Source organism: Mobula birostris, chromosome 3 (genome assembly GCF_030028105.1).
Source record: "Mobula birostris isolate sMobBir1 chromosome 3, sMobBir1.hap1, whole genome shotgun sequence".
NCBI lineage: Eukaryota > Metazoa > Chordata > Chondrichthyes > Myliobatiformes > Myliobatidae > Mobula > Mobula birostris.
In genome coordinates, this window is record NC_092372.1 from 25863712 (window position 1) to 25935800 (window position 72089).

Below are 72089 nucleotides of genomic sequence, written 5' to 3' on the forward strand. Positions count from 1 at the left end.
CATACACACTACATCTACAGCTCTACATTCATCAATGTGTTTAGTCACATCCTCAAAAAATTCAATCAGGCTCGGAAGGCACAACCTGCCTTTAACAAAGCCATGCTGACTACTCCTAATCATATTATGCCTCTCCAACTGTTCATAAATCCTGCCCCTCAGGATCTTCTCCATCAACTTACCAACCACTGAAGTAAGACTCACTGGCCTTTAATTTCCTGGGCTATCTCTACTCCCTTTCTTGAATAAGGGAACAACATCCGCAAACCTCCACTCCTCCGGAACCCCGCCCGTCCTCACTGATGATGCAGAAATCTGGAGCACCTGGAGGAAACACACGCTGAGACCATTCAAACTCCTTACAGGCAGCAGTGGGAATTGAACCCAGGTCCCTGAGATTGTTAACTGTTGTGCTAACCACTATGCTACCGCGACAGCCCTGACCTGATCTACTGTAAAAATGTTATAAAGCTCTAGTGCAAGGGTTCCCAACCTTTTTCATGCCATGGATCCCCTGCCACTATCCGAGGGGTCTGTGCACCCCAGGATGGGAACCACTGCTTTCATGCCACTCCCAGCCCAAATTTACTGACCTTGAAGAATGATCCAATTAATCAGCAGAATCTCAAGTTTTCAATAAAATAATAACAATGAATTTGCAAAACAAAATACACAAACAACTTGAAGAAAGTTTCTTAACAGCTTTTTATATAAAGCATAATAATTAAATAACATTCCTCAAATGGTAGATTATTATATTTTCCACCCTTAGCTCCGAGATTTCTTGGGTTTCTCCCCTCTTCCAGAACCATGGTGTTTGCCCCCTCTGCCTATTCCTGCTCCGCCTCTTCGTTTCTTCTTTTGCCCCAGTGCCTCCTCTTTTAAAGTGCGTATCCAGAAAGCGTCAAATGATCCAGGAGGTTGGTAACCAAGCTCATTTGAGGGCAGTTCGTCTTTTGACAACAGGATGCAAATAGCAGGGATGTTTCTTTTAACAGTTAAACTATCTAACCCTGCCTCAGAAACAATAGGTTCCCAGAGTTCTTCAATCTGTTTATAATACAATTTCGTAATTTGATAGAGGTTTTTTAATCTTCTTTTCATGATTTCCACACAGCTGATTGCTTTACTGACAGCTTTCCCAGTGCCGGTGAACAAGATCTCTTTGGTTGTGTCTGATTCCATTTTGCCGATGGCGTATCCCACTAGATTTCTTATTTTGCTGCTTTCCTTCACCTTCATTTCAATAGTGTCTTTTGGAAGGTTGGCAATTGGCTGCGGACAAGCCAGCTCTGTGATTTTTGTTTTCTTATAGTTTTCCATTATAAAAAACGTCCTGCAATTCCAAACAGATGAAAATCAGAACTTGTAATTCTACATGAAATTAGTTGTTTGCATAGAAGTGGAAATCTATAAAATTCAGTTTATATCTTTCAAAGTTATTTGAAAATTATTATAAGTGTTTGCTATATTTTGTCCTTTCCTAGATTCAACCCTAGCACAGACATGAGAACCCTTTAGAATAAAGATCCCCAATCTTTTTTATGCTATGGACCCCTACCATTAACCAGGGGATCTGTGGACCACAGGTTGGGAACACTTACTCCAGTAGCTCACATAAGGAGCCATTCCACGAGTTATTAATTCATGGAGGCATCAGAACCAAAACTGATTGCATCTTTGCCAGACTGGAACTGGATCTAGGAGCTAACATTTGTAATCATGCAGGCAAAGGCCAATGCTAGGATTTATACTTTAAAAGTTAAATACCACTATGCAGCTGAAGACAAATAAACAAAAAAAAAATACACTGCTTCTCTATTTCAACACACTCAACGTGCTTGAGGAACTCAGCTGCATCTATGGAGGACAATGAACTGTCGACATTTTGGGACGAGACCCTTCATCGGGACTGGAGAGGAAGGGGGAAGAAGGCAGAAACTCCTCACAAGCACAGGGGGATTTCTCTATTAAAATGCAGTGATCGGAGGACAACGGCACACACAGTGTATCAAAGTTTATACAGTCACTTACTGTCCATTCTCCAGGCATAGTTGAAAAGAAAATTGCCTGATAATTTAAATTCTAGGAACATAGAAAACCTACAGCACAATACAGGACCTTCGGCCCACAAAGCTGTGCCGAACATGTCTCTACCTTAGAAATTACTAGGCTTACCTTAGAAGTTACCTAAGGTTATCCATAGCCCTCTTATTTTCCTAAGCTCCATGTACCTATCCAGGAGTCTCTGAACAGACCCTATTGCATACACATCTACAACTGCTGCCGGCAGCCCATTCCACATACTCGCCACTCTTTGTGTAAAAAACTTACCCCTGACTTCGGCTCTGTATCTACTATCAAGCACCTTAAAACTGTGCCCTCTTGCGCTAGTCATTTCAGCCCTGGGAAAAAGCCTCTGCACTTTCCACTTGATCAATGCCTCTCATCATCTTATACACCTCTATCAGGTCACCTCTCATCCTCCGTCGCTCCAAGGAGAAAAGGCCGAGTTCACGCAACCCATTCTCATTAGGCATGCTCCCCAATCCAGGCAACATATTTTTAAATCTTCTCTGCACCCTTTCTATAGTTTCCACATCCTTTCTGTAGTGAGGTGACCAGAACTGAGCACAGTACTCCAAGTGGGGTCTAACCAGGGTCCTATATAGCTGTAACATTGCCTCTCGGCTCCTAAACTCAATCCCACGGTTGATGAAGGCCAATACACCGTATGCCGTCTTAACCACAGAGTCAACCTGCGTAGCAGCTTTGAGTGTCCTATGGACTCAGACCCCGAGATCCCTCTGATTCTCCACACTGCCAGGACTCTTACCATTAACACTATATCCTGGTGACTTATCCAACTTGATGCTTTCCAAAAGCTCCAGCACATGCTCTTTCTTAATATCTACATGCTCAAGCATTTCAGTCCGCTACATCCCTACAATTGCCAAGATCCTTTCTCGCAGTGAATACTGAAGCAAAGTATTCAGTATTCTACTTTGTTTTAGGGACATATCAATATGTAGCCTAAATATTGACTCTAATACAGAATTCCTGCTCCTTGAAACTCTGCTACTTCTCCTAATCTTAACTTTAATGTACTCTTTTGAGTTTAACAAACAGAAATCAGGTTAGGGTGCATCATTGGAGAGGGAAACTAAATTAATATTTGAAACTAATATCTTTTCATCAGAATTGGTGGAAGTGAGAGACACAGATTGCCGAGACAGGAAAAAGTCAGGAATAGGATGGGATGATAAGATTATGAGGGGCTTAATATCATACTTGTCCTGTGATTATGCCAGGGTTAAACAGATGGGTTGCTGGGCAGCACTGTTTTCTTTAAATTAATGAAAAAAAACAAATAAATAAATAATAAATAGATAGGGTAGACAGTCAAATCTTTTTTCTCTGACAGAATATGGGACATAAGCCTTAAGGTGAGAGGTTGGACATCTTAAGAGGATATTTTGTAGGTATTTTATTGCAAAGGTGGTAGTGGAGTCAGATACAATTACTATGATTAACAGATATTTAGGCAGACATATAAAAAGGCGAGGTAAAAAAGGATACATTCTTAATGTGGGCAAATGAGATTAATGTGCACAGGCATGACTATGAGCAGAACTAGCAGACTATAAGTCATATGAGCAGAACTAGCCCATTTGGCCCTAACCTATGTTCCCTCTAAACTGTGCGCATGTGTGCACGCACACACATTTTTCAACCAGCACACAAAGGAAATTAATGTGCGCACAAAAGGTTAGTTACCTAAAATAATGTAGTAATTAATAATTATACTTATTGAAAATAATCTTTTAGCTAAATCTTTCTGTTAACTAGTTAATCGGTTTTTCAAATACCAAAATGCACATCACTAATTTACGTCACCTCACCTTTCCTGTTCCGGTTTGCACAGCTGCGTATTTGGCGGACAGTATTCATATCGTAAAGATTACAAAGATCTGTTTCAAATCCTATAGATAAGTATAGCTTACTATAGGATAGTAAATTTTTATTGAAAAAAATATTGATTCACTATGTCGAATTCAAAAGAAGCAAAGGTGTGAAGAAAGAACTGCAAATTTGTTTAAAGTTGAATGGCTTAACAAAATAGTAGAAACTGCTACACCAAAAGCTCATGAGGTCATGAACGTTCAGCTACGAGAAACATTTATATATGATTCGTAAACTGGGATTATCTGTTTGTATTGTTGTGATGCAAAAGTTGCTGGCGAATTTGCTAGTGGAAAGAAGTGGGATGATATTTGGAAAAATGACTTTTTGAAGCGTCATTTGGCAAGTAAATTGCATTTGGACGGTGTACCGTTTAGGTGAATGCCATTTGGATATGTTAATGAGAATCAAAAGCTATCAATTGGATGGAAGTTCTATTAGTCTAGATAGAGTTTACAAAGAATGGGTAAATGCCAAAGACAGGAGAGAGAAAAAATAACAGTGACTTACACATGTATGTTATTTTGTTGTTATTCTGTGCAGTTTTATGTCAAATATTTTGTAAACCTATATAAACTGTGCCATGTGTGCACTCAGTGCGCAAATACTTTTGTCACAGGAAAACAATTTGGACAACATAAGATGTTTGTGCACACTGACTACTAAAAATTAGAGGGAACATTAGCCCTGACTGATTTATTACCCCCTCAGTCCTATTTTCCTACCTTCTCCCTGTAACCTTCGATGACCTTACTAATCACGAGGAAGACGAGAATGGCTTGATCAACAACAAGGATGAGAAGAGTGGCTATGTGAACACAACCACTCATTATGATCTCGCATCTGACCATCTACCTGCACTGCACTCTCTCTCTCTAATTGTCATACACACAAGAGATTCAGCAGATTTGGAAATACAGAGCAACAGACACAAAGTATTGGAGGAACTCAGCAGGTCAAGCAGCATCTATGGAGGGGATTAAACAGATGATGTTTCAAGCTGAGACTCTTCATCAGGACCTGCAGGATTTACCTTGTACAACCTCAATGCACTGTGCAATTACCTATTTTCTATGAACCATGTGCAAGAGAAGCATTTCACTTATCCTGGGCTATCAGATTTCTGAACGGTCCTTGGACGCATGAATACTACTTCACTATTCCACTCTCTTTTTGCACTACTCGTTTATTTTTTAATATATTTTTTATAGCTATTTTTGATGTATTGCACTGTACTTCTCCCACAAAACAGAAAATGTAACGACCTATGTCAAATATCATGAAATAAACCTGACTCTGATTCGCTATGTGACAATAATAAACCATTTCCACTTGTAGGTCTCCCTCAAAGTTACGCACCATTCTGATTTGGCCACAAGTCACCATTCACTTTCAGTTCCCCCCCCAATAGTTTTCTGGAATCACCTGCCCAGACCATTCAGAAAAGTGAATGGTTATGAAAGAACTGTAAAGTGCGGCAATGTAAAACAAGATCAGGAAATCCTGGAAAAACTCAGCAGAGGGAAAGCAACTTGGTTTTAATGTTGTAGACAGGGCAGAGTGGAATGGAGCAAAGGGAATTTTGCTGACAGGGTTGCTGAGGTACCAAGCTATTGATGGTCCACTCGTATGATTCAATAGTGACTCCATCCAATGCCTTTTTAAGTCGAGCCACAAAGTTGCAGGCCTCATGGCCCACCAAATCCACACCAACCGTCAAGTACCCATTTCCAAGAGGTCCATGAATCAGTCCTCACCAGAGGATCAAAGGTGGAAAGGGTCAGCAACTTTAAATTCCTCGGTTGACATTTTGGAGAACTTATCCTGGGCCCAGCATGCAAGTGCAATTACAATGAAAGCATGGCAGCACCTCGACTTTCTTTGGGGTCTGTGGAGATGCAGCACGACATCTAACACTGTGACAAAGTTCTACAGATTTGTTGTGGAGAGCAAATTGACTGGCTGCAGCATAGTCTAGTATGGAAACACCAATGCTCTTGAACAGAAAGTCCTACAAAAAGTAGTGGATACGGCCCAGTCCATCAAGGGTAAAGCCTTTCCCACCATTGAGCACATTTAAGTGGAGTGTTGTCGCAGGAAAGCAGCATCCATCATCAGGGACACCCACCACCCAGGTCATGCTCTCTTCTCGCTGCTGCCATCAGGAAGGTGGTACAGGAGCCTCAGGACTTGCACCACCAGATTCAGGAACAGTTATTACACCTCAACCATTAGGCTCTTGAACCAAAGGGGATAACTTCACTTGCCTCATTACTGAAATGTTCCTACGCTCACTTTCAAGGACTCCTCATCTCACGTTCTCAGGATGATGCAGTCTTTCATTGATTCTATTGTGTATTATTCTATATGCATTTATTGGGTATGCCTGCAAGAAAATGAATCTCAGGGTTGTATATGGTGACGCATGTACTTTGATAATAAATTAACTTGGAACTTCTACACGAACCCATTTTACTCTTCCAACATTCCCATCAACACCCTGAGTTTGAGTACAAATCCTTTCGCCGAAGGGGCAATTTACACCGGCCAATTAACCTACTAGCCTTCACATTCTCAGGGTGTGCATGAATAGAGGACCAGGAAGAAATTCACACAACCACAGGAGTTGAAAAGTCCAGGGGGTACAAGGCATGATACAAATTCCACGCTGAATTAAAGAAATCAGGATTGAATCTGGGTTTATGGAACTGTGGGGCAACATAAAGGGAGGAAAAATCTCTTCATTTGTATTAAATAGGTGACAGCTCCTAGTCCTATTTTTTTCTCCACGAAAGGAAACACCCTCTCCACATCCATCCTATCATGACCTGTAGGCTTCTTGTTCTAAACACGTCCCATTTCTTGATTTAACATACACTGAGCACCCTTTCCTCAGACAAAAACTCACTCATTGTAGTTGTGCATTTACGTAACCTTCTCTGAACTACTTTCAATGTACTTAGAACCCTTCCCAGACAACAGGACCAACAGGAAAAGTTGATGAGGGAAAGCGACGTTGTAGCTGAGTGCATCAAAACACAATCCATACCTCCTTTTGTTTCTTAACTTGCTCCATCTCACCTCCTACCCTCTAGGGCAGGGGCTCCCAACCTTTCTTTATGCCATGGGCCCCGGCCATTAAAGGTTGGGAACCCTTGAATTTTCCTTCAACTCCCTCCCTGACTAACACCACCTCCCTCCCCCCACCTTTATTTCAACGATTGTTTCCCCCAATTATGGGGAAATGTCAGGTACCGAGCACTCCTCTCTCCATCAGCCCATCTGACAGGTACACGTAAAACGCTGACCTGTGTCACTCTGTCCCATAGCTCTGACCTGACTACCGATGACTCCGGCTAACCCTGACCCAGCGCACCGTTGCCCCGAGTAACAGGTAATAATGACCCGGCGTAACGTTGACCTCGGATACCCCCGAACCTCCGTACCCCTATCCTCGGGTATCGCTGACCTGTGGACGAGTAACACCGCCAACTCTTCCAGTGACCGCGAGCGCAGCGTGGCGCTTTCTCCACTGCCACCGGATATCCAGTCGATGCCCCTCTCTTACGCCACTTCCTGTGCGACAGGCGGGCGGGGTTGAGCGACGGGGAAGATGGCGGAGTTGAAGAGGTTGCAGAATCGCCTGGAGAAGTTGGAGGCTCAGCTTTACGGAGAGAGGCCGGTGCAGGCAGGCCAGGTAGAGGAAAGGGAGGGGGAGGAGCGCGACTCGAGAAATTCTAAACAAAATTTCTCTCTAATCTGCTGTGGTGGTGGCTGGTCTGTTTCGGCCTCCTCTTATAGTCATAGTCATACTTTATTGATCCCGAGGGAAATTGGTTTTCGTTACAGTTGCACCAACCAAGAATAGAGTGTAAATAAAGAAATATAAAACCATAAATAATTAAATAGTAATATGTAAATACCAGGAAATAAGTCCAGGACCAGCCTATTGGCTCAGGATGTCTGACCCTCCAAGGGAGGAGTTGTAAAGTTTGATGGCCACAGGCAGGAATGACTTCCTATGACGCTCTGTGTTGCATCTCGGTGGAATGAGTCTCTGGCTGAATGTACTCCTGTGCCCAACCAGTACATTATGTAGTGGATGGGAGACATTGTCCAAAATGGTATGCAACTCCAAGATGATACGACACTTGGCGGCACGAGAGGTCGTTCCTGCCTGTGGCCATCGAACGTGCAGCTCCTCCCTTGGAGGGTCAGACACCCTGAGCCAATAGACTGGTCCTGGACTTATTTTCCATCTGGCATAGTTTGCATTTTGCTGTTTGATTGTTGGGGTTTTTTGTATTGCTATATTTACGCTCTATTCTTGGTTGGTGCGGCTGCAACGAAACCAAATTTCCTTCGGGATTAATAAAGTATATCTATCTATCTAACTTGGACAGCATCCTCTTTTCAGACATCCCCACACCCGGTCTGTCAAAAACTCGGCTAACTCCACTTTAAAGAACTAGTCTCTACAACTCTCTGGGGGCAGAGAATTTCAGAAGCTCCATATTCTCTCAAACAGCTGATCAGTAGATGTCAAGTGACTGGTCTCTTGAAACCTATCTCTCAGTTCGAGACTCTCACTAGTGAAAACATCTCAACAACTATGCTCTCATGCTCCCAACAGGATCCTATGTATAGCATTCTCCTACAGAATTACTAAAGACCTAAATCCCTCTAGCCATACCTGAGAACTAGGAACTAGCCTGATGTATATCATTTGGGCTTCCTCCAGTGTCACTATGTCCTTTCTTGAGTAAGGGGACCGAGATGATGTAAAGTATGCCCTCATCGGTACCCTGTCCCAGTTGTAGCAAAGCATAGCTCTCCATGACAAGAGGGGCGATCTAAGGAGAGAGGGTCGGTCCACAGACAAGTGAAAAGAAGGAGGATTAAAATTTTTTAGACTGGAAATTCCTTTCTCGTTAAAGATCTGTAAGGGTTTTGCTTCAGTTGTTGGGGGTGGGGGGAGGAGTGGTGGGGAGGAATTTTGTTAGGCAGTGCATTAACAGAACAGGCTACAAACCTGATGTTGGAGAGTGGGTTGAGTTTGTCTCGCTCCTTTATTGACTAGCTTAAGCACAGTTGACTGACTTCCTTCTATGTTCTAACTTTTCTGAGTGTGGAGTATGCACCCGATTGCCCATTGGAAATATTTTGTTTTTGGAAGTTGAGTCCTATTACACAAATGTGATGCTGTGTTGACTATATTCAAGTTATTCATCTTACTAGAACAAATTTAAACAATTTTAAATATTTTGTCACTTAAATGACTTAAATGAGCTGTGATCTTAATGTTTGATATGTTTTATTCTCTGAGCATTATAAAAGTACTATGTAAGGATTATTAGACAGTTAGCTATTTTTAAGGGATAAATCATTTTGCAGGTTTCTGTTTGCTTCCTGAAGAACTGGAATTACAGTAAATAGAATTCTGGGGAAGTGATATAACAAGTTCTCCAGGTTATAAATATCCCATTGATGGAAGCCCGGTACATATGAATAAGCATTTGGGAGACTGGCATGCTGAATTTACTGGCTGTTGCAGCCTGCAGGCATCTGAATCAAGTTTAATATCACTGGCATATGTCATGAAAAATGTTGTTTTGCAGCAGCAGTACATTGTAATACAGGATATTAATAAAAGACTATAAATTACAGTAAGAAATGTGTATACTCCATTAAGTGAACTAAGTCGTGGGTTCATTGTCCATTGAGGAATCTGACAGCGGAGGGGAAGAAGCTGTTCCTAAAACACTGGGTGTGTAACTGCAGGCTTCCTTGATGATAGCAATAAGAAGAGGGCATGTCCTGGATGATGGAGGCCTGTAATGATGGATGCTGCTTTGTTGAGGCATCACCTTTTGAAGGTGTCCTCGATGCTGGGGAGGCTAGTGCCTATGATGGACTGGAACAGAGCATTTCCGTGTGACTTCCCTACCCACAACCTTAAGTTGCAACTTTGAAGAGCTGAACTGAGTTGATCAGACCTGGGAGCACTTCACAGGCTCTCACTGAGGCTTGCTGGTGGCCAACTTTTCCCACGAGTGCTTGCTTTCTTGCCTCTACTGTTTCTGTGATTGCAACTCCCACAGTGTTTTGGTTCAATTTCCAATTTGCAAATAGAAGTTTGGGTTACAAACATTTCTCAGTAATGGAACTCCCAAAACTACCTGTACTGTATTTAACTTCGTTGTGGATCACTTGCAGTCTCTAGTGGTGGATCCAAAGTGTTGCAGCTTTGTAAGATGTATCATAGATTATATTCTTCTCAACAATATGCCCACCAAAATAATTTTAAAAACTAACATGTATGGATTTCTGCATTATTAATTGATGTGCTATACTCTTTCATAAATTCAAGTTCCTGGGTGTCAGCATCTCTGAGGACCTAACCTGGTCCCAACATATCGATGGCGCTATAAAGAAGGCAAAGCAGCAGCTATATTTCATCAGAAGTTTGAGGAGATTTGATTTATCACCTAAGACACTCTAAAACTTCTACAGATGTATCGTGGAAAGCATTCTAACTGGCTGCATCGCCATCTTGAATTGGGGGGCTACTGCACAGGAGCTGCAGAGAGTTGTAAAATTAGTCAGCTCCATAATCTTCTGTTAGTGTCCAAAACATCTTTAAGGAGCGGTGCCGCAGAAAGGTGATGTCCATTATTAAGAACTCTCATCAACTAGGGCATGGCCTCTTCTCATTGTTACTGTCAGGAAGAAGGTACGGAAGCCTGAAGGCACACATTCAGCGTTTCAGGAGCAGCTTCTTCCCCTCTGCCATCCAATTTCTAAATGGACATTGAACCCATGAACACTACCTCACTACTTTTACACTACCTATGTAACCTTCTCACTGGGGATGTATACAGACTTGGCTCATTAGCTAATTGTGCTAAAGCTATATGACTCAGTGGTAAGAAGGCCATCTTTTGTAGACGATACATTTAGAGGGTCGATATAATTTGGTGTTCAACCAAACAAGAACGTCATGATGTTCGGATTAAAGCAAATGCTACACAATTATCGGTCAGCAAGAAATAACAGATCATACGCTGCATAAAATTATAAAGGAAGTATACTTAATCAATTTCAGCTTTATCAAACGGTTAATAGGAAAAGGAAAAGAGAAGATAATAACAGGGCCCAATATAGTTAAACCAGTTCAATGTGTACATGTCGTTGGGAGCTGATAGTGGAGTATTTGGAGGTGTATCGCTACTCACGTGCTGGACCCATGGTCTGCGCGAAAGCACCGGCCACATTCCGAATTTCCCTTGAGCTCCATCTCAAACAAACTGACTCTCTCTCAGGAGTATTGGCCCTTCCTCTTTGGAGCCATTCATCTGCACAAAGCACTTCTTGCAATGGGGACTCTCCTTCCAACGGCATTCTGTGGCATCTTCCCTTTAAAAGACCCCAAACCAGGCTGCTGTCCTTCAGAAAACTCTTCCCCACAGTACTCTCGAACCATCTCTCACATCCCACAATCCTGACTGACTGACTCACATTCCTAAGTTGGCCAGCATGTGTCCTTATCTTAGCCGAAGCCTAAACATACTTTCTAGCATGGCACATTTCTTTTACAGAAAGTTGATATTATAAATTACCTCACAGTATAGCAGTAGAAATCTTAACCGTGGCATTACCCATATTTATACTTATGGGTAAACAATCAAATGTGCTCAGGTTGGAGCTCAAATCTTCCAAAAGTCATATTCACTGATCCTCAGTAGACCTCACCTTGCTCCATTGAATCATGCTCCCCCATCGGGTCGAATCCTATGACTGGTTCTCTCCAGTGTCTTCTTTCTCCCATCTCCCACCGAACCAAAGATCCCAACCCACACCGGTGTCAGGCACATAAAAAAAAACCTGCTCCCCTATTGGATGGCTCGCATTCCAAAGCACTCATTATCTCTAACCATAACCCAAACACTGCTTCTGCAGAAAGATCATTATGTTAGCAGTGAAACCTTTACCAGAGCATTACAGTCACGTATATCAAGGCACGGTAAACCATCCATACATTCCATCCATGCGGATCAATTAATTACAGCAGTGCATTAAGATGGTACAAGGTAAAAAAAAAAAATAAGAGTACAGAATAAAGTGTGACAGTTACAGAGGAAATGCAGTGCAGGTAGCAGGTCATAACAAGGTAGGTTATGAAGTCAAGTCCATCTGAGCTTACTGGTGGACTGTTCCAGACTCTTATAATGGTGGGATAGAAGGTGTCCTTAACACTGGTGATACACGCTTTCAGGCTTTTGTATCTTCTGCCCGATGTGAGGGGAAGAGAAGAGAGAATGTGTGGAGTGGCTGGGGTCTTTGAGTATGCCGGCTCTTTTACCCAGGCAGTGAGAAGTGTAAACAGAGTCCATGGTGGGAAGGCTGGTTTCTATGATGTGCAGGACTGTGTCCATGACTGCAGTTTCTGGCAGTCACGATCAGAGCGATTGCCTTAACAAACTGCGGCAGATCTGGATAGGATGCCTTCTGAGGTGTATCCATAAAAATTGGAGAGGGTGAACGGGGACATGCAAAATGTCTGTACTGCTTGAGGAAATAGATGCATTAGTGAGCTTTCTTGGCCACAGCATCTACGTTGCACTTGAAACACTCGACTTCAGCACCATTGATGTAAGCAGCAGTATGTGCAATACCCCCATTTCCTCAAGTCAGTGACCAGTTCTTCTATTGATGTTACTGGAAAGATTGTGTCATAGTGCCATGTCAATAGGCTCTCTATCTTCTTCCTGTAGTCAGACTCACTATTATTTGAGATAACATCAAAGTAAAAAAAAGTATTATTAGAATGCATACATGTCACCACATATAACCTAAGATTATTTTTCTGCGGGCATACTTAGCAAATCTATAGAATAGTAACTGCAAACTGGATCAATGGACAGCAAACTGTGCAAATGCTGATTTAAATAAATGGCATTGAGTAACGAACGTGAAATAACAAGAATAGAGTCCTTAAATGAGTGTTGTTTTCCCCTTTTGTTCAAGAGCTTGATGGTCGAGGGGTAGTAACTGTTCTTGAACCTGGTGGTGCGAGTCCTGGGGCACTTGTACCTTCTACCTGATGGCCTCAATGAGAAGAGAGCATGGCCTGGGTGTTGAGGATCTAGGATAATGAATGCTGCTTTCCTACAACAGCGTATCATGTAGATGTGCTCAATGGTTGGGAGGGCTTTACCCGTGATGTACTGGGCCGAATCCACTACCTTTTGTAGGATTGTCTGCTTAAAGGCATTGGTGTTCCCATACCAGGCTGTGATGCACATTTCCCACCACACATCTATAGAAGTTTGTCAAGGTTTTCGATGACATGCGGAATCTCTGCAGACTCCTGAGGCACTGTTGTGCTTTCTTTCCAATTACATTTATATGACAGGTCCAGGGCAGGTCTTCTGAGATGGTAACACCCAGCTATTTAAAGTTACTGATCCTCCAATGATTACTGATTCATGGACCTCTGGCTTCCCTCTCCTGAAGTCTACAATCAGTTCCTTAGTCTTATGGGTATTGAGTGAGAGGTTGTTGTTATTACACCACTCAGCCAAATTTTTCAGTCTCCCACCCATACGCTGATTTATCACCACCTTTGATATGGCCCATAACAATGGTGTCATCAGCAAACTCGTAGTTGGAGTTAGAGCAGGAACTGGCCCGGAGTCATGAAGGTATAGGAAGGAGGTTATTAGGACCCTCACAGGGCACGGTATTGAGAATAATCATGGTGAAGTTGCCTATCTTTAATGATTGTGGTCTGTAGGTCAGGAAGTCAAACAGCCTGTTACAAAGGGAGATGTTGAGTCCCAGGTTTAGCAATTTGAAGATGAGTTTGCTTGGAGTTGTAGTTGGTGGAGCTGTAGTCAATAAACAATAATCTAATGTAGGTGCCTTTACTGCCCAGATGCTGCAGGGATGAATGTAGGGCCAGGGGAATGGCATCTCCCATTTACCTCTTTTGAAACTAGGTGAATTGTAGTGGGTCAACTTGTCTGGGAATCTGGAGTTATTGTTGCCATGACCAGTCTCTTGAATCACTTCATGATAGTGAATGTCGGAGCCATTAGACAGCAATCATTAAGGTACAAGACCTTGTTTTTCTTAGGTGCTGGGAAGTTAGTGCTCCTCTTTAAGCAGGTGCGAGCCTCGGATTGAAGCAGGCAAAAGTTTGGATTAAAATAAATGAAGGATGAGACCTTTTTTTGACATGGGGGAGAAGAGGATCAGAGCAACTTTGTTTTAAAAAGGGATTCCATTTAAATTATAAACATAAGAGATACTACAACTTTTGTGTGTGTTACTCCATTTAAATTACAGCATTTTTCTGAGGATCTAGTGTGAAATAAGTTCCCTGCTCTGTTTGAAATATTTCATTTTTCTATTACTTTCTGTAAAGCGTAGATGTAGGGATATTATGTGTGCACAACAATTGCATTTTGCGTGAGAGGATCATTTGAGTATGGTAATCAGTTATGGTCAAAGATCATTGCCAGATTTTGATTCAACATAGAAAAAGGACCCATCTTTAACATTGCATGAAAAAAGATCTCAACCTAAAGTGTACACAGTGCTCACTTATCCAGTGATTTCCTTTGTTTTCTAGTTTACTGATGCTGTTGTAAAACTCCAGACGTCTTTGGGTAATATTGCCAGCAAAAGAGAGAGGATAAAATCTTTGTATAAGAAAAGTAAGTATAAATTGTGTCAGTGAAAGATTGAACCCATTTTGAAACTTTTATTTATCTTTTCCACATAACTGGATTCCAAGTGTCTCAGCCCGAAGTGTTGACTGTTTGATCCTCTCCATAGATGCTGCCTGAATTGAGTTCCTCCAGCAATTTGTGTGTGTTGCTCTTGATTTTAATTCTTTTCACTTTGAATTCCCAGATTTAGGAAATTTATTAACCTATTATAAACCAAAATTACATTTATAAAAGCAATAATTATACAGTCTGGAGAGTATAAATTCAGTTGAAAATAAAAGGTAAATCTGGAAGTAGCAATCAAATATCACCATGTATACAGTACTGAGTAAGTCTTGGGCATATATGTATAGCTAGGGTATCTAAGACTTTTGCACAGTACTAGATTTAAAAAGCCTGAAGACAGTGTCAGTAAACGAGGCTAAGAAAAGAAGCTCTGAGGTCCAAGGAATAAATTTAATGGCAGTCCCTGCAATAGATTTTGATTTTCTGTTAATGTAACTTCATGAGTTTGATAAGAGAAGGACATATTTCAGAAATCAGAATTATTGAGAGGAATCACTTTAAAAGTTTTTGTAATTGAAGGAATGAGAATTATTACATCAGGTGTTTACATGTATCTGCAAATGTGTTGTGATTGAATGAGAGTGAACAGCTGTAATGGCTTTGGTGGATGAGATAACGGAGTTCTGTTTAAAGCCACAGCTTTGCATGACCAAGAACAATAGATTAAGTAAAATAATATCCAAAACGTTAACAGTTTGCATTAAATCAGAAGGTGTATCCAGTAACCAGGTTTCTACTGACATGTTGAAGAAAGCAAGATTCAATGTTTAACTGCTAGAGCTCTGGGTATGGTGCTATTTTGAAAACTAACTGAAAGGTTTTCAGCATGCTTATCTTGAATTCACAGAAAATCATAATCAACTGTGGAAATTGGAAATCTGAAATAAAACAGAATATACTGGAAATGCACAGCAAGTCAGGCAGCATCTGTGAAAAGAGAAACAGTTAACTTTTTAGATTTGAGGCCTTTTGTCAGAATCGGAATAGAATTATGTGTTAGTTTTCAGTGAAAAGGGTGGTGGGGGATGGATGGGTATCACAAAAGGAATGTGTCTGATAGGGCAAGTCCAAACGAGTGCAGTTGTCAGCACACACATAATGCTGGAGAAACTCAGCAGGGGAACAGACAGTTAATGTCACCCTGATGAAGCGTCTCAGCCCGAAATGTCGACTGTTTATTCCCCTCCATGGGTTCTGCCTGACCTGCTGAGGTCCTTCAGTATTTTGTGTGTCTTGCTTTGGATTTTCAGCATCTGCAGAATCTCTTGGGTTAATGAATTATCAGCATACCATTCTTTGGTTATGTGCTGTACTCAGCTAGACAGACTATATGAATAGAGGAAAATAAAAAAGTGTCAAAATAGTGACAGGCATATATAGGCAGTTTGGAAACAGTTAATGGTTTAAACTCTTCTTGGGCTTCCAGCCGGGTACAGTTACAAAAGCCATTGGTGCGGTATGGTAGTGGTGAAAACCCGCATCAAGGAGCACAGAAGGTGTATCCGTTTGGGTTGCCTGGAAAGCAGAGCATTGCATTTGCAATAGTCATAGGTTTGACTTCAGGGCACAAAATTCTATGCCACACCAATAGGTTTTGGGACTACCTGGTGAAGGAAGCCATTGAAATAAAACTAGAGGAAAAGAAATCTAACATAGATTAAGGTCTTACTCTAAGTAAGAACTGAAATTTGATTATAAACAAGGTGGGATAGTGGAAACCTGATTGGAAGAGGACTAACCAATCAGCAGGGATGGACGACAAGTGTATAAATACAGGTTTCCCCCGCCATCGGAAGGTAGAGCGTTCCTATGAAACGGTTCGTAAGCCGGAATGTCGTAAAGCGAAAAAGCAATTACCATTTATTTATATGGGAAAATTTTGTGAGCGTTCGCAGACCCAAAAATAACCTATCAAATCATGCCAAATAACACATAAAACCTAAAATAACAGTAACATATACTAAGAATGATATGATAAATACACAGCTTATATAAAGTAGAAATACTTTTCCACAATCATTGCCTGAACTGTTCGCCGTAGCGAAAATCTCACGCAAGTGCCGTCGGCAAAAACAGGGCGTAAGCACTCTCGGCAGAAAATCTCACGCAAGCGCTGTTAGCAAAAACACTTTCTCCAGTAACCTTTAAGCTATGAAGCTGCCAAATCATACCAAATAATACGTAAAAATACATAGCCAATATAAAGTAGAAATAACGTATGTACAGTGTAGTATTACTTATGGGAATCGGGAAAGCGCGGAGCACACTGATGATGGTGTGTTAGACTGAGTGGTCAGAGTTTAGGTGGTGCAGTGGCCCTCACCCTCCGGGCAGTGAACAGATACCGATTCGTGGAGAATGCAGCAGTAGCCAGGAGGCACCCAGCACATCTTTTAGAAAAAAGCCAAAATAAGCAAACTAATTAATTAGGTGCTGCCCGGCTCGTAATTGTCGGCCCAGATCAGTGCCGATTGCTGATTGCATGGCCTCTGATCTGGGCCGACAATTACGTGTCGGGCGGCACCTAATTAATTAGTTTGCTTATTTCGGCTTTTTTCTTAAAGATGTGCTGTGTGTCTCCGGGCTACCGCTGCATTCTTCGCGAATCGGTATCTGTCCGCGGCCTGGGGGTTGGAGTGGTGGGATACTGGGGTGTCATCTCATCGTCTGTTTCCATTAGAGCAGGCAGCTCATAATCTCCTATGACTGCCAACCTCGATGTTGAAGGTTGAGGCTCGTCGTCTGCTGTGGCTGATGTGGAAGACTTGTTTGACTGCTGAGCCTTGCGCATTTTTCTATCATACAGTTCTTTGTAAGCACTCAAACCATCCTGCAAATATCCCCTAACCCGACGTACCCTTTCAAAATTAAAGTCGTACTTTATCATTACTCATTCGATTTTGATTGTTATCCTTTCCTCTTCCAATTGCATCAGCTCTTCATCTTTCAGTTCTTAGTCATGGGATGCCAAAACCCCTTCAACATCATCTTCGTCAGCTTCCACAAGCCAAACTCACTTTGTCCTTACTTCGTTCACCATGATCAAAACGCTTAATTATGTCTAGTTTTACACTAAGTGTAACACCCTTACGAGCTCTTTCAGGCTTTTCCAATACCATAGATCTCATCTTGCAAACGGCTGCTCACAGGCACGTGTTTAAGCAGTGCTGGCGAGAATGCAGTTCCGAATCTGGGGGAGAGCGGCTGCTCGGGGAGCGCGCTGATATTTTTCGCGCGCTGCTTTTTTCGTAACAGTGAAAACACCTTCTGTTAGCGAAAACAGGTACTAATGTAGGTCTTTCGTAACAGTGAGGTTTCGTAAAGCGAATGTTCGAAAAGAGGGGGACACCTATACCACCAAACTAGACACGCCCCGGCATCATCCCCAATGAAGATGGCAGAGTTCGTCATCAAAACATCAGTTAAAAACAAAAACCTGAACCCAGCTAGAAGTCTGAGAAGAGGTTACTCATCATATACTCTGGAAAAGCACTAGATCCTTTTTCAGATAGCAGTTTACCTAAAGTTGGAGAATTGGATATTGAGTCCTGCAGGCTGCAGTGTGAGATGTTTTTCCTAGAGCTTGTGTTAGGCCTTGTTGTAACAATACAGGGAAGCACAACAGTAAGGTCTAAGTGAAAGCAGAAAGGAGATTAAAGTGGAACCTCTGCCACTCACTCCTGCGAACTGAACACAGATGCATGCAAAACCAAGTGGGGAAAGGATGAATTCTTTTCCTCATGTAATTAATGCTTCTTGTAAAGGAATGTTTCATGGATTAAAAGAAGTTAATGTTGTGCCCATATGTAAAAGGACAGTGACTAACTAGGACATTATGGGCTCATGTTTATGACTTTAGGCATAGAGAGTCAGATGGAAGACATGATTACAGGTACAGGGAGAGTGAAGCTTCTTTAGACTTCCAGCATGCCTTCCATCAACAGTGGTCATGGCCTACCAACCTGGTTGATTTTGTTCACATGGTTAATTGGTTAATAGATAGTTTGCTTTTGCATTAGCATTGTGTAGAGCCAATTTTGGTGTCTTTATAAGGTTTCTTCTTTTTTCTGTAAGTTTTAATTAATTTTGTGCGATAATCAATTTTTGCAGTTGATGATCTAATAAAGTACTTGGACCCTCAATATGTAGAGAGAATTGATGTTCCAGATGCCATGAAGCTGGAGTTCATTCTAGCAGGTAAGGGTCAATTACTTAAGATCATTAATGATCTCAGTAGAAATACTATAAGCAATAAATCATAATTATATTATCTATGAATACTCTCAGTGATTGCACTGTTGAAATTTACATTTCATGCCCTTTATGTGCAACTGTCGTGTTCGCTATGTATTGAACATTTTTATAACTGGAATGAAACCTATTTGTGATGTTCTATCTGTTTTGTTGGCCAGCCAATCCATCTGCTACCACATACAGTGAATAGTGCCAATTCCCCTTTATTCATAGAATAACCTAAGAGTTATTTTGCTCTTTTCCAATAAAATAGAGCCAGTCCCTTAACCTGGGCAATTTTAGAGAATTAAAGCCAATGAAGATCATCTGGGCCTGGGGATTAATTCCCCCAAAGGAATGCATGTTGCAAAGGCAAGGTAGTTTTAACAAGGTTTTCAAAAATATGAAGTATCTATCTATATAGACTACCTATCTTAAAGATAGTGAACTTCTGCAGTGTGTTCATGAAATTGCCAGAGTCCATGGCTAACGATGTTGGGATTGGAAAGACCCGCATAGAGTTGTAAAAGCTAAGTCAAACCAGACCAACTTGATAGAACTTTTTGAAGGTATCATGAAGTAATGGACTGCTCAATACCTCTGGATGTTCAGTCAGAATTTGATAGCACCCCGGTTTAGAGATTGTTCCCCAATGTTGATGGAAAGTTCGTCCTGGTTTGGAGAGTGGAGAAAAGAGATCAGTCACAGAAGGCAGATAGTCTCATTCTTCTACAAGTATTGCTTTATTTGTGGGGGAGATTAGCTATTCACTGTATTTGAAAATGACTTTGATATTTATTCATTTGAAGGATGTGGACCTTTTTTGCAAGGTGCTCTATTCAATCAATATAATGCCTTGTTAGGCCAAGTCAGAGGGCATTTAAAAGTCAATTGGGTGCCAGTAACTTAACCACTTAGTTACCCATCGTATTGAAAATGGCACTTAAATTTACTGACCGCACAAGGACAATGTAGCCAATGTATTTGGAAGCATGTGATGTTAGATTAAAAAACAGTTTTTCTAAAGGTTGAACTCAAAGCACAGAAGGTAAAAACAAATTTGGAAAACCTCATAAATAAATCATTTCAATGAGATAGAATTAGTGGATACAGCATGGAAACAGGCCCTTTGGCTCACCAACTTCATGTCAGTCATCAACCACTCTATTTTCTTCACTGTCAGATTGCACCCCTCCCCTCTCAGATTTTATCACTCTCCAACACACTGGGTCCAATTAATAGTAGTCCATTAACCAACCAGCTCATATGTCTTTGGGATGTGTGGGGAAGCGGATGGCACCCACAATTGTGATTGAAATCATCTCTGTCCTTGTGAAGCAGCAGCTCCAGTAGCTGCAACACTGTGCCTTAGAAACAGAAAATAATCTTAAAGACACAGTAATTAATCTTAAGGAAAATAACCTTAAAGAATTATTGAAAGAGTCTTAATCTTAACGGCTAATAGAATGCTAGCTGGATACTGAGAGGACTAGAGTAGGACATGCTGGGATGAAGTTACGACACGTGAATAATCATGCCACTGCTGATTTTCATACTGTATGTTGATAGAGTGCACCGTATTTGTTTTCTTCCCCGGTATCAGTGTTAAAATACCAGGAATGATTCTACAACAGTGGTCCCCAACCTCCGGGTCGCGGACTGATACATTGCCACGAAGAATGCGGTGGTGCAGCGATAGTCGGAACGCACCCAGCACATCTTTAAGAAAAAAGCCGAAATAATCAAGCTAATTAATTAGCTTGTTTATTTCGGCTTTTTTCTTAAAGATGTGCTGGGTGCATTCTGGTTACCGCTGTACCGCTGCATTCTTTGCGGCAATGTATCGGTCCACGGCCTGGAGGTTGGGGACCACTGTTCTACAAGCATACAAAAGGTGGTAGAATTTTCGAGTACAGAAAGTTTTTGGTATAGATGAACTGTTAGTTTTAGGTCTGAGAGTTTTAAATCGGAAATCTGTAAAATATTAAAAGGAATAGGGTAAAGGAGTCAGGATCGTGCAACGACATTTGTATTCAGATTCACTTATTACGTGTACTTCGAAACATACAGTTAGTGTGTCATTTGGGTTAATAGCCAAGACAATCTAAGCATGTGATGGGGGCAGCCTGCAAATGTCGCCATAATTTCTGGTGCCAAACATCACAGATAGGCTACATTGTAACTGTATGACAAATAGTGAGGAAGCTCGATATCCTAGTTATCTGGGATACAATCAGACAAAAGTGATGAAGCTGGAATTAACTGCACATTGAGCAGAATATTTGCTTTTATGAAATCTGGAAGATTAACTGTAGTATGAGAGGATACTTGTGTAGTTCCATTATCCGCTTAATTCTATTGTTCGATGTAAGTAGAATCTGTAACATTGAATGGGTTGAGGGACTGATAAATAATGCAGCTGTAGTTGGAAACTGAACTGGCAAGTATTCATTCCACTGAGACCTACTAGGTACATACTGCAAGATGGAAATAGTATACTGTAAGATTCAAAATCTCACCTACCTTTTAAAACAAAACTCAGTCAAATTGAAAATTACATTTTAATACAGTCCAGTGGTAAATATTGCACAGGATTGTTGCAGTGCACAGATTGTCTTTTTTACAATCTCAAGACATTGCTGGACATTTAAAAACTTTGAAGTACTGCAGGTCTGCTCCATCAGTGAACTGCTTCTTGGTGGGGGAACGTATTATTGCCTGCTACAGAAGGGCATGGGAGTCAGAGTGCAGTCTAACAGCAAGGTCCACCAGGTTGATTCCTGGGATGGCAGGACTTTCGTATGATGAAAGACTGGATCAACTAGGCTTATATTCGTTGGAATTTAGAAGATTGAGGGGGGATCTTATTGAAACGTATAAAATCCTAAAGGGATTGGACAGGCTAGATGCAGGAAGATTGTTCCCGATGTTGTGGGAGTCCAGAACAAGGGGTCACAGTTTGAGGATAAAGGGGAAGCCTTTTAGGACCGAGATTAGGAAAAACTTCTTCACACAGAGAATGGTGAATCTGTGGAATTCTCTGCCACAGGTGAGGCCAGTTCATTGACTATATTTAAGAGGGAGTTAGATATGACCCTTGTGGCTAAAGGGATCAGGGGGTATGGAGGGAAGGCTGGTACAGGGTTCTGAGTTGGAGGATCAGCCATGATCATACTGAATGGCGGTGCAGGCTCGAAGGGCCGAATGGCCTACTCCTGCACCTAATTTCTATGTTTCTATGTCAAGCGATTGCTTTGGGCATATCTCTATTGATCAAAAGACATTGGTAATGTAAAATGCTGCAAGTCCATTTCCCTTGTTTATTGGCAAGACCGATGGCGGGGGAGCTGTGTGGCTTCAGTTGTCGTGAAGAATAGGCCTCCAGCCATGGGCTTGCCTGTTACAGCAGTCCAGGAGGGGAGACGCCGGAGGTGATGTAGCGCAGCATGGATGCTGGGTTGGGGGCTGTCCCCTCCCACTGGTGATGCCCTCACGTTCACTTGGTGACAGCCAAGCTGAATTGCGTGCGTACACTCGTCTGCAGTCTGCTGAAAACAGCTTGTTCTTGTCGATAACATTCATGTACCATCAATTTACAGGACATGTCAGTCAGGGACTTGGGCTGTGTATTTTTTTTGTATTTACTGCCATCTTGTATGTGCTATATGTGCCTTGTGCTGTGTATGACTGTTGGCACTGTGTTCCTCTGGGTATGTACCTTGAGTAATGATGCTTTATTTGGCTGTGTTCAAGGATATTCATATATGGTCGAATGACAATTAAACTTGGACTTGAACAAGGTGACAGTTGTGCTGACGTTTTGTGACATCTTATTTTGTGTTAGTTTGTGGATTACATGGCCTTATTTGTTTTGATATCTTTTTCTTCTCTTCCATTGCAGAGGAGCAGTTCATCCATTCCCAAGTGCGTCTTTTAGAATTGGTGAAGAAACATCAGCCTTACCTTGAGAGCGAGCACATTAAAGGTAAATGTGAGCAAGTATCTTTGTCAAAGTAACTGGGCCCAGAACGCATGGTCTCTTTTGGCTCAAAGCATTCTTTTTAAAAATTTTACTTGTGCACAAGGAGAACAGCATGGCCCCTGTCACCCACACTATTCTGAAGTTGAACAGAAAGCTGCTATTTTTATACAGACAAGAGAAAGTCTGCAAATGCAGGAAATCCGAGCGACACACACAAAATACTGGAGGAACTCAGCAGGCCTGGCAGCATCTATGGAAGAAAGTACAGCTGATGTTTCAGACCCTTCATATGTTGCTCGGATTTCCAGCATCTGCAGATTTTCTCTTCTTTGATTTTTGAACAGAATTGGCTTCTCAGTTGCAAATATTCATTATTGTAAATTGCATATGTTTGAATTCCTTACTTGTAAGATCAATCGCCATTCACAATGGAGGTGCCAAAATCAGTCAAAACTTCAAACAAACAGTTTGTAATGACAATAAGTGGCAGGGTGAAGATACGTCTCTGCAAAAGGAGGTGTAAGGCGCTGGTTTCCTTTGCTAGCCTGCAGGTCACCCTTGGGCAAGGTGTAGCAGCACCTGCTTAGCCCCCAGATCAGGGTCACGTAAAGCCTTGGGTGCAAGTGGTGGATGGTCATATGAGCAGCGGGTGCATATCACAAGTTCTGTTTATGCGATCACTGATGTCAGGCAGACAATCTCTGAAGAGTATTGATATGGGCTGGGGTCAGCCGCCTTGTAAAGACACTGCCCAGAAGAAGGCAATGGCAAACCACTTCTGTAGAAAAATTTGCCAAGAACTATCGCAGTCATGGAAAGACCATTATGGCCCACGTCATACGACATGGCACATAACGAATGAGCGAAAGACGATAGAGCCTTAGTTGTTGGGTATGTTTTGCATCCTTTTGTTATCTCGTCTGTCTCTGGTACCCCCTTTTTGAAAAGGAAGATATTTATTATTATCATTATCATCATCATCATCATTATGCCTTAGGATGACTTCTCTGGAAAATTCTCCATACAGATGCCTCACTTGTTTGGCTTGAGTATACACTGCCAGAGACTATCCTGGTCTGCAGTAAGCAGAGGTTCTTTTTACTTCCTCTTGTGCACAAATTTGCCCTCAAAAGCACAAAGAACATGAAGGAAACCTGAAGTGAAGAAACTCTTACCCCTTTCCTTACTGACACCATTTTCCCTGAGTCCTCTTTCTCTCTGCCATCTTTCCTTTCCCTGCCATTTCAGGCTTTTCCCCCTTTTTGCTCTACTCTCTGTCTACTTTGAAATATGTTTTAACTTTTTCCTTCTGATGGGTCCCCTCTATTCTTTTGTTCGTAGGAATATTGCAGAATGTAATACTGCTCCATATTTTATACACAAATTTAAAAACCTAATTTGTTGCTTATCTCTTCAGCTGTGCCTAATTATTCTTCAAGGGTGCAAGCGCTGACACAGGTTCAAATTCAGGAGCAGGTATTTTATTTTCATCACATTTCTCGAGTTTTTTTCATAGAATAAGTTTTAGTTCATAATCAAGTCTAAAAATTGTAATGCAGTAAGCTCACTAATCGAACTTATTTACTTTACTTGAAGTGTTATTTGTAAATTTTTAAAGGAATAATACAAGTACAAACAAATTATAAGTACAAAATCTGCTTTTTTAGTTATCTATATTAACCAGTGAGTCCGTGCAGTGATGCCTGTACGCCACTGGGGTTTGGGCAGTCGTGAAGGTCCTCTATCTGTGACAGTGTTCAGGGTTTCTTTCATCATGTTAGTAGTTTCCTCTTGGTTTTCTCTACTGTCAGTCATGCAAGTTCTGGGTGGGGTCTCGGGAATACCGTCGCATTCAGATGTAGAAGAATTCTTCATTGCTGTTTCCGTAACAATTTTGTTTAACCAGTCAGGGTTGTTAGCCCTGAGCGGAACCCCGATACCTGGAGTGGTGGACCACTCTTAATCTGTCCTCTGTACCCTTTGACCTGTTTGGCAAGGGTGACCCTACCAAGAGCTAAAGCATAATGCCCTGACCCCAGCCAACATTGCTCATTGAGGCACGCAAGCCTTCAAACTGTGACAAGGTTGGTGGTCCTCTTGGAGGATCTGTATTGAGCTATTCAGTTTAGATGTTCTTAAATCCATTGTCCTACATTTTTGTCTTCTATTTTATGCAGGATCAATGTAATGCAATCACAGAAGATGTAACCAAGATGCTAGATGAATATAACAAAATGGTATCCTTTAATTTATAGTATTCATAATTCTTTTATACAGTTCCTCAGATTATGTTGCTTGTGGAGAATTCTAGTTCATTTAGTACAACACTATTAGCACTGCAGTAGACAGCTTGAAGCAGACTTGCCTGCCTCTTTTCAAGTTGCCTCGTGTAGACTGTGGGTGATGGAGGGAAATTGCATAGTCTTGAACTCGAGTTGTGATTTAGACCCTTAAATTTTAGTTGAGGCTGATTCTGCTTTTTTCCATTTCGAATCAACATTAGTTGGTAGAAGATTCAGCATGTTATTGTACCATTTTTAGTAAGCACTTTTTCCTTAAGTTCATTCCACAATACCTTTCCCCATGACTAAACATTACATTCTCCACATGCCATTTGAACTTTCTGGGTTTTAACCCCTCTACAATTTGAACAATGAATCTCTAAATGAAACTGAGTTTCATCTGTATTTCCAGCTGGTTTATCAAAGGAAAGTTTGGATTCATATAGGTACATCTAGTAAGAAATGACGAGCAGAAATGGGGGGGAAAAAAAACTTTCAATTTTGCCTTGTGACTCTATCGGCAAAGTGTTCCTTAAGATAACTAGCAACAAATAATCTGGACTGAAGGATCCCAAATTGGGATACTTGTACCTTTGGGTGTGAATGGCAATTGTTGAGGCTCAGTAGAGAAAAATACAGTGCAGTGGAGGGGTGGTGTGTGAAGATGCAGAGATGGGTGAGAAGTACCAGAGAATAAAGAGAAGGATGGATGGAAGGTGGTCAGGAAGATGATTGGACAGTGGTGTAAATCAGACAGATAAAAAAAAAATTGACGCTTTAGGGATTAATTTACAAAGCAAGTACAGTCAAGGATATATTTATAGCTTGGTGAACCTGGTACGTTTTATGCTTTGAAGCAAACTGGGAAATTCTCGTTCTTTCTGGAGTGAAATGACCATGAATCTCTGATAGTTCTGATCTAATGTCATTTCATTAAAGATACATATTAAAGATAAACTTTGAAATCAAGGTGTACAGGTCACTGAGTGGGGGAGCGGGAGCAGTGGATGTAGTTGAACGACTAGAAAACCATCAGTATCATGCTTTTCTGTCATGTGAAGTCAGGTCATCTGCAGTGCATTAAGAAATGCAAGTTGATATGAAATACATCTTGTGTTTATATACTACTTCCTTTCCCACAAATTCTGTAAGAGCTCATTTTATTCCACATCTCAAATTTTTGTGTAATGATTTGTGAATTCTTGAAGAAGGAATTTCTGTTGCTCGAACAGCTGTAACGCGAGGAACAGCTGCAGGTGACTGTTTTGGTACTGTTATGGAGAATAACCAAGGAATCTTCCTTTAATTGTGATTTAATGAATGTAATTTAATTCCTTTTGTTATTGATTTTCTTTCCCTTGCATCCTTTCACAATCTTTCCTTTTAAAATCTTTCTTCCACTTTCTCTGTATTTTAAAACTTGTTTTCTACTTGTGATAGATTAATAAGTATCAGTTTGACAAATTAATTCTCTTTATGGCTATAGCCTAAGCTGCTCAGTATTTCCATTTTCTCTTTTAATTATTTCAAATGCTCTGCATTTATCATATGTTGTTTTTGCAGGGAATTTCATCTTTGAGTTAACACCTGATCATTATTCTGTAATCCAATAATCTCCTTTTGAGGATGACGCAAATACCTGTCAATTTACCTTAACTGTGTTGCTCAGATTCTGCTCCTTTCAAAGCAGTTTGTTCAGTGGGAAGACATGCTAACCAAGCTTGAAGCTGCAAAACAAATAAAGCCACCCTCTGATTGACATTATGTAGTGTGGATGAAAAAGAAATGTGGGAGAGGAGCAAACGATTCTTAATATTCACATAACCTTGTATATGTAATGAGTAATTTAAAACATATACTGTTTTACAATGTGTTCCCTGTAAAGGATTTTAAAATCTTTTGCAGTAATATAATTGGCATTAAATGTGATAGTAATTAGAATGACAGATGAATACCTTAGTGTCACATCTGCAAGTTTACATTACAATATTTAGAACTAATGATATTTAAAATTGAAAAAAAGTACTGATGACTGACTGTCGCTTTCCTTTTGTAATATTTAAGTCTGGAGTGCAATTTTTGTTTTGTGAACCTCTGTGTGATTTAAGAATTCTTCAGTTTACTCTTGAATTAATTATCTAGGGACTTGTATATATATATATATACACAAACTAACATAAACTTAATCCTTGCCTGTGTTTTGCATCATTGTGGTAATCATACATTAAGCTGCACTTCTACCATAATTCACATGTGAATGGATGTCTTAACAATTGTGTCCTGGATGATAAAATTCCACTTTTCACCAAATTTAAACACAGCATTAGTTTTACAATGAGAAGATGTTTTTAGGGCATTTCAGGTCAACCCATACAAGGTCAATCCGTTTATCTCACTTTCAAGTGGATGTACAAGCTGGCAAAGCCCCTGGTTTTACCAGCCATTAAAGGTGATAGAAAATCAGAAAATTACATGTCAGCCATTGTGATTCTGAGATAATCTTTGTCAGTCATTGAACAAATCTGATTTTTCAATGAGAAAATCATTTTTAGCTTTGCTTAGTGGTGTAATGAGAAAGCAAAGCAAAACCCCTAAACCCCTCAAGACTTGATTTGAAAGTTCAACTGCATGGCTTTTTTGTTATTGCAATCCCTTGTAAATGTTTTCATTTCTTGGAAAAATGCCTGATTCTTCATCATTGCTTGATTGATTTCCAGTTCTCCAGAGTATTCATTCCACGGACACTTTCCAAGTGTATTTTGCCCCAGGAGTCCTGCAGTGTAACTGGCTTGTGTCCATGGGATCATCGTATGATCATTCACATATCTGCACTCTGCTCTTTGGGACTCTGCAAAGCCATTTATTGGAATCTGATAAATTAACTTCCATTGGTTTATTATTATCATCACGCAGTGAGAGTACAAAGCTTGTCTTGCATACTGCTCATACAGAGCAAATTATTACCTAGGTATGAGGTAAGACAAGGTAAAATATTAACAGAATGCAGAATAAAGTCTTAACAGCTGTACAGAGAGTGCAGTGCAGGTAAGAAATAAGGTGCAAGATCTTAATGAGGTGAATTGTGAGATCAAGAAACCACCTTATTGTACGAGCTAACCTTATAACAGTGGGGTAGAAACTGTTCTTGAGCCTGGTGGTACGTGCTTTCAACCTTTTGTATCTTCTGCCCAGTGGGAGAGGGGAGACAAGGGAATGTCCGAGGTAGGTGGGGTCTTGGCTGCTTTACTGAAGCAGTGAAGTTTAGCTGCAGCAGTTCTTGCCTGCTCAATTGCCACAGAGCACAAGTAATTCCTGTAAAACTGGCGTCCTTAAGGTTCCCCTGTTGTTTTGAAGGCATATTTTTTTGCAGCAGATTTGCTCAATTTCTTTATAAAGGGATTATTGGACGCTAATATTTTTTTTCTCTACAAAGCACTTACGGCCTTGTGGATTAGATTGTTAAAATATATCCAGTTTTTCACTGAGTATCTCTCTTAGTTATTCCACTTTCCCTGCTTTTCTGCTGAAGCTCAATTTTGTAACATTGAAAGACTTCCAGTTATGTTCACGCAATCGGCCATATTGGATACAAGAGCCACAAGAGAGGTTCAGATCTTAACCAGGCAGTGCGATGAGAAGGATCTTATAAATAAGGCTGTACGTATTCTCTGGTAGCACTCATACACTAGCCAGTATTAATCAGGAGGTTTTCATGGTAATTTAACTAGTAACCAAAGCTTGGGTTGAAATGTGTGATTGACCAGAACATAGGGATTTCAAAATTTGAATTGCTGAGGGTGACTGTATTTATGAAGGCAAGGGAGTGGCTGGGTGTAACTGAGTGCAAATGTGTTCTTTAAGAAGGACAGTTTCTGCGACTTATACTGTAGCAAGTATTGTGACTTTTTGTCGGCGATGCCTTGGATTCATATACATGGTCATATCTCTTTGACTACCCTGAAGTTACCACTAATTTTTACAGCCTTCTAGAGAATGCTGCTGTAAAACAGTATCTATGCATGCAGTGGATGAAAGCCTACAGATTGTTTTACTGTCTAAGAATATTGTAAAATCGCAAACACAAGAAAATCTGCAGATGCTGGAAATCCAAAGCAAGACATACAAAAATAAAATGTTGAAGAGCTTTTACAGATTTGCTGGAATCATGATGATATTTAAACTTTTAGACTTGGTCCATTGAATATTCAGATTAATATACTTATCATGTACATCAAATGTGGAAGTTGCATTAACAACCAACATGAACTAAAGATGTGCCGGGGGCAACCTGTAAGTGTCGCCACACATTCTGGCGCCATTATAGCATGCCTACCATATTCGCAGAACACACAAGCAACAATGGAACAGCAGTAATAAAGCAATAATAGCAAAATCAAGCCCCTTACCTCCCACCCACACATAGATTGTCCTCCAACCCCAGCATAGGTTGTCTTTGGCCTCCAGCTTCTAGATGAGTCTGACTCTCAGACACTGTGCCATCGACTTCCCTGGCAGACTCACTGATAGTCACATTTGAGGTGGACAGTAAGGTGAAACAGTAAACGTAAGTTACCTGTGAAAAGAATAGTTGAATGGAACACCTTGGGAGCAAACTACTGGAACTCAGCTTTAGTAGGTTTACTGCAGGCATTCAACCATGAGCTGGAACAGTCCTGAAAATGACTAACATAACTGCAAAAAGGTGGCAAGTCGTAGGCAGCCTACTGCTAAGACCTGCAGCTTCCATAAGTATCATCAGGACAAAATAGTGATTTAGCACAGTTCCTCACCTAAGATTTCCCTATCCTAAAAACGTTCTCTGCCAAGATTGACACACATACTTATTGACAGACAAGCTTAACGACCCCCAGCTAAAGCTCATCATAAATGCACAACTACTATAGTATTTTGTTGAAATGTTTAAAGAAATGCCCATGAGAAGGTAAGGTAGAGTCAGCAACTTTATTATTATTCCTGTTGTCTAAGAATGTTATGACTCTATCATGGATAGTAGGGGTATGGAGAACTATGGTCCCAATGCAGGTTGATGGAAGTAGGCAGTTTAAATGGTTTTGTCAAGGATTAGATGGGCCAAATGGCCTGTTTCTGTGCTGTACTTCTCTAAGAATGTAACGTTTATTGGCTCAGATACAAGAAACCCATGAAGAAATGCTCATATGAATAACCAATGAAAATTCTCTCAGAATGGAAACAATGACAAAGATCTCAATCTCCTTTACACCTCATGTAAATACAACTGCGTTTAAAAGAGACTAGTCAAGTGGTGCACAAGGTTACCCAGTGTCCGGAGAAATCCTAATCTAGCTCTGCAACTAGGTTTTTCCTCATTGGGTGACTACATGCAGTTTAAAAGTCACTGCCCAAATCACTATGTTTTGGTACATATAAATTGTAAGTTTTCATCATCATTATTATGTGCCATGTCGTATGGCATATGTGATAATGGTTTCATGACCATGATTGTTCTTGGCAAATTTTTCCACAGAAGTGGTTTGCCATTGCTGCCTTCTGGGCAGTGTCTTTACAAGACGGCTAACCTCAGCCATTATCAACACTCTCCAGAGATTGTCCACTGCCTGGTGACAGTGGTCGTATAGCCAGGGCTTGTGATACACAGCAGCTGCTCATATGACCATCCACCACCTGCTCACATGACCCTGATTGGAGGGGCTAAGCAGGTGCTATACCTTGCCCGGGTAACTTGCAGGCTAGCAAGGGGAAGAAGTGCCTTACACTTCCTTTGGTAGAGAAGTATCCCTACCCCACCACTCAAGGGTATATGTTATGTGCATTAAATTAATGATAGTGTAAGCTAATAGTGTGATACACCAGCTGTGTGATGAAAAATGCACAACACCACCTTTTTCACCTCAGACAGTTGAAGTTTGGTATGGGCCCCCAGATCCTAAGAACTTTCTACATGGACACAATTGAGGGCATCCTGACTGGCTGCATCACTGCCTGGTATGGGAACTGTACCTCACTTAATCGCAGGACTCTGCAGAGAGTGGTGCCGACAGCCCAGCACATCTGTAGATGTGAACTTCCCATGATTCAGGACATTTACAAAGACAGGTGTGAAAAAGGGGCCCGAAGGATCGTTGGGGACCCAAGTCACCCCAACCACAATCTATTCCAGATGCTACCATCCAGGAAACGGTACCGCAGCATAAAAGCCAGGACCAACAGGCTTCTTCCACCAGGCCATCAGACTGATTAACTCACGCTAATTTGAGTGTTTTTCTATGTTACATTGACTGTTCTATTTGTTATGAATTATTATAAATTACCATGATTGTACATTGCACATTTAGACTGAGACGTAACATAGAGGTTTTTATTCCTCATGTAAGAAATAAAGTCAATTCAATTCAATACATTTATGCCAATGGGAAACTATGAATAAAATTCTACTGTTTCTGATCTGCAGTCTGCAGAATTAATTTTATGGCTAGATCTTTAATCACATCATGACCAGAAATCCTAAGTTTCTCTGTCGAGATTTGTTCATATCTAATGCACAGATCTTGCATCCTTAACTTCCATCTAGGATAATGACAAACAACACACACAAGTGCTGGAGGAACTCAGAAAGCTAGCAAGCATCTATGGAGAGGAATAAACCGTGAATGTTTCAGGCTGAGAACTTCATCGGCATCGGAAAGGAAAGGGGCAGAAGCCAGAATAAGAAGGTGGGTGGGGTGGGGTGGGCATGTGGAAGGAGCACATGCCAGCAGGTGATAGGTGAAATCAGGTGATGAAAAGTTGGAGGGTGGATGAAATAAGAGACTGGGAAATAATATGTGGAGGTGATAAAGGACTGAAGAAGAAAGAATCTAGTGGGAGGGGATAATGGACCGAAGAGGAAAAGGAAGGAGGATCAGCTCAGAGAAAGGTAAACTGAAGAGTCCTCCAAAATTGGCAGTGGTAGGAAGCAAAGGGTTGCTTTTCAAATGATAGACCTGTAACCAGTGGAGAGCTGGAGCTGTGTTCTTTATTGTTACTCAAGCAGTATATATTGATGGCTTATAAGAGAATGTCAGTGACACAAATGCTAAATTTGCAGGTGCACAGAACCCGGCTGCTTTAGTGAACAGTGAAGAAGGTTACAATGATGTCTAGCTCAATTGGGAAAGTAGGCAAGAAAATGTCTGATGGAATTTAACTCAGCCAAATGCATTTTGGAAGTTGGGCCAGGTCAGGGCATAGTATAATGTGAAAGGCAGGGTCCTGGGGAATAACAAGATTGTGGCGGCTCCCTGAAAGAAATGACACAAGTTGACAGAACAGTGAGCAAGGCATATTGTCTGCTTACCTTTTTTAGCTGAGGTATTGAATATGGGAGTTGGAACATTGTGATAGAACTGCATAAACTGTTGGTCAGGCAGAACCTGGAGTATTGTGTGCAGTTCTGCTCTGTACGCATTCAGGAAGTATGTGATTAAGTTAGGGTGTAGAAAGGAATGTTACTGAATTGGTGGGCTTCACTTAAAAGTAGAGAATTGATAGACTCGGAATGTTTTTCCTGTAGCAAGAAAGGTGACCATAGAGGTTTATAATATTATGAGAGGCTTGGTTAGAAAAAATAGTAACAGTATTTTTCCTACGGTAAGGGTCTCTCAAATTAAAGGACATAGGCTTAAAGAAAAAAGACTTAAAGATGATCTGAGGAGAAAATCTGTCATGCAGAGCTGCCAGAGGAGGTACTACAGGCAGATATGTTAATAGACATTTGGACAGGAAAGGTTTAGAATGAGTGACACACAAAATACTGGAGAATCTCAACAGGACAGCCAGCATCTGTGGAGGAAAATGGACATTCAAGACAATTCATTGGGACTGAAAGGTAGAGGAGAGATAGCCAATATAAAAAGTTGGAGTGACAGGGAGGGAGTAAGAGATGGCAGGTGATAGGTTGGTCCTGGTGAGGGGAAGTGTGGACAGATGAGGGAGGTGAGAGTAGGAATGGCTTCAGAAACTAAGAGGTGATAGGTAAAAGTGAGAAAGGGTTGAAGATAGTGAAATCTGAAAGAAGACAACAATGGATCATGGAATAAAGGAAGGGAGGTGATGAACCAAACTGGTGGTAGATGGAGAGGGTCAAGGAGTTGAAAAGACATAGTGATTGGGGTCAGATGATCAGGAGAGGGAAACAGTGGCAGAGAGGGTGCAGTTACCAAAAGCTGGACAATTCCACATTAATTCTGCCAGGTCATAGGCTACCCAGGAAGAATATGAGATACTATTCCTCTGGTTTGGCCGGCTGATGGCGTAGTGGTATCAGCGCCGGACTTCGGAGTGAAGGCTCCCGAGTTCAAATCCAGCTGGCTCCCTTGCACGCTTTCCATCCGTGCTGGGTTGAGCATCGAGCTAGCAACTCGGCCTCATAGAAATAAGAAAGCCTGCTAAAAATAAAAACGCTGTCATGACGGCGTCCTGATGACTCCATTCGGAGTTAAGGGGTTTCTTCTTCTTCATCTTCTTCCTCTTCTTCTCATTCCTCTAATTTGTGTCTTAGCTCAATTTCTCATTCCTCTAATTTGCATCTAGCTCAACAGCAGAGGAGGACAAGGGCAGCAAAGGGCATTACAGTGGGGTTGGGGGTATAAATTAAAATAGCATGCGATTGGGAATTCCAGATGGTCATGGTGGACAGAGTACACGTGCTCAATGAAGTGGTCACCATTCTAGTCTCACCAGTCTAGAGAGGCCACAAGGGGAGGACTGGATACAATAAGTAACACCAGGAAATATGCATGTGAAAGACTGGCTCACCTGAAAGGGCTACAGTTGTCCGGAGATGATGGTGAGGAAGGAGTTGCAGGAACAGGTGTAACTCCTTCTAAGGTTAGAGGGGAGACAGGAGGGATGAGAGGACCAAGGAGACATGAAGACATGAAGGTGTGGGAAGGGGAAGATGTGGGTTGGTGTTTGGATCACGTTGTAGCTGGCAGAAGTTGTGAAGAATGATACGCTGGATACATAGGCTGATGGGTTAATAGGTGAAGACCAGGGAAACTCTGTCCCTGTTGTAGTTGGAGGTGGTGGGGATGGCTTGAGAGCAGAAATACAAGAAATAGAGGAGATGAAGGTCAGGGCTACATTATTAAGAGTGAGGGGGAGCCCCGTTTTCTGAAAAATGGATGACATCTCAGATGTCCTGGAGTGGAAGACCTCATCTCAAGATACATTTAAACAAATGCAGCAAGATGGAGGAAATAAAAAAGAAGAAATGGCGTCCTTACGAGTGACAGGGTTGGAGGAAGTGTAGTCAAAGTTGCTGTGCTTGTTAGAGAATCGGTGGAAAATCTGCTTCCTGGGATGATAACAGAGAGATCAAGAAAGGGAAGAGAGGTGTTGAATTAATCTGTATCTGGGATGGAAGTTGGTTACTAGGTTCATAGAGTTGATAAATTCCACTCTGGTGCAGGAAGTGACATCAATGCTTCACCATATAGTTAATGTAAAGGGAGGCATAGCAGGGGCACCTGTGAGTGCCCATGGCTGCACATTTTATATGGAGAAAGGGGAAGGAGACAGAAGCGAAGTCGTTCTGCCAGGTGGAGGAGGGTAGCTGATTGGTTCTGTGCTCCAGTAGGAAATGGAGAACCCTAAGGCCTTTCTGATGTGGGATTGACATGTACAGAAACTGGATGTCCATGGTGACAGTGAGGTGATGGGGGCCAGTGAACTGAACGTTGTTGAGCAACTAGAGGTGAGCATATGAGGTGTCATGGATATCGTTGGAAAGGGACTGGACAAGGGGATACCAGATGGAGTTGAGATACAAAGAGATGATGTTATTAGGCCAGGAGCAGGCAGACACAATGGGCCTACCTTCAAAGTTTTGTTTGTGAATCTCGGGTGGGAGGAAGAAACGGTCATTACAGACTTGGGAAAAAAATCAGGTTGGAGGCTGTAGAGGGAAGATCTCCAGAATTGGATTTGGAATTTGAACTAGTTAATTGTTGTCATATGTACCAAGATACAATGAAAAGTTTGTCTTGCATACTATTCATACAGATCAAATCATTACACAGTGAATTGAGGTAGAACAAGGTAAAACAATGCGTGCAGGTAAATGATATGGTGCACGATCATATCTAGGCAGATAACAAGAGGACATGAGTTGAGAGTTAAAGGGCAAAAGTTTAGGGGTAACATGAGGGGGAACTTCTTTACTCAGAGAGTGATAGCTGTGTGGAATGAGCTTCCAGCAGAAGTGGTTGAGACAGGTTCGATGTTGTCATTTAAAGTTAAGTTGGATAGATATATGGACAGGAAAGGCATGGAGGGTTATGGGCTGAGTGCAGGTCAGTGGGACTAGGTGAGAGTAAGAGTTCAGCATGGACTAGAAGGGCCAAGATGGACTGTTTCTGTGCTGTAATTGTTATATGGTTATATGAAGTCAGGAGTTGAGCTTATTGTACTAGGGAACTATTTAGTAGTCCTATAACAGTGGGGTAGAAGCTGTCTTTGAGACTGGTGTCTGGGGTGGTATGGGAGACAGTGGCCTGATCATCTTGGTCCAGGGAAGGGTAGGAGGAGTTGTCCAAGAGATGGCATCTTGCGTCTCCTAGCTGAAAAAGGCCAAATATTAGCAAATAGAGTTGGCATAGATAGGCATCTTGGTTGGCATGGGTGAGTTGGGCTGAGGGGAGTGTTTCTACGTTGTATAACTCTGTGAACGTAAACAAATAGATAGCTAAGAATGGAACTAGACAGGGTATGACTCATGCAGAGGTGGAATACAGGAAACATTTTAGAAAAGGGTACTATGGTAAATTGTGCAAGGATATCAAGAAGGATAAAGAAAGAGGACATTACAGTTATATATTTTATAATTTATTACTTAGCAACTGCAGTTCAGATCATGTGATGGGATTGGAACCTCCCAATGAATTTGAATCATAAAATTTCACATGTTGGATAAATGCACTTTATATGTATATGGGCATCAAGTGAAGTGAGAAGTTAGTTTTGTCTAGTGAATCAGGACCTGCTGTTACTCATATTCCAGACTGATAAAGTAACACTATGATTTGGGTGAATCACTGGATAATTTCAACTTTTGAGGAACTACAACTCAGCCCAGAGTTAATACTTTCATGAGCTGAAGAAAGAAATGTAAAGATAATCATACAGTATGTAGACAATATTCATATAATTGTTTAAAGCTAAACCTTGAAGCTTAGTTGTTTGAGGGAAAAGTTTGTGCAAGACTCAAACAGAACTTTTTAAGTATATGTTATTAGGAAATAATTTTATATAGATGAATAGTATCTAAAGAAATCTCATACGGACAGTACTGCAATCTGATGGAAATCTTTAGGTATCTGAACTTCTGGAAGTTGAACGCAATTCTGTGTCGGCTGCCCCTATGTATTAAAAGGTCAAATGTAAAAGCTGAAAAAGTAACCTCTCACGACATTTTTCAAAGAACATCAAGCATTTCAGAAGGAAATAGTTTCAGAAGCATTGTTCTTTCTGTTTCTTTCATGTAATCTTTGAATCAGCTCCATCTGCTTCTTGACCTCATCCAGGATGGAGTCACACTTCCTAGCAGCCTCTGATGGAGAGATCAAACACAAGCGGGTTTTGCCTTTTGAGTAAAAATATTTCTTGAAAGATTATTCCAGATAATCTGTAGAGAGTTACACTACAGTGGTAAATAGTCATCATCGGAAGTTAAATATCTTAGTTTTTCTAAGTCAAAAATGATAGTGAAATTAAATATCGGGTAGTATGGAAATCCCGAGGACATATTAAAGGACAGATATACTGTGCATTTATTAGTTGTAGGATCAATTATTTGCAATTTTCCATGTTAAAAATTCAGAATCAGTATCAGGTTTATTACCACTGACATATGACTTAAAATTTGTTGTTTTCTGGCTGCAGTACAGTGCAATATGCAACAACGGTTCCATCTGCCATTTTCCTGCCCATTTTTCCAACTGGTCTAGCTCCTGCTGTGTTTTGATAGTCTTCATTACTGTTCACTACACCCCCAATTTTGGTGTCATTCGCAAACTTGCTGATCCAGTTTAACACACTATCATCCAGATCGTTGAAGTAGATATCGAACATCATTGGACCTAGCTCTAATCCTTGCGGCACACCACTAGCTATAGGCCTCCGGTCAGAGAAGCAACTATCTACTACCACTCTCCAGCTTCTTCACAAAGCTAATGTCTAATCTAATTTACTACCTGATCTTGAATACTGAGTGAGTGAACCTTCTTGACCAATTTCCTATGTGGGACCTTGTTGAAGGCGTTGTTAAAGTCCAACTTCCTCAAACTCTATAAGATTAGTTAACCATGACTTACCACACACAAAACCATGTTGACCATCCTTAATCAGTCTTTGTCTATCCAAATACTTAAATATCTGGTCCCTTAGAATACCTTCCAATAACTTTCCTGTTATTGATGTCCAGCTCAGCAGGCCTATAACTTCCCGGCTTATCCTTACAGCCTTTCTTAAACAACGGAACAACATTAGATAACCTCCTATCTGCCAGCACTTCACCTGTGCTTAGGATGTTTAAATATCTTTGCTAGGACCCCTGCAGTTTCTGCACCAGCCTCTGACAGGGTCTGAGGGAATACCTTATCAGGACCTTAATTTGCTTCAAGACCAGGTACCTACCTCCTGCAACTTAGGGGTGACAAGCACCCTGTAGCTTCTATCTATCACCTCCTCATTCTCCAGTGTGAGCCAAAGGCCATTGAGTTGCAGCTCCAGTTCCTTAACATGATCTCTAAGAAGCAACAGCTATATGCACTTGGTGTCTCCCAAAGTTACCACATACAAAGGACATAACACCAACTCTGGACTCATTCTCAGCACACTAGCTACATGTGAAAAGAAAAATAAACTTACTGGAAATTTATTTAGAGCCTGTGCCCGTGCTTGTCCAAGCCTGTTCTGCTGAGCCAAACACTGTCCACTCACACAATGCCGCGCCAACAACAGCTCAGAAATAGTTCAGAAACTTTTTACAGACTTTTCCCCCACTCAAGGCCAGAACACTTAAGGAGAGTCTTCAACACCAAGGTGTTCCACTGAAACCAGATAGTGCCGATTTTGGTGCAAGTTTAATAAGAAAATCCTCCAGAGCTTACAGGTGTACATGAAATGGAGGGAACTGATCATATTGGTCAACGTCCAATAATAGCAGCATTATTGGATATTGCTCCTGGTGCCGATCAGTGCTGTATCCTAAGCTCAATTATCTTTTGCTATTTCATTGAGGGGTTTAATTGTAAGATTATTTGTCACGTGTACACTGAAGCATACAAGGAAATAAATTGTTTGTGTCAATGGCCAACGCAGTCTGGGGATTGTACTGGGGGAGACCACAAGTGTCATCATTCTTCCAGTGCCAATATAGCTTGCCCACAATTTACGAACCTGTACATCTTGGGAATGTGGGAAGAAACCCACTCAGTCACGGTAAGAATGTAGAAACTCCTGCTGGACAGCAGTAGGAATTGAAGCCGATGGATAGTCTTACAGCAGCCACGATGCTACCATGTCATCTGATTCTGTGTGAGATTTAGAGAGCAAAGCTCAGAAGATGAATTTCAACATCAGCACCAAAGATGAAAAGAGCTGATTGTGGACTTTAGAAAGGGTAAGACGAGAAACACATAAAGGAATCAGAATTGGAGAAAGTGAGCAATTTCAAGTTCCTGGGTGTTAATATCTCTGAGAGCGTAACCTGGACACAACGTACTGATGCAGCTACAGAGCAGGCAAGACAGCGGCGATATTTCATTGGGAGTTTGAGGAAATTTGGTCTGTCAACTAATACACTCGAAAACTTCTACAAATGTACCATGGACAGCATCCTGATTGGCTGCATCACCAGCTGATATGGGGAGGGGGGGGGAAGCGGGGATGCTACTGCACAAGACTGAATAAGTTGCAGAAACTTGTAAGATTAGTCAGCTCCATCATGAGTACCAGCCTCTGTTGTATCCAAGACATGTTCAAGAAGTGGTGCCTTCGGAAGGCGGTGTCCATCGTTAAGCACCCCCACCACCCAGGACATGCCCACTTCTCATTGTTGCCTTTGGGAAGCAGGTTTCGAAGCCTAAAGGCACACACTCAGTGATTCAGGAACAGCTTCTTCCCCTCTGCCATCCGATTTCTAAATGGACATTGAACACATGAGCACTACCTCACTACTTTTTTTATTTCTGTTTTTTTGTACTACTTATTTTAACTTAAATGTTTAATGGACATATTTAATTCAGTTTTTTCCTCTATATTTATTTATCATGTGTTTCATTGTGCTGCTGCCATATAGTTAACAAATTTCATGACATATGCCAGTAATGTTAAACCTGATTCTAATTCCAGCCCTCTCCTCTATTCAGAGTTAATCTGTCCATGCAATCTGAAAAATGCTTTGGAAAATTTCCAGGGTTGGGCTGTATGTAAAGATCTCATATACTCAGTACTTGCCAATCCAATGACAAGAAACTCAACATCTTCTGTCCATGCACAGAAAAGAATGTTAACCATGTGGAGTATTTCTTTATGGACTCAGAACATTTTTATGTCTCATTTTTTGAATTTTATATGTTCTGTTTTCAATTAGCTTGCATTTTTGAATTTGTCAGAACAGAGTAGTTTCATACTATTGACAAGCAGCTGCGTAGGTCTTAAGTTCTGGAATTTCCTTCCTACCTCTATCTCTTCCTCCCCACTTTCAGCCTCGTTTACTCCCCGTAAACAGGTAGCATTAATTTATAGAATGGAGATTCTGGATTATTTATAAATATGCATAATACCAATTTTTCTCTGACACATGCGCACTGACCCTGACATTGAACAGCCTGTGAATATTTTTGGTTTTAGGACTACACTGACATACTTTTTTATTTTTTGTCTAAAAGATAAGATTATATTTACATTATTTTCAGCTGGTATAAAGCAACAATATATGGGATTTCCTATTCCAAGCAAGCCTTCTGAAGTTGGTTTTGCAGGAAATGAAACAGGCAAATATATCCTGAGAGATCACGTTGCCTGAATAAGCTTAATACCCTTGATTTTTAAGGTCATAAATTTAAGGCTCCTGTTGTTGATAGTCTGATAATAGTACAGAGATAGAACAGTACAGCACAGGAAAAGCCCTTTGTCCTACAATGTCTGTGCTGAACATAATACCAATCCAAACCAAAATCATTTGCTTGCTCATAGTCTATGTCACTCCAGACCTTGCCTGTCCATGTGCCATTTGCTTGGAACACACTGCCAGTGAAACTGGTGGAAGCAGTTATTCACTTTATTAGGTACAGGTGTGGATTGTGGCGTGGTCCTCCACTGCTGCAGCCCATCCACGTCAAGGACCAACATGTCGTGCATTCAGAGGCACTCTTCTGCACACCACTGTTGTAACACATAATTATTTGAGTTACTGTTGCCTTCCTATCAGCTTGAATCAGTCTGGCCGTTCTCCTCTGACCCCTCACATTAACAAAGCAATTTCACTCATGGAACTGCCACTCACGGGATCTTTTATTTTTGTTTTATTACACCATTCTCTGCAAATTCTAGAGACCGTCGTGTGTGAAAATCCCAAGAGATCAATAGCTTCTGAGTTACTCAAACCACCCCATTTGCACCAACAATCATTCCACAGTCAAAGTAGATCACATTTCTTCCCCACTCTGATGTTTGGTCTGAACAACAACTAAACCTCTTGACCATGTCTGCATGCTTTTATGCATTAAGTTGCTGCCACTTGATTGGGTGATTAATTATTTGCATTAATGAAAAGGAGTACAGGTAACCTAATAAAGTGGACACTGAATTTAATTAGCAATGTTGATAATTATATCTGCTTCCAAACCTTCCCTGGCAGCAGATTCCAAGACCTACAACTCACTGTGTGAAACAACACTTGCTGAAGCCTTTGACCACTTTGCACCACAATGGTTTTTGATTTTTGTTTGAATTATGTTTAATTTATGTTTTTCTTGTGAATGCTGCTTATATGATGTTATGCCCTGTGAAACTGCTGCAAGTGAGTTTTCAAATGCACATGTGCCTACATGTACTTGTGCATGTGACAATAAACTTGACTTTGACTTTGTCTTTAAACTTTCCCAATCTCTCCTTAGAGCAATGCCATCTTGAATTGACACTTCCACCCTGGGAAGTGGGTCGTGCAGTGCTTTACAGTGCCATCTGTAAGATAGGAGTTCGATTCCCACCACTGTCTGTAAGGAGTTTGTAAGTTCTCTCCATCACCGCATGGGTTTCCTCCAAATGCTCCAGTGTCCTCTGACATCCCAAAAAAATGTATGGTTAGTGTTAGTAACTTGTGGGCAAGCTATGTTGGTGTAGGAACCATGGCAATACTTGCAGGCAGCCTAGCACAATCCATGCTGATTTGATTTGACACAAACTACATTGTACATTTTGATGTACATGTGATAAATAAAGCTAATCTTAATTCATCTTAAACCTTGTATGCCTCTGATAATTTATAAATACTATCAGGCCTCCTCAGCCTCTGTTTCTCCAGAGAAAACAAACCAAGTTTGCTGAACTGGTTATTGTAGCTAATACTCTCTATTCCAAGCAAAGTCCTGTTGAACCTCTTCTGCATCCTCTCCAAAGCTTTCACACCCTTCCTATAATGCAGTGACAAAAATTGCAGACAATTCTCCATATGTGGCCGAATCAAACTTTAATACATCTGCAACATGACTTCTCAAATGTTATACTCAATACCGCAAACAATGAAGACAAGTAAATCAGACACCTCTTTATCACCTTATCTACTTATGTTGTCACTTTCAGAGATTTGCACCTCAAGATCCTCAGGAACCTACAGTGTGATGATCCCATGTGTCAAAGAAGATTGCATTTTAGTGAGAAATGCAAAGAAAGAATAATAATTTATTTGAATTTTAGTTTCAACTTGAAATGAAGTTTCAACATGAAAGTTGTTTTTGATTAAATAATGTGTGCCACTATTAATACTAGTTTATTATTGCCATATACACCAAGATACAGTGAAATTTGCCTTGCATATAAAAGGAGCCTTTTTCTGGTTCACTACCGGTGACTAGTGATTTTCCACTGGAATCTGCATTGGCACCACTTCTTTTTATGTTACATGTCAATGACTTGGATGGCAGAATTTATGGTTTCGTTGCAAAGTTTGTGGATTATACGAAGATAGGTGGAGGGCCAGGTACTTTTGTGCTAGTAGAGAGGCTACAGAAGGACTTAGACAGATTAGGAGAATGGACAAAGAAGTGGCAGATGGACTTGTCATGCTCTTTGGTAGAAGAAATATAAGGGTAGGCTACTTTCTAAATGGGGAGAAAATTCAAAAATCTGAGGTGCAAAGAGACTTGGTAGTCTTTGTGCAGGATTCCCTAGAGGTTAATTTGCAGGTTGAGTCTGTGGTGAGGATGGCAAATGTAATGTTGGCATTCACTTGGAGGACTAGAATATAAAAGCCAAGACGTAATGTTGAGACTTTATAAAGCACAGGTAAGGCCTCACTTGGAGTATTGTTGGTAGTTTTGTGCTGACAAAAAAGAAAGGTAGTGCTGACTCTGGAGAGGGTTCAAAGGAGGTTCACGAAAGTGATTCCAGGATTGAACAGCTTGTTATATGAAGAGTGTGTGATGGCTCTGGGCCTGTATTCACTAGAATTCAAAAGAAAGAGGGTGATCTAATGAAAGAGGCCTATCGAATGGTGAAAGGCCTTGCTAGAATGGATGTGGAGAGGATGTTTGCTATGGTGGAAAAATCTAGGACCACAGTCTCAGAACAGAAGGGTGACCTTTTAGAATGGAGATGAGGAGGAATTTCTTTAACCAGGGAGTGGTGAAGCTGTGGAATTCATTGCCACAGTCAGCTGTGGAAGCCAAGTCTTAATGTGTATTTAAAGCAGAGGTTAATAGATTCTTGATTCTTAAAGGCATGAAGGGATACAGGGAGGATACAGGGAGAAGACAGGAGATTGGAGCTGAGAGGAAAAATGGATCAACCATGAGGAAATGGTGGAGCAGACTCTATGGGCCAAATGGCTTAATTCTGCTCCTATATCAATGGTCTATTACACTGTGCATTCAGCTATGATAATGTAAAACAATAACATATTGAGAATACAGTGTAAAAACTACCCAATAAATACAGTGCAGGTAAACAATAAAATGCAAGATCATAATAAGGTGGATTATGATGCTAAGAGTTGATTCAAGAGTCTGATAACAGTGGGATACAAATTCTCCTTGAGCCTGGTTGTATCTGCTTTTTGTACCTTCTACCTGACAGGAGAGGGGAGAAGAGAAAATGTTCTCCTGGTGGAGTTGGTGGGGTCTTAGATTATGCTGGTTGCTTTATTGAGGCACTGAGATATGAGACCTTAAGACCACCTACAAAGAGTATTCCTTTAGTACTACTGAGATTGAGGTTCTGAACTTAGACGCCGCCACAATGAAGGTCAGAAATATATTTCCAAGTCAGGTTGGTGTGCAACCTGGCAGGAAACCTGCAGGTGGTGGTATTGCCGTGCGGCTGACGTGTATTTCCTTGATGGTGACAGAGTTGGAAGGTGCTGTCAGGTTAGCCTAGGCAAGTAACTGCTGTGAGTTTGTAGGTGCAGTACACTGCAGCCACTGTGCACTGATGATGGAGTGAGTGAATGTCCAGAGTGACTAATGGGATTCCAATCAAGTGGGCCACTTTGTTCTGGATGCTAGCCAGCTTCTCCAGTATTATTGGAACTGTAAAGAGCAAGAAGAGAGTATTCCACCCCTATCCTGGATTCTGCCTGGTAGGTGATTTAAACCATTATTTATTTATTTACCTACTTACCTCACTGCACAGCAATCCTACAATCTAACCCTGAACTAATCATAGGATAATTTATAATTAGCCTACTAACCAGTGTGTCTTTGAACTGTGTGAGCAAACCAGGGAACCCAGAGGAAGCCCATCTGCACACAAAAAGAACATACGAACTTTTGCAAAGGTGGTGCCCGAATTCAACTCTGAAGTCCAACTCCCCAAGGTGTAATAGTATTGTGCTAACCGCTACAATACCATGGTCCCCAGACGTGAAATCTTTCGGGTGTTAAGAGCCTCTCACCTGTTCAGGTGGCCATTGTATTTAAGTAATGATGCCTTTGACTTTCTGGAATATGGTATCCAATATGACTTTGATGGTGGAGTACCTGGTCATGTAATGGGATTGCATGTGGCTGGTAGGAGGTTAAACTCTCCTTTCTGGAAATGGCCAATGCTTACACTCTTGTGACACAGAGGATACGTGTTACTTATCAGCCCAGGCCTTAAGGTTTCCTAAATCTTGAATTTTTTCCCCTATAAAAATAAATATTTCTAAATATTATCATTTCATATAATATCCTGCAAATATTCATCCCATTTCAATAATAAAACTAACGTCATTTGTTCAAACACCATCTATAAATTTGCTGACAGCACAACTTCTGGCCCAACTCCTGTGCAAGGAGGAGGCATACAGGAGCAAGATAGATCAGCTGGTTGAGTGCTGTCATAGAAACAACCCTGCGCTCAACGTCAGTAAGACCAAAGAATTGTGGACTTCAGAAAGGGTAAGACGAGGGAACACACACCACTCCCTATTAGAATCAGAATCAGGTTTAATATCACTCACACAGTCATGAAATTTGTTGTTTTGTGGCAGCAGTACATTGCAATATATAGTAAAACCAATTGTGAGTTATGTAATGCATCTTCCCTCATCTTACTCTTTCTGAAGTCCACAACTTTCCAAACCTTTTTTTCTCTTTTTGCGCTACTTATTTTATTTAATTTTTTAGTATATATAGTTCTTACTGTAATTTACAGTTTTTGTTATTATGTATTGCAACAAACTGCTGGTGCATAACAACATACGCCAGTGATATAAAATCTGATACTGATTCTGATGATAGTCATAGATCGATTAGATAGCCAGAGACTTATTCCCAGGGAAGAAATGGCTAAGACAACGGGCCATAATTTTAAAGTGATTGGAGGAAAGTATTGGGATTAATTTTTACACAGAGAGTGGTGAGTGTGTTGAATGGCCTGCCAGGGGTGGTGGTAGAGCCAGGGACATTAGGATCACTTAAGAAACACTTGGATAGGCACAGGGATGATGGAAAAATGTAGGGCTATGTAGGAGGGAAGGGTTAGATTGTTCTTAGAGTAGATTAAATGGTTGGCACAACATCATGGGCCAAAGAGCCTGTACTGTGCTGTAGGGTTCTATGTTAATGTTACTGCATCCTGATATTGCAGCTAATTAAACACACGCAAAATGCTGGACAAACACAGCAAGTCAGGCAACAACAAGGGAGGGAAATAAACAATCAACCTTTTTTAGGATGAGGCCCTTCTCAGAGCTGCTGGAGGAAGGGTCTCAGCTCGATACATCGACTACTTGTTTCCCTCCATAAATGGTGCTTAACCTGCAAAGTTCCTTCTTCATTGTGTGTGTGTTGTGCAAGATTTCCAGCATCTGTGAAATCTCTTGTGTCTCTGGTGTGCAGCTATTATAAATTCTGTATCAAAGTACCCTACAATCATTAACAGTGCTTTGAATTTAGCCTTTAATATAGATCAGTGGGAATACTAAACTTACTGAAAGCATTGTCTATGAATTGACAATATTGGCCACCAGGGGTCTCCCTAAGTGCACTAACAGAAATTCCTGCATCTCAGTCAGTTACAACAGAGAAAAGAAACATGTACTAAAAGTTGAAAAAGGAATGTTGTTTCACAAGGGATTTATGTGAAAATGTGAATCGTATGGAAGTTTCAATGTAACATAGAACAGACCAGCATTTCAGTTCCCACATCATGTATTTTTGGAGTTGTTTTATTAATGTGCAGTAGGTTATTCTGTTTGTTTTTCTTGAGTTTCAGACAAGATTTAGTGTTGTTAGTAGAGAGTCAATGGGGAAATATTTATCCCAGCCCACTTTTATTTGCTACCAGATAATCTCTGGTATGATATTTGCTTTGAGCCTCACGCCCCAAGGGCAGTACATAGATTTCATGAAACAAATTTTGTTCCATTCGCTCCACTGTGGTTGAGTTTCAGATAGTGCCGAGCTGCGTGTTTATGAGAAGGCAGCAAGGATCTTGTTTGGAATTCCAGCTTCTCTTACTGCAGGAAGGATTTGGACTATAAAACTGAAGGAAAGACGATACACACAAATACGTTCAAATGCACTAGAGATCAAAGTTTTTGAATGAGCCCCAGTATAAATTTGGTAATTGCTGTATGTATTTATGCATATTTTATTCCATATACATACTTTGACCTTTAACTTTTTTATACAATACTTTATTCTTTATTATTGATGAATGCTTTTTTGTAGCATCTTGTGTCCCGCCCAACACACCACAGCAAATTGCCAATTCATATAAATGTTTATGGCAGATAAAGATGATTCTTGAATTTGCTGGTTAGACAATTCCTGTAACATGGACAACCTTATAGCATGATACCTGCTATGCATCTCAATATTAAACTGGAGACAGTAGAGATTACAGATCGTTCCAAGTGTCCTTGCACATGAAAGATTTGAGAGACAGAGTCGCCTGGAACTGCACTTGCTGGAATTCAGAAGGATGAGAGGGGATCTTATAGAAACATATAAAATTATGAAAAGGATAGATAAGATAGAGGTAGGAAAGTTGCTTCCACTGGTAGGTGAGACTAGAACTAGGGGATATAGACTCAAGATTCAGGGGAGTAGAGGCAGGATGGAGATGAGGAGGAAATGCTTTTCCCAGAGAGTGGTGAATCTGTGGAATTCTTTGTCCAATGAAGCAGTGGAGGCTACCTCAGTAAATACGTTTGTATATTTAAGACAAGGTTGGATATATTTTTGCATAGTAGGGGAACTAAGGGTTATGGGGAAAAGGCAGGTAGGTGGAGATGAATCCATGGCCAGATCAGCCATGATCTTATTGAATGGTGGAGCAGGCTCGATGGGCCAGATGGCCGACTCCTGCTCCTGTTTCTTATGTTCTCAGAACTCCACCCGTGCCAGTGTAAATACAAGATTAAATATTAAAGAATAGCTCTAATTGTCACACGTATGTTGGAATGTCAAAATATACAGCTTTAGGAATGTTTTTTATATAACATATACTTTTAGTACCTGAATTTTTCAAACACATTTCATACAGTGAAATGCATTGTTTGTGTCAACGACCAACACAGTCTGAGGCTGTGATGAGGGCAGCCACAAGTGTCCTCAGGCCTCCAGCACCAACATAGCACACCCACAACTCATTAATCCGAACCCGTACGTCTTTGGAATGTGGGAGGAAACTGGAGCACTTGTAGAAAAAGTCACGTGATCCAGGGGAGACACGGCAGGAGTTAAACCTGGATCGCAGGTGCTGTAAAGCGTTACACTCTGGTGTAAAGCATGTCTCACTGGTGTTTTCTGCTCTCTCCCCTCTCTCTTCCCCTTTTCCCAACCACGATTCCCCTCTCCCTGCTCCCTTCCCGCTCTCAGACCACAATAGAGACGCGTATCAAAATCAGGCATACCGTCACTCACATATGTCATGAAATTAGTTTTATTTGTAGCAGTGCTATAGTGCAATACATCAAATTGCGACACCTCTGTGCAAATGTCTTAGGCACAGTAGCTATATGTGTCTGAGACTTTTGCACGGTACTGTACAGCAAAACATACAGTTAAATGCATCAAATCAAACCAATGAGAATTATGCTGAGCAGCCTGTAAATGTTGCCACGTTTCCAGTGCCAACATAGCATGCCCATGCTTCTGGTGCCAATATAGAAATACCCACAACTCACTCACCCTCATTGTACGTATTTGGAATGTGGAAGCAAACTGGAGCACCTGGAGAAAGCTCACAGATAGTCTTTCTTCATTTGATGGGATCTTCCTATTGAATAAACTCGACAGAAACTGCCATATTTATCGATTGAGTGCAGCAAACTACTTAATGCCTCAGTGGATTAGTGAAGAGCACAAGGCCATGAAGCCTGTGGCCCCGAGGCACCACCTTTAATGAGGAACTGAATCAATGCCACTTAATCTGTATCTAATAAAGCCCTAGGTATACTGCTTAGGCTAGTTAGAGGTATGAGGACTAAATGAGGTAAAGGGCTATTATCAATTTAAGATAATAAATTAAATAAAACAAATTTCTACTTCTCTTCCCTCTAGTGTGTAATCAGTAGTTTCCAGTGATTATGGACCTTGTCATCAAGTATATATTTTTTTCATGCTTTGCTATCGACAAGCTTTCTGGAATCTGCCTGCTTTGATCTAACCTTAAATCAATCAATCATGCTGACAGCCTGTATGAAATCGTTGCCTGCCAGGTCAAAGGGCAACCACTTTTAGTCCCTCAAAGATCAGTATTGTGGCTGCAGTTCCTGCTCAGAGGAATGAAGCCAAGCCGGTCTTTAGGAGAAGGTGGTGGGGGTTGGTGGGGACTTTGTTGGAGGTGGTGGCTGTAATAGAGGAACATTTTTGCTGCTGAATGCAGAATGCTTTTCCACATAAGGCAACCAGTACCTCAGCATCCATTCACGGCATTTCTGAATGCCTGTAACCTGAGAGTCAGAGGAGAGACTGCAATCATGTTACAAGGTTGCCCTGTAAACCAAGTGACACTTTAAAGAATAAAGGTTAATGGATTTTTATTACCATTCCACGTTTTGCATTGTGGAGTTGTAATCCGGAAACACGCATGATACATCAAACTCTGGGAATGTCGGAATCCTGAAACATTAACTGAAAACATACGAGTTAGCAAGGATGAGGAAGGAACAAGTAACTTTGGGAGCGAATAAACAATCAACATTGAAGGCCATGTCCCTGTCAGGAAGCTGTCTGTAAGGAGTTGGTACTTTCTCCCAATGACTGCGTAGGTTTCCTTTTTGTCCTCCCACGTTCTAAAGGCTGCTGGGTCAGGGTTAGTTCGTTGTGGGCGTGCTATATAGGCACGGAAGTGTGGCAACACTTGCCGGCTGCACGCAGTACCTCCTCCAACTCCGTTGGTCATTGATGCAAATGATGCATTTCACTGTGTTTCGATGTACATGTGACAAAGCTAACCTTTAATATTGTCCATGATGACAGACGAGCAAAGCTTGATTTACTCAACAACTGCTCTTATTGAGATAAGCACAAAAACAGAGTGGGTGCGATGACCTGGGGAGAAAAGTGCTCAGAGTCATACAGATGGGGGAAGTGATTACCACACACCCCAGTTACAGTCAGGGTAACCCACAAACACACCAATGAATAACTGTACACGTCATTATAATTGCACAACTGCATCTTAAAACAAAAACAATAAATAGCACTGGTCCCAGGAACGTTGGGGTGAGCTGTCGACCATGCACCCCCTCCCCCGAGTGTGACAACATTTTTTTACTCTGCATAAATGCTGCCTGTCTTCCTGAGTCCCTCCAGCACTTTGTGTGTGTTGCTGAAGATTACCAGCATCTACAGAGTCTCGTGTACAAGAAAGTAATTTCACTCATATCCAGGGGCCTATGGATAACTCTGGAACACTATCTTCATTCCCAAACAAATAATTAAATAAGTCTGAAAGAATAAAAGAACATATATCTGTAATGATTGCAGTGGAACTACCGGATTGTTGATAAACCTTCCCAGTTCACTTTTGTCCTTCAGGGGAAGAATCCGCCTCCCTTACCTGGGCTGGCTTTTCAATGGTTTTAGTCATAGTCATAGTTATAGTCATACTTTATTGATCCCGGGGAAATTGGTTTTCATTACAGTTGCACCACAAATAATAAATAGTAATAGAACCATAAATAGTCAAATAGTAATATGTAAATTATGCCAGTAAATTATGAAATAAGTCCAGGACCACCCTGTTGGCTCAGGGTGTCTGACCTTCCAAGGGAGGGGTTGTAAAGTTTGATGGCCACAGGCAGGAATGACTTCCTATGACGCTCAGTGCTGCATCTCGGAGGAATGAGTCTCTGGCTGAATGTACTCCTGTGCCCACCCAGTACATTATGTAGTGGATGGGAGACATTGACCAAGATGGCATGCAATTTAGACAGCATCCTCCTTTCAGACACTTAATTAATTCTACATACTCCCGTGAAATGGCATAGCTCATTCAATGGATGACTCAAAGTTAGCAGCATGTATTTGCCTATATGGTAGCGACAATCGATGAGTGATTAAATTTGAAAGGTGCCCCTTCATTTACAATATTCAGTCACTTCTCAGGCTAAATTACACCATCTTTGTGGGAAGCCAACTCATCACAGTCACTCCATTAAAAACAGACTTTTTTTCGCAAGATCCTCAATCAGATTACCATCTATAAAAAAGTGCACATTTTAAATAGAACCCAGTATCTAAGTCTCTCCAATCAGCCTTGATCACAGTAATAATTAGCATAAAATAGTTATGCTAATTATTATTAGTCGTGCACCCTCATCTTATGCCAAGATGAGAGTGGACGAGCAATGCCCTATATTTTGTCTGGGTGTCCTTTAACCTGATGGTTAAATAAAAGGTTTCTTCCCCCACCCCCCAGCCTCTTCTATTCCCCTCTCTGGCCTTTTACCTCTTCTCACATGCCTATCACCTCCACCTGGGTCCCCTTCTCCTTCCGTTTCTCCTATGATCCACTCTCCTCTCCTATCAGATGCCTTCTTCTGCTGCCTTTGACCTTTCCCACCCACCTGGCCTCACCTATCAGCTTCCAGCTATCCTCCTTTCCCTCCCCCCACCTTTTTATTCTGGCATCTTCCGTCTTCCTTTCCAGTCCTGAAGAAGGGTCTTGGCCCAAAACATTGACTGTTTATTCACTTCCACAGATGCTGCCTGACTTGCTGAATTCTTCCAGCATTTTGTATGTATTGCTTTGGATTTCCCACATCTGCAGATTTTATTGTGTTTATAAAATAGCTCTCCATCTAGCTTTCTATTTCTTCACTGAGCTTATTCTTACTAGTTCTGAGGCTGCTGTAGAGTATTGTTAGAGTAGAAAGTCTGCAGTCAAGTTGTATATAGGGATCATCTCTCATAAGTGTGGCCTGCCTCAAGGACATGTGCGATTCCTACACTTGCTTAACTTGTTAAACAATGATTTCTCACTGATTGTCATAAGAAATCATAGTTACAGAAAGCTACACACAGAAACAGGTCCTTTGGTGCATCTACTCCATGCTGATCTGTTATTCTCCCTAGTTACAGCAACACGCACCTGGACCATAGCCCTCCATATCCCTCCAACCCATGTGCCTATCCGAATTTCTCTTAAATGTTGCAATCAAACCTGTATCCTTCACTTCTGTTGGCATGAGTTTGCATATCTCCATCAAATCTCCACTCATTCTCCCGTGGTCCAGGGAATAACGTCCTAACTTATTGAACTTACCTGTTACTCAGATCCTCAAATCCTGGCAGCATCCTTGTAAATTTTCTCTGTACACTTCCAATCTTGTTGACATCTTTCCTGTTGGTAGGTGACCAGAACTGCACACAATTCTCCAAATTTGGCCTCACCAACATCTTATACAACTTCAACATAACACCTAATGTTCACTGAGCTTATAACAACACTGGGTGATGAAGTTGTAAAGTTCTCTAACTACTGCAGGATATGCCATCTCCAACCCAGCATTAGTAAGACTGTTTGTATATATTCCTTGCATACCCCACCAATGTTAGGACAGAAATTCATATCGTAAAATATTCTGTGATTAAGGTTGCTGTGCCTAGACGTAACAGAGAATACCTGTGTTAGGATGTCTAACATCACTAGAGTGTTGGAAACATAGTCACTGACAACATTTAACAAGTTTTGAGAAGCACTTAAATTGCTCAAACTTAGAGGCTATAGGCCAAGTCTGGAAGATGAGATTAATAGGTATGGATGCATAGCTATTAGAATGGATGTGGGGGGACAAGTTGCCTGTTTCCAGGCTTAGGAACTCTATAAACAATGGCCAAGGACACAAAATCATACTAGTATTTTTTCTGCATTCAAATTCACCACTAACCTTTCCCAACAGAGTCGGAAAGTTCATGACAAACCCTTGGGAATATCAGCAGCTACTTGCAAAATCCCAAGCAATAATTCTGAAATATGAAGCAAATATATTATTGAAAGAAACCTTAGGGTCTTAATATTACAACTGATAAGATTTGTGTTTTGTCAATATATAAGAGCAAAAAATTCTTATATTTTCATATTTTCTTACAATATACTGTAGGAGGAGGCTATTTAACCTGCTGAGGCCTGTCCTGGGGTTACAGAACTGTCTATGTGGGTGTGTTGTGGTTGGCTGGATGTTCTTCGTATATTTTGTAGTGCCAAAACATTAAAATGACAGAAAGGAAACATGGAGCTGGGAATACGAGTCCAACTTTGCTTTTACTTTAAGCGAGGCATGCACTTGTGACACAGTGCCGTGATGACGCATGCCATTCACTTACTTCGTCTATTTACAAGAATTATTTAAATGAATTATTTAAACAAAAAATGCTTAATCAGACAATGTATCTACAAGATTACTCAAATATTAGTAGGGGGGAGGAGAAGATGGCAGCGCAACGCAGCGCGCGCTGCCTCTCCGGTGAATGATATCGTATTTGTAAGTAGGATGCCGTGCACAATTCTGATTTGATGAAGGCAGCCGTGAGAAGCACAGAGGAACATCTGGAGAAACTTCTGAAATGCCGGCTTCGCTGCCACTGCTACTGTGCAATCGAGAATCTCCGGAGGGGAAGGCCCCAAATCCTTGGCTTTGCCTGTTGCTGGCGGCCAGGGCTGGGGTTGAAGCACTCGGCAGAGATGCTGCTCGGTGCTCGGTGTTGGAGGGCTGGTTGGAGGCTCGAAGTTTTCGGACGGACTCAGAGTCGGACTGTGGTCGGATGCTTCCAGGATGCTGCATCGGCAAGTTTGCGGCGCTGGAAGCTCATGGCAGGGAGAGTTTTCTTCCTTCTACCGTCTGCATGAGATGATGGGACTTTCAAGAGACTTTGAGACTTTTTTTACCGTGCCCATGGTCTGTTCTTCATCAAATTACAGTATTGCTTGTACTGTTGTAACTATATGTTATAATTATGTGTTTTTTCTCAGTTTTTCAGTCTTCGTCTGTCTTGTGTTTCTGTGATATCACACTGGAGGAACATTGTATCATTTTTTAATGCATGCATTACTAAATGACAATAAAAGAGGACTGCATGTCCTCATAGTCTAATCTAATATAATCTAATATTACTGATGTATTAAATACACAGTGATTGTGTTCTGTTTTATTGGTGTTCTGTGTTACTTTGCTGAGCCAATTAATCCCTTGGTGCATCCTTGAGGCATGGGAGGAAAGCAAGATACTTGGGGAAAGCCCTGAAGGTCACAGGGAGAATGCTCAAACTCCCTGGAGCATAGGAGAATGCGGGGAGATATGATAGAGATATTCAAAATTATGAAGGGTAGAAATAGGATAAATGCAAGCTGGCTTTATCTTGGATGAGACAAGAACTAGAGAGGAACTAGTCAGGGCAATGGACAGGTTTGTGGGCGAGAATAAGATTCCCGGATGGTATGTTACCTCCCAGGTGCCAGGAACCAGGATATCTCAGATCGGGTCCTCAGTATTTTTAAGTGGGAGAGTGAACAGCCAGAAACTGTGGTCCATGAAGGTACAAATGACATGGGTGGGACAAGTGACGAGGTTCTGCATAGGGAGTTCAGGGGGTTAGGTGTTAAGTTAAAGGGTAGGACCTCCAAAGTTGTGACCTCAGGATTGCTACCCATGTCACGTGCTTGTGAGGTCAGAACTAAGAAGATTATACAGTTTAATACATGGCTAAGGATTTGGTGTAGGAGGAAGGGCATAGATTTTTTGATCATTGGGTTGTCTTCCAGGGAAGGTGAGACCTGTACAGAAGGGACTGTTTGCACCTGAAAGGGAGGGGGACTAATATCCTAGCATGAAGGTTTGTTAATGCTGCACAGTGCGGTTTAAACTAGAGTTGCAGGGGGATGGGAACCAGAGTGCCCGAACAGTTAGCGGAGAGGTTGTGGAGGCAGATGTTGGTAAGACCTCAGACATAGTTAGGAATCAAAAGGTTGAGCATGGTGCGACAAGTGTCCTAAGCTGCCTATACTTCAATGCAAGAAATATCGTAGGAAAGTTGGATAATAGTGCTGAAGATGAGGTAGCTGGTTTACAAACAGAGGCAATGTGTAGTCTGGAGAGGCTGTTGATAGGGCAACATTGCAGTCAACAGGATGAGTTGCAATGTAAAAGGTGGACAAAATCGAAAAGGGTGAATACAGGACTGAAGGTGTTGTATCTCAATATACCGAATAAGGTAGATGAACTTGACCACAGTTGCAGATTGACAGGTATGAAGCTGTAGGCATCACTGAATCATGGCTGAAAGATTATAGCTGGGAGCTTAATGTCGAATGATACACATTGTATCGAAAAGATAGTCAGGAAGGCAGAGGAGGTGGTGTTGCTCTCTTGGTAAAAAATGAAATCAAATCATTTGGAAAGAGGTGACGTGGGGTTGGAAGGTGTTGAATCACTCTCGATAGAGCTAAGGAAATGCAAGGGTAAAAATACCTTGATGTGAGCTGCATACAGCCCCCCAAACGGTAGTAAGGATGTGGCCTACAGATTACAATGGGACGTAGACTGTACATGCCAAAAGGGCGATGTTAAAATAGTCATGGGGGACTTCAGTCTGCACATAGAATGGGATAATCAGGTTGATGCTGGACTACAGGAGAGGGAATTTCCGGAGTGCCTACCTGATGGCTTTTTAGCCCATCAGTGGATCAGCTGTTCTGGATTGGGTGCTGTGCAATGGAATGGAATTGATTAGAGAGCTTAAGGTAATGAACTCTTTGAGGCAAGTGATCATAATATGATTGAATTCATCCTGAAATCTGAGAAGGAGAAACTAAAGTCAGGTGTATCTGTGTTACAGTGGAGTAAAGGGAATTGCAGAGGCATGAGAGAGGAGCTGGCCAGGAATGATTGGAAAAGAACACTGGCAGGAACGATGGCAGAGCAGCAACGGCTGGAATTTCTGTAAGCAAGTTGGAAGGCACGGGATATATACATCCCAAAGAGGGAGAAGTATTCTAAAGGAAAGATGACACTACCATGGCTAAGAAGAGAAGTCAAAACCAATGTAAAAGCCAAAGAGAGGGCATATAATAGAGCAACAATTAATGGGAAGTTAGAGGATTGGGAAGCTTTTAAAAATCAACAGAAGGCAACTAAAAAAGTAATTAAGAAGGCAATGATGGAATATGGAAATACATTCGTCAATATTATAAAAGAAGATACCAAAGGTTTCTTAAGATACAGAAAGTGTAAAAGAGAAATGAGTGGATATCGGACCACTGGAAAACGATGCTGGAGAGGTAGTAACAGGGGACAATGAAATAGCAGACAAACTGAATCAGTATTTTTCTTCGGGGGGCATGAAGTGTGTGAAGTTACCATAACTAGAGAGAAGGTTCTTGGGAAACAGAAAGGTCTGAAGTTGGATAAGTCACCTGGACCAGATGGTGCACACCCCAGAGTTCTAAAAGAGGAGGTGAAGTGATTGTGGAAGCATTAGTAATGCTCTTTCAAGAATCACCATAATCTGGAATGGTTCTGAAAGACTGGAAAATTATAAATGTCACTCTACTCTTCAAGAAGGGAGAGAGGCAGAAGAAAGGAAACTATACACCAGTTAGACTGATCTCAGTGTTTGGGAAGATACTGGAGTCGAGTACTAAGGATGAGGTCTCAGGTTACTGGGAGACACATGATAAAATAGGCCGTAGTCAGCATGGTTTCTTCAAGGGAAAATCTTGCCTGTCAAATCTGTTGGAATTCTTTGAAGAGTTAACAAGCAGGATAGACAAAGGAGAATCAGTTAATATTGAGTACTTGGATTTTTAGAAGGCCTTTGACAAGGTGCCACAAGTGAGGCTGCTTAACAAGATACGAGCCCATGGTATTACAAGAAAGGTTCTAGCATGGATAAAGCAGTGGCTGATTGTCAGGAAGCAAAGACTGGAAATAAAGGGAGCCTTTTCTGACTGGGTGCCAGTGACTAGTGGTGTCTACGGGGGTCTGTGTTGGGACTGATTCTTTTTACATTACGTCAGTGTTTAGGATGATGGAATTGATGCTTTGTTGAAAGTTTGTAATGATATGAAGATTGGGGCAGGCACAGGTAGTTTTGAGGAATAGGAGAGGCTACAGAAGGACTTAGACAGATTAGGAGAATGGGCAATGAAATGGCAGGTGGAAGGAATTGTATGGTCATGCACTTTGGTAGAAGAAGTAAAGGGTTGACTATTTTCCAAATGGAAAGAAAATACAAAAAAACTGAAGTGCAAAGGGATTTGGAGTCCCTGTGCAGGATTCCCTAAGGCTAATTTGCAGGTTGAGTCTGTGGTGAGGAAGGCAAATGCAATCTTAACATTCATGTCAAGAGGACCAGAATAAAAAAGCAAGTATGTAATGTTGTAACTTAACACTGGCGAGGCCTCAATTGGAGTATTGTGAGCAGTTTGGGGCCCCTTAACGTAGAAAGGATATGCTGAAACTGCAGAGGGTTCACTGGAATTCAGAAGTATGAGGGGTGACTTCATGGAAACCTATTGAATGGGGAAAGATCTTGATAGAGTGAATGTGCATAGGATGTTTCCTCTGGTGGGAGAGTCTAAGACCAAAGGGCACAAGCCTCAGATAGACGCGTGTCCTTTAAGAACAAAGATGAGAAGGAATTTCTTCACCAGAGTGTGGTGAATCTGTGGAATTCTTTGCCGCAGGCAGCTCTGGAGGCCAAGCATTTATGTATAATTTTGGCAAAGATTGATAGATTCTTTATTAGTCAGGGCATGAAGGGATACGGGGAGGAGATTGGGGCTGAGAGGAACATTGGATCAGCCATGATGAAATGGTTGAACAGACGTGATGGGCCTAATAGCCTAACTCTGCTCCTATATCTTATGGTTAAGGGTGAAAGGTGAAATATTTAATGGGTACAAGTATGGAACGAGCTGACAGTGGAAGTGGTGAATGTGTGTTCGATTTCAATGTTTAAGAGAATTTTTGATAAGTTAGTGAATGGGAGGGGTATAATGGTGCAGGTACAGAATGATGTGACTGGGCAGAACAACAGTTTGGCAAGGACTAGATGGACCGAAGGGCCTGTTTCTGTGCTGAGGTGTGCTGTGACTCTGTAACTCCATATAAACAACACTAGAGATTAGGATCAAACCCAAGCTGGAAACAGACTAACTACCATGTCATTATGTCAGTCTGATATTATACTGTTCCAACATTCTTCTTGTGTTTCTGTCTTGTACTCACTCAGAAAACTCAAAGCATTTATAGACTGAGTTGTCATTAATTCACTAGCAATACTTTATATGTGTTCTGCCTGATTCGACATTTTTAGGATTAACAATTATATCGCAGTTTTGTATTCACCCTTGGAATAATTTTGGTTATCCGATTCCTCCAAAAGGGCAACAGAATATCACATTAGATCAATATGTAAAGGCAAAATAATTATAATTGTAGGGAAAATATAATTCCCTATCAGGGATAGGATTCCTCTTGTCCTCACCTACCACCCCACCAGCCTCCGTGTCCAGTGGATAATTCTCTATAACTTTAGATTTGATTGGATTAGATTATGATGACACTCAGTCCTCATTTATTGTCATTTAGAAATGCATGCATTAAAAAATGATACTATGTTCCTCCGGTATGATATCACAGAAACACAACACAGACCAAGACTAAAACTGACAAAAACCACATAATTATAACATATAGTTACAACAGTGCAAAGCAATCCCATAATTTGATAAGAGCAGACCATGGACAGGGTAAAAAAAAGTCTCAAAGTCCCGCTAGCCCCAACATCTCACACAGACGCTAGAAGGGAGAAATGCTCCCTGCCATGAGCTTCCAGCGCTGCAAACTTGCCGATGCAGCATCCTGGAAGCACCCGACCACAGCCGACTCTGAGTCCGTCCAAAAATTTCGAGCCTCTGGCCAGCCCTCCAACACCAAGCACCGAGCACCATCTCTGCTGAACGCTTCGACCCCACCCTGGCCGCAGAGCAACAAGAAAACCGAGAATTCGGGGCCTTCCCCTCCGGAGATTCTGGATCACACAGTAGCGGCGGCAGCGAAACAGGCATTTCAGAGGTTTCACCAGATGTTCCTCCGTGCTCTCACATCAGCCTCCATCAAATCAGAATTGTGCACGGCATCCTACTTAACAGATAACAGATATTCATCACTGGAGAGGCCATGCGCGCTGCGTCGTGCCACCATCTTCTCCTCCCCAAACAAAATCTTCCACCATCTCCAACGGGATCCCACCACCAAGCACATCTTTCCCTCTCCCCCGCAACTTTCTGCTTTCCACAGGACTCACTCCCTATATGATTCCCTTGTCCATTTGTCCCTCCCCACTGATCTTCCTCCTGGCACTTACCCTTGCAAGCAGAACAAGTGCTACACTTGCCCCTACATCTTCTCCCTCACTACCATTCAGGGCCCCAAATATTCCTTCCAGGTGAGGTGACACTTCACCTGTGAGTCTGTTGGTTCATATACTGTGTCCGTTGCTCACAGTGTGGCCTCTTGTGTATCGGTGAGACCTGATGTAGATTAGGAGATCACTTTGCCGAGCATCTACGCTCTGTCTGCCAGAAAAAGCAGGGTTTCTCAGTGGCCACCCACTTTAATTCCACTTCCCATTCCCATTCTGATATGTCAATACATGGCCTCCTCTACTACCATGATGAGACCACACTCAGGTTGGAGGAACAACACCTTATATTCTGTCTGGGTAGCCTCCAACCTGATGGCATGAACATTGGTTTCTTGAACTTCCGGTAATGACACCTCTCTCCTTCACCATTCCCATTTCCCTCTCTCACCTTATCTCCTTGCCTGCCCATCACCTTCCCTCTTTTCTTTCTTCCATGGCCTTCTGTCCTCTCTGATTGGATTCCCCCTTCTGCAGCCCCATATCTCTTCCACCAATCAACTTCTCATCTCTTTATTTCATCCCTCCCCCTCCCGGTTTCACTTATCATCTTATGTTTCTCTCTCCCCTCCCCTACTTTTTAAAATCTACTCATCTTCTTTGCTCCAGTCCTGCTGAAGGGACCTGGCTGGTGGCGTAGTGGCATCAGTGCCTGACTTTGGGACGAAAGATTCCGAGTTCGAATCCAGCCGGCTCCCCTGCATGCTTTCCATCCGTGGTGGGTTACGAGCTGGTGATCTCACCTGGCAGAAGGCAATGGTAAACCATTGCTGTAAATTGCCTCGTATGTGGTTCCCCACTACGTCACAGAAGCGTGGAGGAAATTCGTCCGCTAACCAGAGAAACTCCGGATAAAACATACCTTTCCTTTCCTGCTGAAGGGTCTCAGCCTGAAACATCAACTGTACTCTTTTCCATAGATTCTGCCTGGCCTGCTGAGTTCCTCCAGCATTTTGTGTATGTTGCTTGTGGATTTCCAGTATCTTCAGATTTTCTCTCTAGTTTGTTTTTAGCCTGTTTTATTTATGGGTAGATAATACAAGAACCAGGAAGACATGGTCAGATATTGGAAGTATAATATATATAGGCAATAAGAAAGAATTGGTCTATGGAGGATTAAAATACCATTCAGATAATATCTTTCTTGCATGGGTTAACTATCAGTTGGATATTTTAAGTCTGTTTTAGTGTTTTTTTCTGAAACAAAATTTGAGATAAATTACAGAAGTTTCCATTAAGTCGAGATCTCTCTACGGATTGAAACTAAACAACTTAAGTAAGACTTACTGCCAAATTTTGCATATGAAATGATTAACCTTGCACCAAAATTACTGTTTTTGATGTAAACACAGTAGAACTGGATAGATTTTTGTTTTTCTTGCCGAAGTATTAAATGATTCCCCATGCCAGATTTTTCTCATTGTCATTCATCCAGAGAAATTAAAATACCCAATCAGCAAGAAGACAATTTATATCAGTACTGTATATTGTTCACCAACTGTGATGTGCCAGAGCTGTATGGTGAGCTTCTACAGTAAATAGTTTGGTTGGAGGAGCATCTCCACCTGGTTAGCCTTCAACCTGACAGTATGAACATCAGTTTCTCTAACTTCTGGTAATTTCTCCCCCTTCCCCTTCTCTCTTTTTCCATTCCCCATTCTGGCACTCCTCTTACCTCTTCTCCTCACCTACCCATCGCCTCTCCCTGGTGCCCGTCCTTCTCTCCACAAGGCACATCTTCCTCTCCAATCAGATTACTTTTTCTTCAGCCTTTACCGTTTCCACCTATCACCTCCCAGTTTCTCACTTAATCTCTCCCCCACACCTCCCACCCACTCACCTGGCTTTACCTACCATCCTCCAGCCTGTACTCCTTCCTTTCCCCCTTCTTATCCTGGCTTCTTCCCTCTTCCTTTCCAGCCCTGATGAAGATTCTCCACCTGAATCGTCGACTGTTTATTTCTTTCTAAAGATGCAGCCTGACCTGCTGAGTTCCTCCATTTGTACATGTTCCTCTGGATTTCCAGCGTCTACAGAAAATATTCTGTTTATAATACATAATATTTACTTTTGTTTCTTCTGACTGAATTTGCGTCCATTTTTACACTGACATGTTCCATTCAAAATAGACAAAAACTGTACCCTGAAGGCAAAATTATATTAACATTTCCCTTTATATTATACTTAAAATCCCCCTTTTGCCACGTACAGATGCTTAAAGAGCAAAGTGAATTGTATTGAAAAAATAGACTGAGTAATTGTCTTGAACTAAACATTTGACAAATAATAAAGAAAATTAGTCTAATCTTATATCAATTATTGATAAGATCATATTTGCAGTACTGATTATGTGATCCAGCAGTCCCAGTAGACTTCAAACACAATGCATTATGGGAAGTTGTTGGTTGACAGTCCCTTATTTTCTGTTCATTCACTGGAACAGATTCCTACAATTTCCCATGATGCATGTCTAACAAGTGCTGATGATTGCTGAGAGAAATGGGTTGCAGTTTGGTCTTGCAAGTACATAGATTCCTGTAGGTGACCTTAAAAAGAAATATTTTGAATCAAATTCAAGCTACTTCATTCACAAAAGCAAAAGATTAATGGTCAAGAGATGGTAATCTATTGAAAGAGGGATAGGATTTTTTATTGCCAGTTTTTGGTGTGATTTCCTGTGCTCAGACAACTCTAGACTGGCTCTCAACCATCCCAGCAAAGTATTTCACCAGCCTCCCCCCATTCAGCTGTTCGCCATGGAGCCATACTAATCTGTTGCCTTTAAATTATATTACTGGAATGACCAGCTGGCAGGAACCTTTATTTGAACACCTTTATGTATGCATGAGAAGTGATGTTTCTTAAAACAAAATCAAGGGAAATTTAAGATGATTCCATTATTCCTATTATCTTCTTTAATAAAAGGGGGAAGAATGTTCAACAAAAAGCAATCCCTTTGGACTTCCCCAGTCTTTTACAGGTAATGGCAGTGATAAGCAGAAGGCTTTCAAAATTTACAAAGAATCCAGCCAGCAGGGGGATTGGGTAAAGTACACAGACAAGCAGAAACAGGTGAAGAATGTAATAGGAGAAGGAAAAAAAGATTAAATATATATGAATGCTGGGACCATCTCACATGACAAAAAGGGTTTTCAAATATAAATGCGTAAACAAAGAGGGAGAGAAGCAATTGACATATGAAGACAAAAGTTTAGTCAAGTTCATAAATAGTTACCTTTTCACATCCGCTTTGGCTCAAGAATAGGGGGAAATTTTCATGTTAAATTACTAGATTTCTCTCAATGCTAATATACCAATGTTAGTATTAGCATAATATACTCCTAATACTAATATATAGGCAGTTTTTAAGTAACAAAAAGTACTGTGAGAAGATTAAATAAACAATACCTAGTTCAAATAACTTGAACACATATGAATTAATGGAGACAGTGTTTAAATATAGTTAAGTTTTATTTGCCAAAAAAGGTATTACTAGGAGTTGAAAGTGATTGACATACCCCATAAATTAAAAAGATCAAAAGACATATGTGGAAACCATAGAAGTTAAATAATGGCATTGAGTGGTATGTGGCAACAGTTAAAAAAAAATCAAGTTGGGCAGAGATTATTTTTCATCCATGTCATTGTCCTGGATTAGAAAAGAGAAATTCTCAAGATTTACAGTTACAAAATGTCTGCAGATGCTGGAAATCCAAAGTAACACACACAGAACCCTAGAGGAAATTAGCAGGTCAAGCGGTATCTACAGAAATAAATAAACAGTTGACATTTTGGGCCGAGATCCTTCTTCAGGACTCATAGTTCAAGACTTACAGTTGTTCAAGACTTACAGTTGTTGCCTAAGTAGGCTACAAATCAATTAATGAAGGATAATGCATTTTTACCTGGAGAAGTTAATCCCTTACAAAATTCATTCAAAATCAGAATCAGAATCAAGTGTAATATCACTGGCAAACGGCAATATCCTAGATTCCAAGATGCAAGATTGTTTAATGTCATTTCCAGTACACAAGTGTAAAGGAGAAATAAATAATGGTTACTCTGGATCCAATGCAGCACAAACAAACACAATAAGATGAGGAACATAATAATAAAAAAAGAAAAAAACTCAATAAATATAAACACATCAGAAAGCTTCTATTTGTAGAGTGATTGTATGTCGTGTTGACATTAGGCACAGGAATATCTGTACATAAGGTGACTGACAGGAAATGATAAAGTAGTGGTGGTAGGTGCCGAGGGGTGAGTCAGTGGGTGGAGGTGTTGATCAGCTTTACTGCTTGGGAAAGTAACAGCTTTTGACTCTATTAGTAACTGTTTTTGAGACTATGTAAACTCCCTGGTGGGAGTGGGACAAACAATGGGCGGGATCCTTCATGATGTTACTGGCACTTTTCCAGTACCTTTCTGTACTATATGTCCTCGATGATGGGTAGGCTGGTGCCACTAATGCATGGGCAGTTTTGACTTCCTGTTATAGAGCCTTCCCTTGCACCGCAGTGCAATTTCCGCACCACGCAGTGATGCAGCTTGTTAGGATGCCCTCTACTGCACATCAGTAGTATGACGTGAGTATAGATGAACATAGTCCCGCTCTCGTTAGCCTCCTCAGAAAGCAGAGGTGTTGTTCTCCTGAAGTCGATAACCGTAAGACCATGAGACCATAAGATATAGGAGCAGAATTAGGCCACTTGGTCCATCGAGGCTGCTCTGCCAGTTCATCATGGCTGATCCATTTCCCTCTCAACCCCTAACTCCCACCTTCTCCCCACTGCCTTCATGCCCTGACTAATCAAGAATCTATCAACCTCTGGCAACAAATTCCCCAGATTCACCACTTACTGGCAAAAGAAATTCCTCCTCATCTCCATTCTAGATGGACGTACCTCTATTCTGAGGCTGTGTCCTCTGGTCTTAGACTCCCCCAGCATAGGAAATATCCTTTCCAAATATATCCTATCAAGAACTTTCAACATTTGGTAGGTTTCAATGAGATCCCCCTCATTGTTCTGAATTCCAGTGAGTACAGGCCCAGAGCTATCAAGTGCTCCTCATGTGACAAGCCTTTCAATCCCAGAATCCAGAATCAGTTTCATGAACCTCCTTTGAACCCTCTCCAATGTGAGCATATCTTTTCTTGGAAAGGGGGCCCAAAACTGCTCACAATACTCCAAGTGAGGCCTCACCAGTGCCTTATAAAGCCTCAACATTACATCCTTGCTTTTATAGTCTAATCCTCCCAAAATGAATGCTAACACTGCATATGCCTTTCTCACCACCAACTCAATCTCCAAATTGACCTTTAGGGATTCCTGCATGAGGTCTCCCAAGTCCCTTTGCACCTCAGATTTTTGAATGTTCTCTCCATTTAGAAAATAGTCAATATTTTTAATTATGTTACCAAAGTGCACGACCATACACTGCCCAACACTATATTCCATCTGCCATTTCTTTGCCTATTCTAATCATCCCCTTTGTGTTGTTGACATTGAGGAAGTAGTTATTTGCTTGGCACCAGGCCTTGAGCTCTTCCACCTCCACACTGTAAGCCATCCTGTTACTAAGGCGATGATTTCCACCACTGTTGTGTCATCGGCCAACTTGACAATATCATTACTTGGGGGTTTGTTCATGAAATTTGTTGTTTTTTAGCAGCAGAACAGTCCAATATATATTAAAACACTATAAATTACAATAAGTATATATAGAAAAATAAATTAAATTAGTAGTGTATAAAGAGAGAGAAAAAAATAGTAAGGTAGTATTCATCGGTTAGTTCATTGTACATTCAGAATTCTGATGGTGGAGGGGAAGAAGCAGTTTCTAAAGTGCTGATTGTGTGTCTTCATGCTCCTGTACCTTCTCTTTGATAGTAGTAAAAAGAATAGGGGATATCCTGAATGATGGCAGTCCTTAATAATGGATGCCGGCTTTTTGTGGCATCAACTTTTGAAGATGTCTTAGATGCCGGGGAGGCTAGTGCCCATGACAGAGCTGGCCGAGAGTGCAGCTTTCTGCAGAAGTTGCTGATCCTGTGCAGTGGCCTCTCCATACCAGATGGTGATGCAACCATTCAACAAGCCCTGGTTGCCCTTCAGCATGGCTATATGTATACTTAATACTGAAAGAGTAATGCTATACTATCTAGAAATTAAAGTGATGAAATCAATAAAACCATCAGTTTATTGGCTAGTACAAGTTTTATTAACAGAGGAACAGAGGTATAAAACTAACAAGGTTTTGTTGTTGTTTTACGAGGGTTCAACTCCTGCCCTAAGGATTCCTTACAATTCTTATTCCCTTATCATAAGGTGGATACTGTTGCTTGTGTGAAGATAAGCAATGTAGATTATTCTGTTTATCTGAATTTGAAGTTATGAAGCCAAGGAAGCTGGAATTCAATGCAACTAAGATTTTGATGTGATTAGTTTTAAGTTCTGACAGTGGTGAAAATAAATCCCAAAACTGAACTAACAAAAATGAATAATGATGATTTATAAGAAACTTGCATAAAAAGTTAGGGCTTAAAATAATATAAAGTTATGTTTTCAACAGTCAGTGAAAGCTATGGAAACAGACATTATTTGAAGCAATGGGATGCATTTCTTGAGAAATGAGACCAAAAAACATCAGAGATTTCAAATTGAACTGTAAGATATTAGACCTAGATATAAGACATAGGAGCAGAATTAGGCCATTCAGCATATTGAGTCTGTGCTGCTATTCCATCATGACTGATTTATTATTCCCTTCAACTCCATTCTCCTGCCTTCTACCCATGACCTTTGACGCCCTGATCAATAAGGAACTTATCAACATCTGGTTTAAGTGCACCCAGTGACTTGGCCTCCACAGCCATCTGTGGCGATGAATTCCACAGATTCATCTGCGTCTGACTCAAGGAATTCCTTCTCATCCCTGTTCTAAAGGGATGTCCTTCTGTTCTGAGGCTGTGCTCTCCAGTCCTAGATTTCCACACTAGAGGAAACATCCTCTGCATGGAACATAGCGACATTCGTGCCACGGTAGTGTAGTGGTTAGAGTGATGCTATTACAGCTCGGGGCATAGGAGTTCGGATTTCAGTCCTGGCGTCCTCTGTAAGAAGTTCATATGTCTTCCCTGTGGAATGCGTGGGTTTCCCCCGAGCACTCTGGTTTCCTCCCACAGTCCAAAGATTACTAGGTTAATTGGTCATTGTAACTTGCCCCATGATCAGGCTAGGGTTAAATCTGGGGTTGCTGGTCGGCTTAGCTTGAAGGGCCGGAAGGGCCTAGTGCAAGCTGTGTCTCTAAATAAATATTAGTAATTAACGGGGTCTGTCAATATTGAATGAAATTAGTGAAGGCAAGAAAGTAGTCATGGTCATCCACTGTAACCAAAGAAGACCCCAGATGAGACCGCAAATCGTACCGCTGCTCCCAGACAGGGGGGAGATTGAAAACTTGGCTGAGTGGTGTAATAACAACAACCTCTCATTTAATGCCGCAAAGAGCAAGGGCTGATTGTAGACTTCAGGAGCAGGAAATCAGAGGTCTATGAGCCCGTCAGAGGATCAGAGGTGAAGTGGGTCAGTAACTTAAATTCCTGGGTGTCACTATCTCAGAGGACATGTCCTGGAACAATCATATAAATATTACTGTGAAGAAAGCATGACAGAGCCTCTGCTTCCTCAGGAGTCTATGGAGGTTCGGCATGTCATTGAAAAACTTGGCAAACTTCTATAGATGTGCAGTGGAAGTGTGCTGACTGGCTGCACTACGGCCTGGTATGGGAACACCAATGCCTTTGAGCAGAAAATTCTACTAAAGATAGTGGATTCGGTCCAGTACAACACTGGTAAAACCCTTTCAATCATTGAGCACATCTACATGAAACGTTGCTATGAAGAGCAGCATCCATCATCAAAGATCCTCACACCCTAGGCCATGCTCTTTTCTCACTGTTGCCATCAGGTAGAAGGTACAGGTGCCTCAGGACTCACATCACTAGGTTCAAGAATAGTTATTACCCATCAACCATTGGCTCTTGAACAAAGGGGAATAACTACAGTCATTTAAGGACTCTGTTACATTATTATTTCATGATCATTATTTATTGCTATTTATTTATATCTGCATTTACACAAACCAATCTTCCGTCCTTGGACTCACTTTACTCCGCACACTGTTGGAGCAGTGCTGCCAGGATAATCAAGGACACAACCCACCCAGCCAACACACTTTTTGTTCCTCTTCCCTCTGGGAGAAGGCTCAGGAGCTTGAAGACTCGTATGGCCAGATTTGGGAACAGCTTCTTTCCAACTGTGATAAGACTGCTGAACGGATCCTGAGATCTGGGCTGTACCCTCCAAATATCTGGACCTGCCTCTCGGTTTTTTTTTTGCACTACCTTACTTTCCCTTTTCTATTTTCTATTTATGATTTATAATTCGAACTTTTAATACTTACTATCAATTTGTACTCCAGGGAGCGCGAAGCACAGAATCAAATATCGCTGTGATGATTGTACGCTCTAGTATCAATTGTTTGGCGACAATGAAGTATAAAGTATATAAAATATAAAGTTTGTTTATAGTTAACAATTCCTGATGATTACAGTTTACAGTTACTATAGATTTGCTAAGTATGGCTGCAGAAAAAGGATCTTGTGGTTGTATGTGGTGACATGTATGTACTCTGATGGTACAGTATATTTTATTTTGAATTTTGAACTTCCGAGGTCGAGAGAGTGGAACAGCCTCAATGCAACAGCTTTTCACGTCAAAAACTCTACGGCACAATTTTCTTACTGTCATCGTTGGATACAATGTGCAACCAATCAATCACTCTGTACTACCCAATTTTGCAATTAATGGGATATGAAATATATTATTCTTTTTGAGTGAAGTCACTTTTGTTTCATTATGCACCTCTAGCCTATTACAAAGGCATTTGTAGGTCTTGATCAATATTTAACCTATTCATGTTGCAGCTCTAGCTGAATCATGACATATTCAATGCTGTGCACACTTTAGGTCTCCTGCTATTGAAAGCTTGAGTTTAAAAATGAATAACATCTCTATTTTTTGTGCACAGTGGAACTGTATAAAATATATCACAAGATTACTATTTAATCCTAATATGCAGGAATAGTTTTATTCGCATGATACTTTAATTCCATTTCTCAGACTCTGTAACCGCTGCCCTGAACTGGTATTTCCAGCGTTTTCTGTTGATACTTAAGATTGACAGCATTCACCCTAATTTGCACTTGTTTTTGTTTATTCATATCCTAAATAGATGTTGTTTAATCATTCATGTTTTACCGGTTGAAAATTTCTCCACATTTCTGGTTAGCCTTCCACATAGCTTCAGAGAGCATTTCCTTTAAAGCGAGAATTGTGTTATATATTTCACCTTGTAATTCTGTAATGATGAACGGTGTCACAATAATGAACCAGAATATAAAGTTCTAGATCATGTAAGGTCCAAGTTGCTGCCAGAAGGGCTGTCCATGGTTTAGTACACTCGACACTCACTGGGCCGGATGCGATGCCGATCTTACTGACCCGTGGGTCGGGCAGAGAGACCTCTGCAGGGTGGCATAGTGGATAGGCCTCTGGTGGCACAGTGCAGAGGTCACTCCCCTGGGAACCGCCAGTAACACTGAGGGCAGAGCTGTAACTAATTATAAGTTATAATCTGATATTCAAAGTTAAAAGTTCAATGTAAACTTATTAACAAGTACATATATGTCAGCACATACTACCCTGAGATTCATTTTGTAGCAGGCATTCACAGTAGAGAAATGAAATACAATAGAACCACAGAAAATTATGCACAGAGACTGACAAACAACCAATATGGAAAAGAAGGCAAACTGTGTAGATACTAAAAAATAATAATAATAAATAGATAGATACGTACATACATACATACATACATGGATAGATAGATAGATAGAAAAATAGTACTGAGAACGTGAGTTGCAGAATCCTTGAAAGTGAGTCTGTAGGTTGTGAAATCAGTTCAGTGTTGAGGTGGGTGAAGTTATCCATGCCAGTTCTGGAGCCTGATGGTTGAAGGATAATAACTATTCCTGAACCTAAAGCTCATGTACATTCTTGTTCATGGCAGCAGCAAGAAGAGAGCATGGCCTGGATGGTGGGGGTCCTTGATGATGGATGCTGATTACTTGTGGCAGCAATCCTGTTCAGAGACATTAAAAAACATTTACAATTGAAATAAATGGTTTTAAAATATTTAAATCATTTCAAATTAAGGATAAAAAGTTATAAGCTTAGCATAATATCGAAAATGTCTATCCCTTCAACTCCTAATCAACATATCGACTTCCCATTGAAATCAACGGATCTCAGACCGGTTACCCCTATTACAGAATCTGAGAGGCAATTCTACTTCAAAATGCTGCATTCATCACACAGTGAGTCCAGGACTAATGCAGGGTGTAAATCTGGGGCATACTTTGGTTGAACACTGGTGGTTCACTTTGGTATTGTTGTCCCTATTCAGTAAAGTGTACCCAATACTCAGCCAGTAAGATATATCCAAAGCTGATGTACTGCGAGGTACCATTCATTGCCATTTTCACTTTGACCATAAGATGGCACTTAAAGTTTGGATTCTTAAAAAATTTCTGAGGAACTTAACTAGTGAAGTTGTTCAAACATGCAATATTTTGTACCAAATTGAAGAATAGTTGGTGATTTGCTGATTTTTTCCAGAAAATAAGAGCTCACTACAAAGGTCAGAGGAATATCCAAGTCACTTTCTCGATCCTCTATCTTTCCTGGAGAATCTATTCCAGTCCTGATGACTGGTCTCAGCCTGAAACGCTGATAGCTTGTTTGTCTCCATAGAGGCAGCCTGACCTACTGTTCCTCCAGAAATATGTGTGCGTACCTCTGTATTTTCAGCATCTGTAGAATCTCTTATGTTTATGAGTCTACTCCTGTGGTGGTTGCGGTGATCTCCCGCTATCATTCTATTTTTCAGAAGAGGAAAAAAGAGTGTCTTTTTGAATGTAAGTGCAAAAAACCCACCAAAACTGATCAATTCTATCCTACAGATCCTGAATCCTTGTTGCTTGATCTAGAGAATCTGTAATAATCCTGATCCAACCCCTGAAGAAGTCATTAGGACTCAAAGTAGGGTCAGTCACAATGTTCAGCAGGTATTGTGCTATCCCTTTCACCTTCCGGTTATACAGTGATGAGAGATACCTTGATCAATCAGCTGAACCAAATTCTGATTCTAACCCGCTGAGTTTATTGCACCCAGGCTTCAGGTGAAACTGGAGCAATAGCCTGCAATGGATGAAAGAAACAAGGAGGGCTATGAGGAGGGAAGAGTTAAATTGATAATAGAGTAAGATAAAAAGACATCACGGTATTATGTGTTGAAGAGCAAGTACTGTTTCAAACCATAAGACGCAGAAGCAGAATTATGCAATTCAGCCCATTGAGTCTGCTCCAACATTTCAGTCATGGCTGATTTATTATTCCTCTCAAACTCATTCTCCTGTCTTCTCCTCATAACCTTTGATGCCCTTACTAATCAAAGTTGAAAGTTCAATGTACATTTCTTATCAAAGTATGTATACTATATGGAACAGTCAAGTACCTATCAATCTCCATTTAAATATACCTGTTAAATTTCTCTCCACAGCCATCTGTAGCAATGAATTCTACAGATTCACCACCCACCATCAAAGAAATTTCTCCTCATCTTTATTCTAAATGTTTTATGTACTACGTTCTTTATAACTCCAGATGATATAATCAGGAAAATGCTCAGCTCACCACAGAAACCATCTATGAAACCCCTCTATGGACTCTGTCTGTACCTTTTGCTGCCTCAGTAAAGCCCTCAGCAGACTTAAAGATCCCACCAATGCTGACACAAGGGACTGCAGATGCTGGAATCTGAAGCAATAAAAAATCTGCTGGAATAACTCAATGGGCTGAGCAGCATCTGTGGAAGGAAAGAAACTATTAGCTTTTGGGTTGGAACTCTGCATGAAGGACATGTGAATTGTCATTGTGAATTCCCTCAGAGAGAGATGAGTGATGAAGCATTCTTGTGGGGAAAGTTGTGACCATGCTTCATGCCAATCCTACTTCATTTCCTGCCAGAGACACACACTTCTCACCACTTACCTGTAGATGGCAGGCTATTCTATTCTGTATTCTTGAATTTCTATTATCAGCCAATCAGCGGGTTCTACCTCGCCTTTGCAATATTTTAATGGGTTTTAAACACCTCAGGTTTGAAACTTCGGTGAGTGAGATAATGGATAATAGATGGGGAAATAGCTTAAAATATGTATGCAGTAGGAAACTGAACCACTTTCAGCTGTGTAATGTTCCGGGAGGGAAAGGGGAGAGAGAGATGAGAATTATGCAGAATCATAGGTTAAAGGTGAAAGGGGACATACTTAAGGAGAACATGAAGGGGATCTTCTTCCCTCAGAGGGTGGTGAGTGTGTGGAATGAGCTACCAGTGGAAGTGGTGGAATCCAAGTTCAATTTGAACATTTAAGAGAAGTTTCATGGATTTGCCAGCACTATTGTTGGGAAAAGTTAGAAGTCATGAATATGAATGGAAAGTGTAATTTTGTATACTGAATTATGAGGGGTATAAATAAGGTAAATGCAAACAGGCTTCTTCCACTGAGGTTGGGTGAGGCTAGAACTAGAGGTCATGGGTTAAGGGTGAAAGGTGAAATGCTGAAGGGGAACAAGAGGAGGAACTTCTTCACTCAGAGGGTGTTGAGAGTGTGGAAGTGGTGAATGCAAGTTTGATTGCAACATTTAAGAGAAGTTTGGATAGGTACACAGATGGGAGGGTATGGAGGGCTATGGTCCAGGTACGGGTCAACAGGACTAGGCAGACTAGATTGGATGAAGGGCCTGTTTCTGTATAGCAGTGCTCTTTGACTCTATGACTATGAAGATTTTTGAGTTCAAGAGAAAGAAAGAGTTCCCATTACTTATCAGTCAGTCTGTGGAGAGCATGGAGTTAAAGTGTTAATTAACAGATACATAGGATAGGGTGCGATAAAATTTTAAAAAACACATTGCTCGAGAAAGGTGAATTTCAATGATAATTTGTTAATGATACAGATGAATTTCCATTCAAACTTTTCCATTTTTTTTTATCATTTTTATTCTTCCACATT

At 41.1% G+C, this 72089-nt stretch overlaps 2 protein-coding genes across 6 annotated transcripts; one reads left to right on the forward strand and one right to left on the reverse strand.

Annotated features, from left to right (window-relative positions):
* Window positions 1–687: 687 nt before the first annotated feature.
* LOC140194934 (ribonuclease P protein subunit p25-like protein) lies at window positions 688–7536 on the reverse strand. 5 transcript variants are annotated; one of them, XM_072252356.1, is made up of 2 exons: window positions 7433–7536; window positions 688–1336 (listed from the first exon to the last, which is right to left on the reverse strand). In XM_072252356.1, exon 2 carries the CDS (start codon window positions 1321–1323, stop codon window positions 769–771), a length of 555 nt encoding a protein of 184 aa, XP_072108457.1. In that variant the 5' UTR covers window positions 1324–1336; window positions 7433–7536; the 3' UTR covers window positions 688–768. The 5 variants fall into 5 exon arrangements, with proteins under 5 accessions (XP_072108457.1, XP_072108458.1, XP_072108459.1 ...); XM_072252357.1 differs by having other exon boundaries at window positions 7410–7511; XM_072252358.1 differs by lacking the exon at window positions 7433–7536 and adding an exon at window positions 7369–7390.
* On the forward strand, window positions 7537–31672 carry dctn3 (dynactin 3 (p22)). Its single transcript, XM_072252360.1, has 7 exons — window positions 7537–7660; window positions 14600–14684; window positions 18876–18962; window positions 22900–22983; window positions 24398–24456; window positions 25158–25217; window positions 26932–31672. Exons 1-7 carry the CDS (start codon window positions 7577–7579, stop codon window positions 27019–27021), a joined length of 549 nt encoding a protein of 182 aa, XP_072108461.1. The 5' UTR covers window positions 7537–7576; the 3' UTR covers window positions 27022–31672.
* The last annotated feature ends 40417 nt before the right edge of the window (window positions 31673–72089 follow it).

Excerpts from the sequence above, each read along its gene's own strand:
- dctn3 (XM_072252360.1), top strand. The coding sequence starts at position 7,577 with ATGGCGGAGTTGAAGAGGTTGCAGAATCGCCTGGAGAAGTTGGAGGCT. Across the intron at positions 7,661-14,599 it reads GGCCGGTGCAGGCAGGCCAG|TTTACTGATGCTGTTGTAAA; the intron begins GTAGAGGAAAGG and ends TTTGTTTTCTAG. Across the intron at positions 24,457-25,157 it reads AGGTTCAAATTCAGGAGCAG|GATCAATGTAATGCAATCAC; the intron begins GTATTTTATTTT and ends TATTTTATGCAG.